General features: G+C 45.9%; 2 protein-coding genes across 4 annotated transcripts; one reads left to right on the top strand and one right to left on the bottom strand.

Moving 5' to 3' along the window:
* Positions 1 to 30,415: 30,415 nt before the first annotated feature.
* SF3B2 (splicing factor 3b subunit 2) lies at positions 30,416 to 44,292 on the bottom strand. 3 transcript variants are annotated; one of them, XM_008709030.2, is made up of 22 exons: positions 44,115 to 44,292; positions 43,890 to 43,939; positions 43,509 to 43,586; positions 42,510 to 42,758; positions 42,239 to 42,289; positions 41,169 to 41,286; positions 40,776 to 40,876; positions 40,340 to 40,436; positions 40,061 to 40,152; positions 39,460 to 39,675; positions 39,159 to 39,296; positions 38,906 to 38,986; positions 38,465 to 38,692; positions 37,283 to 37,432; positions 36,537 to 36,626; positions 36,317 to 36,424; positions 35,399 to 35,506; positions 34,978 to 35,120; positions 34,793 to 34,894; positions 31,255 to 31,354; positions 30,979 to 31,164; positions 30,416 to 30,647 (listed from the first exon to the last, which is right to left on the bottom strand). In XM_008709030.2, exons 1-22 carry the CDS (start codon positions 44,245 to 44,247, stop codon positions 30,576 to 30,578), a joined length of 2,691 nt encoding a protein of 896 aa, XP_008707252.1. In that variant the 5' UTR covers positions 44,248 to 44,292; the 3' UTR covers positions 30,416 to 30,575. The 3 variants fall into 3 exon arrangements, with proteins under 3 accessions (XP_008707252.1, XP_040495382.1, XP_008707253.1); XM_040639448.1 differs by having other exon boundaries at positions 42,239 to 42,286; XM_008709031.2 differs by having other exon boundaries at positions 43,890 to 43,936.
* Positions 44,293 to 50,865: 6,573 nt separating this feature from the next.
* On the top strand, positions 50,866 to 54,604 carry GAL3ST3 (galactose-3-O-sulfotransferase 3). Its single transcript, XM_040638780.1, has 3 exons — positions 50,866 to 50,990; positions 52,429 to 52,492; positions 52,753 to 54,604. The coding sequence occupies exons 1-3, from the start codon at positions 50,866 to 50,868 to the stop codon at positions 54,055 to 54,057; spliced, it is 1,494 nt and encodes a 497-aa protein (XP_040494714.1). The 3' UTR covers positions 54,058 to 54,604.
* Positions 54,605 to 71,465: the final 16,861 nt, after the last annotated feature.

Below are 71,465 nucleotides of genomic sequence, written 5' to 3'. Positions count from 1 at the left end.
TACGGCAGCCCAGGCTGACTAATACAAAACTCAAACTAGAACATGGGTGTTCTCTTGGTCTCCTTGACAGCTGTCAAGAGGTACAGAGGCAGCTCCTTAGGAGGAGACTATGAGGATGTGTCACGTGTAGGACATTAAGGCAAGGTCAATACTTGTCCTTCAAAGCCAGAATTAGATTCCTTATAAGTGAGTAGAATAGGATAGGTCCCACAAGATAAAGAGCAAGCTAGTTACGCAGATTCAAGAGCCATTCATCATAAGGCAGATTGTTGTACTTCTGACATTTTCTGTACTGATTTCCCTACTGGTCTTGGTACTAAAACATCTTCTGGAGCTCTCTAGCTGACTTCAGTTATGCCAAAGCAGAACCAAGAGAAGATGTTTTCCTTTTTCCTTATTAAAGGGGAAAACAGTATCATTGGGGTCAGGGTGGTATGATGGTAACAGTCATGTAAGTAAGAAAATAACAAGTTGAAGGTGAAACACAGTATCCTAGCCACTTCATTCTTTCAACAAATATTTACCAAGTACTTACTATACAACTGACCCATGTCTAACCACTAGGGATGCAACAGTAAAACTCCTTGCCCTCACAGAGGAGCTTCCATTCTAGTTGGGAGAGGGGAGGAGACAGTAAACTATAAGCATAATATATAAGAAAATGATATAGTGTTTTATATCAACTATATATAATATGTTTTATATCAACTATATATATATAGTTGACATATAGTTGACAATATATGTTTTATGTCATATATATATATATATATATATAGTTGACAAGTGCTGGGGCGCCGGGGTGGCTCAGTCAGTTAAGTGTCTGCCTTCGGCTCAGGTCATGATCTCAGGGTCCTGGAATGGAGCCTGGCACCGGGCTCACTGCTCAGCAGGGAGCCCACTTCTCCCTCTCCCTCTGCTCCTACCCCCCTGCTTGTGCTCTCTCTCACTCTCGCTCTCTCTCAAATAAACAAATAAAATCTAAAAAAAAAAAAGAAGAAGAAGTTGACAAGTGCTATGGACAAAAAGAGGCAGGAATGATATGGGGGGAGGGAGCTCAGGGCAAATGTCACTGAGAAGTGACTCTTAGGCAAACACTTTAGAGGAAGAGCAAGAATGAACTGTGCATCTACCCATAGAGGCAGGACAAAAAAGCAGGTCATGTCTGACATTTTCCAGGAAGGGCAAGACTTCCGTATGACAGAATGGAACGACCTACAAGGAAACAGTAGGTGGTCAAATTATAAGAGGGGCAGGGAATCCTACCACATAGGCTCTTGTACACCACTTAGAAGGACTCGAGTTTTACTTTGAATTAAAAGAGAGAAAGTACTTCGATATTTTCCCATCAGTGAAATTTGGGAGGTAAGATTGTGGAATCTTTCTGCATTTTGTTTTGTACTACAGAATTCCAGCCCGTGACAAGATACTCGGATGAAGCCTCAAGGCAATGGCTAGAACACTATATATAATCTAGAAATGTAGTTTGGTAGAACAAACACAAACACTATTTAAATAAAAAGACTGCAAACTCACCACATTCTTGGGAAATGCAGAGAGAACAACAATTTTGCGCATGGAAAAACTGATATACAAAGAAAAGACTTATCCATGTTTTCAAAGGTAGTCTGAAAATGAAATGGGAAGAAAACGAAATGAATTCCATATGACTGCAGAAGAAAATACTGCCTTTCTATGGCACTGAGGAAAAGCTAGCCAGAACATGCATCTCAGACCAAGAGGAAAAAAGGGACATGCTCTCAGAAACACACATGTAAGACTATTCTCACTGAGACTATTCCTTTCCACCATGTCTGTTCTTGTTCCATTTTAAATAAAAAGGCTTTTGTCTAAATGTAAGCTTACAACCCAAATCAGGCTCTTACCAAGGATGCTTACAGGCACACTTCCTATTGGGAAGAATACTGTAGCAGTTTATGATGGGATAAAATGAAACATCTATCATAATGCCCATCCACCTTTCCAGTGTTGAGATAAACGCCTATTTCTGATTATTGCATTATTTGTGATCCACACTAATGGTTATATATCTGGAGATGGCACAGAGGTTGGGACAGGCAGAGAAACATGGAAAAATTATTTATTTTAAAATCATTACTGAAAATATAAGGTAACAATTGTATTAAAGCAAATTTTGGAGAGAAAAAAACACCCCAAAATCCGCTATCTTAAAACAATGATTTCGTGTTTGCACTATCTTGCAGTCTTTGTCTATATTCACATGTATTATAGAGAGGCAGTGTCCATCGCATCAATGAAGTAATTTTCTAAACTTTGCTGGGGAAAAATTATAACACATTTACGTAATAGGACTGCTGCTATCTACAATTAATCATTCTTATTCCCCCAAGAGGCTCCAAATGTGTCTAATGCAGAAGAGAAGGAAAAGACTAAGGCAATAATTATTTATCCAACAATTATTTACTGAATGCCTACTAAGTGTCCAGGCCCTGGGAATAGGGTAGTGAACAACAGATCCGGTATCTTCAACTTCATAGAGTTAAAGTTCTAGTTGGGGGAAGAAAGACAATAAATAAGTTAACAATCAAACAGAAAAAGAAATTCTTAGAGAAACTTACTTTCTTAAGCTATGGAGTAAATGATAAAGACAGAGCAAAACAAATTCCAAAGCTTCTGATTCACAACAATGGGTGTTACTAATCAATACATTGAATAGTTTTCTGACAGTACTAAGCCCAGAAACCAGATTCTTCTAGATCAGGGGTGAGCAAACTTTTCCTATAAAAGCCAGACAGCAAATATTTTTGGGCTTTGCAGGCCATAGGGTCTCTGTTGCAACTACCCAATTGTGTCATTATAGGGTGAAAACAGCCACAGACAATGTGAAAACGAATGGATGTAGCTGTATTGCCAATAAAACTTAACTTACAAACACTAGCTGAGAGTAAGACTTGGCCTGCAAGTTCTATATGGCTCAAAAGGACCACCCAAACACTGTTAACGAGAAATAGAGGGAAGATACACATGGAATTCTCAGCTGGAAAATTCCACTGAGCTTTCCTCTGCAATGACTCATTTTGTCATTTCCTTTGCACTTCCATGGCCACATCCCCAGATCAGATTTTTATTACCTTTCACTTACACACATTCCCCTGCTTTTGCATATGCTGTTCCTTTAATCTTCATTCCCTTCCTCCCATTTACCACCTATTTAAATCTTCTCTCTGTAAAGTCCAGCTCAACTGACTGTAAATTAGATAATATTAAGGACTTACTGTTAATTATTTTAGGAAGGGTAACAGCATTGAGGTTGTGTATTTTTTAAGTGTCCCTATCTTTTAGAGAGACATACTGAAATTGTTGTAGAAGAGATCTGTGATGTCTGAGATTTGCTTCAAAATAATCTGGGGGTGAAAGTGGGGGAAGGGGGAGACACAGTTGAGACAATCTTGAGCTGATAATGAAGCTGAGTGATGAGCTCACAGGGATTCATTATACATCTTCTCTATTGTTGTATATTTTTGAAATTTTCCATGATAAAAAGCTGAAAAAATCCCAGTTCAAATGTCCGATTCTACAGAGGAATTAATGTATTTTTCTCCTGTACTACATCGGCGTGTACCTCTATTTATTACTTATTTCAATCTGCTTTGTACTGGTATTGGCGATTTACATCAAGACAGTGAGCTCTTTAAGGACAGGCTCATATCATATTCATCTTTGTAGCTTTCCCAGCATGCTTTACATATAATTGACATCTCATACTGTTTGCTGAAGTTATCTGAAAAAAGGCTAAAACCAAAGAGACTAGAAAGAAAAACAGTAACAGGAGCATGTTTCACTCCTGATCAAAATTAAATCTGAAAGACTTTTATCATATCAACTGCACCATTTACATAGAGCTCTTGGGCTATTTCTAGCTTTGAACTGCAGTAATCCAAACTAAAAGTAGAAAATAGCAACCATTCCCTTCAACATTCCTGGAGCCAGTGGAGAGGGCAGGGAGGACAAGATGTTTGTTCCTAAAAAGAAGGTGGCATTATTATTCTCCACTACTGACTTCAAGGCCACTGATATTTTCAATCATCATCATCATCATCATCATCATCATCATCACCGTGGTCCCAACGGAATCAGAGAGGGTATCAGCTCAAGAGTTTCAGTAGAATCAGGTGTCTGTCCTATTCATTATGCATCCATCACTTAGCTATGCTACAAATCCTCTCTCTAACATAAAATACAAAAAAAAAAAAACCTTCCTTCAGCCATTCAATGATACTAATTATCACATATAACCTAGGTTGATTTGATTTGAGAGAGATTAAGTAAGTTTCAATCAGGTGGCTCTGGCTTCAGATTTTAAATGTCTTAAATGCCTCCAAAAGACTAGCAAAGTCACACTCTTATATAAAAAGTTTCTCTCAACCCATGTTATATAAAATGAAAATAAAAACTCCGCTTCTGGGGGCGCCTGGGTGGCACAGCGGTTAAGCGTCTGCCTTCGGCTCAGGGCGTGATCCCGGCGTTATGGGATCGAGCCCCACATCAGGCTCCTCCGCTATGAGCCTGCTTCTTCCTCTCCCACTCGCCCTGCTTGTGTTCCCTCTCTCGCTGGCTGTCTCTATCTCTGTCAAATAAATAAATAAAATCTTTAAAAAATAATAAAATAACATTAAAAAAAAACAATATCCCCAATCCATGGTATGTATGTGTATACATATTTTTATATTATACAAGAATAAAAAAAATATAGAAGGATAAAGATATGTTACATGGTAGGGAGTGATTCACAATGAGAAAATAAAGAGAAGGGGGAAATGAGGCAAGCAAAAGAGAAAACAACAGACTTCAGTAAATAATACATATATATGATATGCTCCCTTTTACGTATCTGTGCAAAAGTATATATAAAATATTTTTTTAAAGTTCTAAACAAAATGGGGGTGCCTGGGTGGCTCAGTCAGTTAAGCGTCTGTCTTCAGCTCAGGTCATGATCCAGAGGTCCTGGGATCGATCCCCGCATCAGGCTCCCTCCTCAGTGGGGAGCCCGCTTCTCCCTCTCCCCACCTCCCCCACCCCCTGCTCCTGCTCTCTCTCGCTTGCTCTCTAAAAAATAAAATCTTTAAAAAGTTTTAAACAAAATGAATGAAAAGCCCTAAACAAATTCAATTGTACAAATGAAAGGACTTTCTATTCATTCAGGAAAATATTTTTAAATACCATGCTGGTTTTAAAACATGTCTACAGGGCACCTGGCTGGCTCAGTCAGCAGAGCATGCAACTCTTGATCTTGGGGTTGTGAGTTCAAGCCCTATGTTGGGTGTAAAGTTAAAAATGAAAAAATTCTTTAAAAACATGTCTACAAATTCTTTGACAGTCCTTTCATGAAAAGGTAGAAACGAATTCCCCTCCCCTTAAATATGGGCTGGGCTTAGGGACTCACTTCTAATGAACAGAATGCACTGGAAATGATACCGTGTGACTACATAGGCTAAGTAAGAAAAGGCAACATGGCTTCCATCTGGCTTTCTCTCTTGTAATGCTTGCCCTTAGACCCCAGCCTGTATGATGTGAAGAAGACAAGAGCCACATGAAAGGCTGCCTATAGGTGTTCTAGCCACAGCCCCGGCTGAGGTCCCAGTCAACAAGCTAGCATCAGCCACCAGACGTGGCAGTATAAAGGCCTACATATGATTCCAGCCGCCCCACTTTGAACCATTCCGTTCCTTGAGTGGAGCAGAGAATTCTGGCCAAGCTCTGCCTAAATTGCAGATTTGTGTGCAAAATAATATTGCTCATATTGAAAGTGACTAAGTTTTGGAGTGGCTTTTTTACACAACAGTAGATAACTGGAACAAATACCATTTAAGATTTTACAGAGTAAATTGTGCCACTTCTCACTTTCTGCCTCTTTGTCTTAGGAGTCATGCTAAGATAAGTTTACCACTTGTCTACCTGCTTTCCTGCTTCTACCTGCTAGTGCTCAAGGGCACACGGTGCTCAAGTGGGATGCAAATGTGGCAAATGGAGAAGGCTGGGCAGTTGGGAGGTCAGTTACAATGAGTGAATAAGTTAATTAATTAAACAAGTAAATATTCTGAGAATAATGAAAGCAAGCTTTCTCATTCTTGAAAAAGGTATTTACAAACATAAAAAGGGGTAAGGCTGGAGAGAAACCCAAGGTATTATACTGGAATAAAAGATATTAGTTTGAACTCATGGTTTTTAAAGATATACACAGAAACAGATATAGAAAAAATGAGAGAGACAAAGAGTGCTGTATATGCATACTTATATTTCTTGGCTCTGTCTGCTAAGAGCACCTAGAAGTAATGATATCCTTAAGCAGTGAGCATAACAAACTCCCAAATCTTGGTTTCTAAATACCATCCCCCATGAAAAGAACCAGGACTCTTTAGAGAAATGGCTGACTCCAGGGCTAAGGCAGGGAAAATACAAGATGACCCTGGAACATCTCATTCTAGAAAATCAGGAAGTGTTCAAAGAACGATAAGGACATATAAAAGGGAAATAGCTTGAAAGGGCTCCCACTGACCACAACTGGAGTAATCTGAGCATCAAAATAAATAATATTACTAACAAATTACAACCCAATGAGTAAATCACAAATCTATGAGCCCATACTGAAAGAAAGGGAGGGAGGGGATGAGAAAGCTCATCCTTACAATAGAAGGCCAATTTATAAACGCAGAAGGAATAATGGAAACAAACAAGAATCATCATTTGGCAAACATAGTGTGGTTATTGATGTAGACAGGACACTAATGCTGGTAGCTTGAAGTCTGATGAGGAATAAAATATTGACATAACCTCACATTGTCTCCACACAAAATACTTGTCAGTTACGAAAAGAAAAGCAACGACTTTACGGTGAAGAGAAGTAGAGATACCCGGCAGCCACCATCATGACCAGATAATCAAGGTTAACATCACTGGTAATGGGATTGCTTAATATCATGTGTGCCTTGATGTGAAGTACTGAGAATATTACAGCATCATTTCTGTGATACCGTTGCCAAGAAATCACGACCTGAGTCTGGCCATGAGGAAATATTAACGGATTCAGCTTGCAGATCATCCTCCTGAATATAGGGCTGTTGAGGACATAAACGACAGTCAAAGACTAAGGGGTTATTGGAGGACAAGAAAAGACATGACAATGAAGTCCACTGCATGTTCCAAACTGGGATGCTGGGCCAAATGGAAAAGGAAACATTGTTGGGGCGACTGGCAAAATGTGAACGGGGCCTATGGATTGGGGAACGGGGCCTATGGAAAGTGGAAGCTCCTCCCAATCACAGACTGGGAGAAAAGAGTACAAGTATACCTCATTTTACTACACTTCACAGATAAAACATTTTCTACAAATGTAAGGTTTGTGGCAACCCCACATCAAACAAGTCTGTTGGTGCCATTTTCCAAAAGCATTTGCTCACTCTGTGTCTCTGTGTCACATTTTGGTAATTCTCTCAATATTTCAAACTCTTTCCTTATTATTATATTTGTTATGGTGATCTGTGATCAGTGATTATGACTTTGTTAAAAGCTCAGATGATGCGGCGCCTCGGTGGTTCGGTCGGTTAAGCATCTGCCTTCAGCTCAGGCCATGACTCCAGGGTCCTGGGATCCAGTCCTGCATCTGCATCGGGCTCCCTGCTCCACGGGGAGTTTGCTTCGCCCTCTGCCCCTCTCCCGCACTTATGCTGGTGCTCACACTCTCTCTCTTTCCCTCTCTTGCACGCGCGCGCATGTGTGCACACACAAAAATAAACAAATAAAAAAATTTTTATAAAGCTCAGATGATGATTAGCATTTTTTAGCAATAAAGTATTTTTAAATTAAGGTACGTACACTGTTTTTTTAGACATAATGCTATTGCACACTTAATAGCCTATAAACACAACTTTTACATGCACTGGGAAACCCAAAAACTCACTTGACTCACTTTATTGCACTATTTGTTTTAGAAGGGTGGTCTGGAACTAAATCCACATTATCTCTGAGATATGCCTACATATATCAGATACACACACATGCACACACACACACACTCACACTCACATATACACACACATATGTATCTGAGAGGACCTAATCTGTAATACATAAATAACTGCTATGAATAAATTAAGAGACAAACATATCAATTTATAAAATAGGCAAGATTTAAACAGATTCTTCACAAAAGAAGATATCCAAATGGCCAATCAGCAGGTATTCAATGTCACTAGTCATTAAAGAAACGCAAAATTAAACCAGAGGGAGTTACCATTTCACACTCATGAACCTGGCTAAAAGTTTTTTAAAAACTAACAAAACTGGGGCGCCTGGGTGGCACAGCGGTTAAGCGTCTGCCTTCGGCTCAGGGCATGATCCGGCATTATGGGATCGAGCCCCACATCAGGCTCTTCTGCTATGGGCCTGCTTCTTCCTCTCTCACTCCCCCTGCTTGTGTTTCCTCTCTCGCTGGCTGTCTCTATCTCTGTCAAATAAATAAATAAATAAAATCTTAAAAAAAAAAAAAAAACTAACAAAACTAAATGCCGGTGGAGATGTGGAGCAATGGGAACTCTTGGATATTGCTAGTCTTAGTTATCTACTGCTGTGTAACAATAGTGTCACAAACTTAGCAGCTTAAAACAACAGATGTTTATTATCTCACAGTTTCAGTGGGTTAGAAGCCTAGGCACAGCTTAACTGGGTCCTCAACAAGATATCAATCAAGGTGTCAGCTAAGGCTGTGGTCTCCTGACAGGCTGAGGTTCCAAGTTCACATGGTTACTGGCAGCATTCAGTTCCTTGCAGGCTACTGGACTGAGGACAATGTTTCTTGCTGACTGTGAACTTGAAGCTGCCCTCAGATCCCTGCCACACAGCCCTCTCCATAGGCAGCTTACAACATGGCAACTTGCTTCTCCAAAGCCAGCAAAGAGAGAGTATCCTCACACAAGATGGTCATTACGATCTGATGTAACATAACCACATACACATAATCATGTATCTCCTGTCACTGTTGTCTCAGTCTATTAGGAAGAAGCAAGTCCTACCCATACTCAAGGGGAGGGAATTTCACAGGGCATAAATACCAGGAGACAGTGGCATGGGGGCCACCTTAGAATCTGTCTGCCATAGTAAGTAGGAATGTAAACTAATACAACCACTTTTGGTAAAATGGCAGTCTCTTATGAACTTAAACATATAGGTACTCTAAGACGTACCATTCTACTTCTACATATTTACCTCCAAAGAAATGAAAATGTTCATATGAAGACTTGTACAAGAAAGTTCATAGCAGCTTTATTTATAAAAGGCAAACACTATAAATAACCTATGTGTCCATCAACAGGAGAACAGATAAACAAATTGTAGTCTCTTTTTCTTTTTACAATTTGTTTTTAAGTAGGCTCCATGCTCAACGTGGGGCTAAAACTCACAACCCCAAAAGCAGAGTCACATGATCCACTGACTGAGCCAGCTAGGTGCCCCTATAGTCTCTTTTTCAATGAAATACTACTTAGCAATGAAAAAGAATGAACTACTAACATACACAACATGGATGAATCTGACAAAAGAAGGTCAACATAAGAATACATACTACCGTATATGATTCCATTTATGTGAGGTTCAAGGACAGACAAACTAATCCTGGTGATATAAACCAGAACAGTTACTGCCTATGACAGGTGGGAACTGATTGGACATGATAAATATGTTCTATATCTTAATTCAGGTGTTGGTTACATGAATGTATATATTTGTCAAAACTCACCAAACTATAAACCCAAGATCTGTGCATTTCACTGCATTTAAATTTTACTTCAATAAAAAAAACATTTAAGTACACATTAATAAAAAATGAAGAGAGTTTAGCACGGTAGTTAAAAGAATAGATTCTGAGGCCCCCCTGCCAGGGTTTGAACTTTAGATATGCTACTTTTTTGGGCAAGGTACCCAACCTCTCTACCCATCTGATAATTAAATGAATTAACACATGGACAGCAATTAGGACAGCACCTAATATATATCAGGCACTCAATGTTCACTATTATTAAACAAAACTAAAAAGACAATTATTAATAAAGTTGGCCAGGAAAGGAAAATCACAGTTTACTACATGATTGAGCAGTGACTTGCCTTTCTATGATCATAATAATAAAAACCGAAATTCAATTTTATTGGGAGAATGTGGTGATGGTAGCCAATTTTCCACATATGGAATTCACCAGATAACCGTCCAAAGACTGTTTCGGAAACAAGCCTTGTAGAACTACTTGACTCTCCAAAATATATGTATAATATTGATTAAAAATAAATACAACAACAAGAAAAAAAAACTATTTGGGAGAAGTGAACTATTAAAAAATAAAACCACAGGGAGGAAAATAATTAAGTGCTGAAGCTCGAATGAAACCAAAATGCAGCTAAAAGGAGCATCGGTCTGTATAAGAAGCTGCAGTCTAGAGAGAACACTAACCAGAGGGGAAGCACACTGAAATTCAGTATCATTTGAGTATTAAGTATGTTCCATTTAAAATTGCAGAGATACTATCCTTTCTCTCTCACAATTACATTCCAAGGTCTTGTCGCCCTTTTATTTGGTAGGAGGTCAGGCATTTCTCAATCCATTGGCTAGAAGGCCATATAATGAATTAATATCAATGTGAATTTAATTATAATAATGTATCACCTATATTCACATGGACACTTTCACTGAGGAACATAAAACTTGCTTAGATTTTACCATAATCTTCAAAGCATTTCTAAGCAGTAAGATAATGAAGGAAATGGAAAGTGAGTGGTTTGCCTACTTTCATTTTGAAAACCAGAATTAAGATATAGGAATCCCAACAGAGTAGTGCTCTTATTACACTCCCATAAACACACAAGCTTTTAGAAAATAGACACCACTTTCCATCAACAAGCTATTGCTATAGTGGCCATGCTAGAAGAACCCCAATGGGGCACATTCCGACTATTTAGGAGGCTTCATCTTTGTGACTATGCTTATTGTCCCTGCAAACTCACAAACTGACATCGATGGCATTTTGTTAGCATTTTGTTAGCACTTTAAGACAAAGAATCTATAAATTGTTTCATCTGTTCTTCTCAAAAACCTTGAGGAGTCAGCTGGGTAGTTATTTTTATTTCTTTCCATTCTGATGAAAAGACTGAAGCTTAAAAGGTAACTAACCCCAATTCACAGAGTTTTTATTGAAGGAAGATTTAATTCTTCTGGCTCCAAATCCAGTGTTCAATCCACTCTGCCAGTGTATTTGTGTCAACAGAAGTTTGTGAAAATGAATCATTTGCTAATTTTTAAAGTCTAGATTACAGATGGCAACATTTGAAACTGTTAGCTTACCTTAGGTCTCTTCCTAAAGCAAACAAAAAGTCAAACACATTTGAGAACATTCAAGCACACTTGCATTTATGGACTATGATAACTGTAATAAAGGCAAAATGTTTTTAATAAGTGAGTCTTAATACGGTAATGATGGTACTATGCCTCTAAGGTGCTTTCTGGATTGTCACAATGGCTGGGGACTTTACTGACATTCAGTGGTGGATAAACCAAGAATGCGAGACATCCTAAAACCCACAATTACTCTGAGTCCTGCAAAATTAAGAAATGACTAGCTTCCTACATGTTTCCCACATTCATGTAAGTGAAAGCATTCCCCCCAAGGGCAGAACCAGGTTTTGTAGGGCCTAAAGCTTATTCTAGTTGAAGGGCCCTGTATAAGAAAAAGCATACAAATTCACAATTACAAAACTAGGTCTAGGATCTTAAAATATCAAATACGTAGGAATACATCTAAAGAAAGATGTACAATATTTCTACACTAATAAGTGCAAAATCAATTAAAGAAGATCTAAGTAAATGGAGGGACATACCACATTCATTAACTGAAAGATTCAATATTTTAAGGATTTCAACTCTCTCCAAAGTAATCTACAGATTCAACACAATCCTAATACAATTCTCAAAAAAATGTAAAGGAAATTGAAAAGCTGGTTCTAAAATTTCTAAGGAAATGCAAAGAGCAAAGGCTAGTCAAGGCAACCAAGAACAAACACACAGCTGGAAGACATAATACCACCAGGTAATAGGCCTATTATAAAGATACAGTAATAGGGGCACCTGGAAGGCTCAGTCGGTGAAGTGTCTGCCTTTAGCTCAGGTCATGATCCCGGGGTCCTGGGACTGGGCTCCCCACTCAGTGGGGAGTCTGCTTCTCCCTCCCCTTTCTGACACCCCCCCTTGCTATTGCAGATACTCTCTCTCTCTAATGAAAAAATAAAAAATATTTTTAAAAAATAAAGATACAGTAATAGAGACAGGGGACATATGTACAACCATGGACAAACTCACCAATGTACAAAACAGAAAGTCTAAAATAGACCCACACGTAAAATGTTACGTGATTTACGATCAAGGTCACAATGCAAAGTAGTGGAAAAAAGATCTTTTTAAATAAAGGGTGCAGGGTTAATTGAATATCCATATGGAGGAAAATACATTTTAACCCCTCACACCACACACAAATATCAATTCCAGATGGACTGTAGATCTAAATGTGAAAAATAAAACAATACATTTTAAAAGAAAATATTAATGAACACCTTCATGATATTGAAGTAGGCTAAGATTTCTTAAAGAGGATATAAAAGGCACTAAACATAAAGGGGAAAATTGAGAAACTGGACTAAATTAAGATTAAGAATTTCTGGGGCGCCTGGGTGGCACAGCGGTTAAGCGTCTGCCTTCGGCTCAGGGCGTGATCCCAGCGTTATGGGATCGAGCCCCACATCAGGCTCCTCTGCTATGAGCCTGCTTCTTCCTCTCCCACTCCCCCTGCTTGTGTTCCCTCTCTCGCTGGCTGTCTCTGTCTCTGTCGAATAAATAAATAAAATCTTAAAAAAAAAAAAAAAAGAATTTCTGTTCATCAGGGACTCCTGGGTGGCTCAGCTGGTTAAGCGTCTGCCTTCAGCTCAGGTCACAATCCCAGGGTCCTAGGATCAAGCCCCGCACTGGGCTCCCTGCTCAGTGAGGAGTCTGCTTCTCCCTCTGCCTCCTGCTCCCCTCTGCTTGTGCTCTCTCTCTCTGACAAATAAATAGAATCTTAAAAAAAAAAAAAAAAAGAATTTCTGTTCATCAAAAGACACCATTAAAAGAGTAAAAAGGCAAAATAAATAAATAAGTTAAAAGACAAGCCATGGGGTATAAGAAGATGGTTTTGTTTTGTTTTTAAGATTTTATTTATTTGACAGAGATAGAGACAGCCAGCGAGAGAGGGAACACAAGCAAGGGGAGTGGGAGAGGAAGAAGCAGGCTCATAGCGGAGGAGGCTGATGTGGGGCTTGATCCCATAACGCCGGGATCACGCCCTGAGCCGAAGGCAGATGCTTAACCGCTGTGCCACCCAGGCGCCCCAAGAAGATGTTTGTAAGAAAAAGAACTCCTACAAGTCAATAAATAGACAACCCAACAGAAAAATGGGCAAACGACCTGAACAGACAATTCATAAAAGAGAATATCAAATACTAATAAGCTTATGAAAAGGTACTCAACATCATGAGGGAAATGCAAATTAAAACTACTGGAGAAACCATTTTACCTCCAACCAGAAGGACTAAAACAAAAAAGACAAAGAATACCACCTGTTGGTGGAGATGTGGTACAACTGGAACTTTCATGTTGCTAAGCTAAGCATATACATACCCCATGATCTGGCAATTCCATTCCNNGCTTATACACTCAAAAGAAAGGAAAGGAAATATATCAGAGTGCTTACATCCACCAACAGACATGTACAAGCTTGTTCATAGCAGCACTGTCCATAATCACCCCAAACTGGAAATCTCCCACGCCCATCACCACGGAACAGTTAAATAAAGTGTGATGTATTCACACATGGTACACTATACAAGAATATATGAACTGCAACTACATGCAACAGTGTGGATGAATCACACAAACATCCTGTTGAGCAAAGTCAGATATAAGAGTGTGCACATATGAAGTACAAAGGCAGGCAAAACTTGACTTACACTGCCATTAAGTTAGGATACTTTCGTTTTTGGCTGGGGGGAGAGGTAGTGATTAGAAGGGGCAAGGCAATGTTTTGGGTTGTTGGTAATGTTCTGTTTCCTGATGTGTGTGCTAGTTATGTGGGTATGTCCAGCTTGTAAAAATTCATCAACTGTACTTGTTATGTGTACTTTTCTAAGTATATATTATACTCCAACAAAAAGTTGTTTGTTTTTTTTAATTAGGTATAGGGCCATGAGGAAGCCTGTACACGTGAAGGGCCTTAAGCCTAAGCTTCATTAACTTCATAATTAATTTGCCTTTGATCTCACCAGACATATATGTAAGTAAATAAAAAGCAGTTTATAATTATCTAAGCCTACATCTAAATAGATTTCACACAGAAATTTAAGTACTTTTTTCACCATTTAATGTATTTGGAATTTTCCAGAATGTAAGTACTATGTAAATAGAGGAAGGACCGTACTTGGTTTTGTACAGAACTTCATGAAGACTTATTCAGAATTCCAGAAAATCATATCACCAATGGCATTGCCACATATCATCTGACTCACCCACACAATACACCGCTATCAGTCTCTATTTATAAGTGTCATATTCACAGAGGAAAAACTACATGTACCTACAAGTACCCGACAGCTACAGTTTCTGATGTGCCATGCCATTTACAAATGTCTTCTGAGAATTCACATACAGAAATACATATTATATTACAAATAGCCTTCCTTTAGTTTTTCCTTCATATTGCAGTTAAGATATTGTAGATCTGCTGGTAAAGTTTTATTATCTGGGAATTTCACTTCAGGATAGAAAAAGGGCCATAAATTCTAATTCCTGAATTTAATAACTGTTCTTTTATGCAACTCACATTATCCAAATCACAAGTTAAGTAATATACTTACCTAAAATGTAAAAACATAATGAAAAATAAAAAGAAAAACCCAGGTGCCATTCCAAGGGCAGTTACCTAAATATATCACAAACTTGATCTAGACATGGTGAACAGAACAAGAGGGTAATAAGAGTCCAAACTACAAAATCTAACTAAGCCCTTTTCCTTTTAAATCAGTAAGATCCAGTTTGGCATTCACAAGCAAAGGGCTCCATTATTTTCCTGCTCTCTTTCAAAAATAGCTCCACCTTCAAGATTATACAAATTAGATCATTCTGCAGCAGGATTCCTCCTTACAGAGCAGCTCCTAGGAAGCACAGGCAGGCTGTCTGCTGTAGCAAACTATTCATTTAAAAAAAAACATGTTTTTGACTTTTCAGTTTTACTGGGTGACAAAGAATATGTGCTATAGATACTAATGGCTTCTGCAACGGATTTCCCTTATTAAAACACATCACATAAACAGGGATCACAGAGGATATACCAGACGAAGCAAATATGAGAGCAGAATAATCAGGGATGTTGAGACTCAGCTGCTCCAATAGCTTCACCATGGCCTACAGCACAAATTAATCTAGATTATTAACACAATCAGTTGCCAACCTGTAGATTATTCCATCACCCAGTAAATTCCCAAGAAAATTTATTCCCAATTAAATACAAATGGCAAAAGTGTAAACAAACTTCGTCAAGAACCCTGACATGTTCTGTTATACAGATCTCATTCTTACGTAATGTCACTGAAGATAAAGTAATGACAATAACAATACATTTTTTTTGGTAAAAACCAGAAAACCAACACAAGGAAGTTAAATGAAATTTTCAAGTCATCTTTGAATCCTTTTTGCTCTGTCATACCCCAAATCCAACCCACAAGCAAATCCTTTAGGCTTGAAAATATACCTAGAATCTGATTAATTCTCTTCTCTTCCACCTCTACCACCCTATTCCAAGCCAATATTAGCTCCCACGACATCATCACAGCACTCCTACCTGGACTCCCTGCTTCCACCCTACCCTTCTTTACAGGCTATTCTATACAGTGGTCAGTGGGTATTTTAATATGAAAGTCATTATCATGCCTCTTCTCTGGCTCAAAACCCTCAATGGCTTCCCGTCTCACTTAGTGTCAAAGCTAAGTCTTACAATGGCCTACGAGATCTGGGTGCCCTTGGCTTCTGTGACTTTCTCTCCCATTACTCACTCCTCATTCATTTGGCTCCAGCCTACTGGCCTCCTGGATGTTCCTGGAACCTACCAGTACTTGCTGTTCCCTCTACTGGCTTGGCTAAATGTGTGCTCCACAAGGACTGCTCCCCTTCTCTGACGTCTTGTCGACCACCTTATTTAAAACTGTAACTCTCTCTGCTCCACTTATCCCCCTTCCTACTTTATTTTCCCCTATCTGACATACTCTATCATTTGCTCATTCATTTGCTTATGGTCTGCTCTCCACCTGCCCTAGAATGTAGCCTCCACAAGAGCTGGGATTTTGTCTCTTTTATTGACTGTTCTCTCCTCAGTGTCTAAAATGGTGACCAGCTTATGATGTACATTCAACAGTTACTTGCTGATTAAATGACTACTAGGTAAAGGAAGAGTTAAAGAGACTTAGCCAAATCCACATGATGAAGTAAAGCCAAATAAGAAACCAAATTCTAAAGTCAAAACATTTTTGGCATATGGTTTTAAAGAGATTATAGCAATTTGCTGACTTTTTTCCTGCAGATATATTATAAGAATAGGAGGAAATACCTGAATGAGCATCAAACAAAACAAAGCGAAACAAAACAAAACCCAAACAGAGCCATCATTCCAAAGAGTCATTTTTCTAAAAATATTCTCTTAAATGGACTCAAATAAGATGAAGCCTCACCAACTGAGACATGGCATTCATTCATCAGTAAGGCTGCCTGAGAACCAGGCCCTTCCCAGACATAAGTAAAACCTATCCCTTGGCCTAAGTCCGAAGCATGCCAAACTAATTTTATGCCATATCTTGGTTGAAGAAATCATATCCCATTTCTAGCCCAAATTTGTTTCCCCAATGAAAGAATACTTTCTTTTTCACCATGGAGAGAAAAGTTGACTGAAAAGATTAAGGAGTAATGTTTAATAATATTATAGGTATCATTTTTTATGTTTTTTTTAAAGGAAAGATAGAGGGGATTATCTACAAGTAATAAAAACAAAGTGATAATGATATTACATACAGTTAATGAACAATTCTCCCCATTAAAGGCAAGGGCATAAACAATTTATTGCACATTTTGGTGGCAGAGAGGAAATACAATTAAATCCATTAATAGCTACAAGAGTTTTTATGCTCCCAGAGGACCTTGGTTTCCAGAGTTGCTTATTCATTTTCACCCACAGCAAAAACGGTGCATGGCAGGGATGACAAATGCTGTAGACTACTTTCCATGTATTTTAGTTTTGTGGAGACAATTCTATTAAACAATAGACTTAAGATAGATTACACTGCCACATTCCATTGCATATGAGCTAAAAGTGCCAAACAAAAACCTACTTGTGAAGACAATGTAAATGATGACTAACGTAAATCAGGTCTCTCACAGGTCAACAAATATTATACCATCAAATTCACAGCTTCACTGACATTACCCGAAGACGTTATAGTAATGATTTCTATGAATATAGATGCTCAGACATTTTACAAACATTTTGTTTCTCTTCATAACAAATCAGCAAGGCAAAAAAAAAAGGTGCACTCACTTTTTAAAAACAGGGAAAAAAGCGACTTGCCTAGAGGTAATCAAAACAAATTTAACCAAGCAATAAATATAGGGCTTTATTTACTAATCCGTAATTCTCCAAACCAAATGCAAAATTACTTGTATCTCTAACTGCATCTTCAATAGGGTTTTTGACTCGCTAAGACTTTAGAAGATTAACCCCTACCCAAACTCACCAGCAATCCCATCCTTGGAGTATAACCCAGACCAAGGAGTACGTAAAATGTTTCTTCCTTGTCCCAGAACACGGCAGCTGTGAATCTCCTGTATTCAGATGATGCTATCCTTATTCTTAGCCTTCATTTCCAGAGCCCATTCATTCTCAACATATTTGATTACCTGGTTTTTTAGCCCATGGTCTATTTAAAGCAATGAAGCAGAAAGAAAGCATATTGATAGCAATAGGGAGAAATAAAGACCAAAAAAGCAAACACATGAGTTTAAAAATATGTAACACATACCAGTCTGCACTCTTCATCTGAAGCCCTGATGTTCACCATGAAGGTACCATTCATCATGATAATCCACACTTGAGGAGAAGTTAATCTGTGTTTTACATATTTTTAAGAAAGAACCAGAAACATGTAAATGTATTTGTAGATTTCCAACTAAAATGGAACAGGGGCGCCTGGGTGGCTCAGTCAGTTAAGAGTCTAACTCTTGATTTCGGCTCACGTCATGATCTCAGGGTTGTGAGGTTGAGCCCCACGAAGAGCTCCGTGCTCAGCTAAGAGTCTGCTTGAGACTCTCTCTCTCCCTCTCCCTCTGTCCCTACCTGACCCCTTTCTCTTCCTCTCTAAAAATAATAGTAATAAAATAAAATGGGACAGTGAAGTCTTGGTGTTTATTAAAGAAGAACATTGGGGCACCTGGGTGGCACAGCGGTTAAGCGTCTGCCTTCGGCTCAGGGTGTGATCCCGGCATTATGGGATCGAGCCCCACATCAGGCTCCTCCGCTAGGAGCCTGCTTCTTCCTCTCCCACTCCCCCTGCTTGTGTTCCCTCTCTCGCTGGCTGTCTCTATCTCTGGCACATAAATAAATAAAATCTTTAAAAAAATAAAATAAAATAAAAATTTCTAAAGAAGAACATTAACATATATATACAAAGATCCAAATATTTCCTGATAGGCCTTAAATGTATTATCAGGTTTCTCCTATAAAAATAAAATAGAATTTTTCTATAGTTTGAGACATAAAAAGGAAAGCTTAAGGAGATAAGAGAAACATATCAATTCCATTTAAACCCTCATTTTCTTAGGAGTCACTTAGCTTTTATAAGTAATAAATGGCTAGCTGTAAACCGGTTTAGTTGCTCTTCTGGCTGCCAAACCAGAGCTAAAGAAGTCAGCAGGTAGAATAGGGAAGCTGTCAAGTCAAATTGGCTCAAAACAAAGTTGTGGTTTGCAGGCGGGGCCTGCACCATCTCTTCCGTTCGTATAAGCTGGCAGGATGTAGAAACAGGATCCCCCGATCCAGCTACTGCTTCAGAAAACCAAAATATTTTATTTTGACTTTAAGCTTGGGATTTGGCAGGATCTGTGCCTAATGTGAACCCAAGACCTTATAATGGTCCCACTGAGGAAAACATAATATCAACCAAGTTGCCCTGTCTCCAGAAAGAAAGCGGTTTTTGGAGGGGTATCAGGGAGAGACAGAGAAGCTGGATTGGCAATAAAGATAGCAATAGTAATAGTAGTAACAGCTATTATTTTTAAGTTTTATATGTGCCACATTAGCATTTACTTGTATTAATCTCATTTAATCCTCATAATTAATGAGGGGTAGGGACAATTATTAGGCCCATTTTGCAGATGAGAAAATTAAAGCATTAGAGAGGTTAAATAATTTGCCCAAATCACTAAGTGGTAAACGACCGAATCGGGATTAAATATTTTTTATTTATTTATTTGACAGAGATAGACAGCCAGCAAGAGAGGGAACACAAGCAGGGGAAGTGGGAGAGGAAGAAGCAGGCTCATAGCAGAGGAGCCTGATGTGGGGCTCGATCCCATATCGCTGGGATCACGCCCTGAGCCAAAGGCAGACGCTTAACCGCTGTGCCACCCAGGCGCCCCCCGAATCGGGATTAAAATCCTGGCTAACTGGCTCCAGAACTGGTACTTACAGCCATTCTGCTGTTAAGTTTCTTGCTTTCTATAATTTGGTAATAGAGCAGCATTCTGTAATTCCAACATGACAAAGTATAAACATTAAATACTATTTGTCAACAATGAGAACCAGCAGGGCTTGAGGAACACCAAGTTTAAACAGAGAAACCATTCTGGTGTCAGATAATCATGAGTCATGAGACAAATCCCAGCTCCACCTACCTCTAAACAGTGTAGCCTTAAAAAATGCCTTCATCTCACTGGGCCTTGATTTCCCTTTCTGGGAAAGGGATCTCAGTACTTGCCTCTAATGGTGATTGTGACACACAGTAAATGCTCGATTAGTCTGGTTCACTTCATTCAGGCATCAGCTCAAATGTCACTTCACCAGAGACCTTCTTTGACCACCCTATCCAAAAGAACCCTTCCTCCAACATTCTCAATTCGCTCACTGTGCTTTATTTTTCATCATGGCATTCACTCATTACCTATTTATTATAAATATAACTATTTGTTTATTATCTTTCTCCCTCCACCTAAATGTATACTCTAGGAGAGAACGAATTTTGTCAACTTGTTTGCCGCCGTTTCCTCAGCACCTACAGCACTGCTTGCACAGAGAACGATTCAAAAAGTATTTGTTGAACGAAAGAATTGTGTATAACAAATATTCACTCAATAAACATTATAAAAAGTCACCGTTCATTTGATAAATGTATTCATTGGTATTCATAAGGTAACTAATAAATGAATAGGATTATTTCAGATGATAGTAACTAACTGTGAAGATTTATAAACTTCCAGAATGTAACAGGCAGGTAAGGGTAGCTTTCCAAGGTGGTAGATTAACTGAGACCTGAATGATACTCACAAGTGTGGGGACAAAGCATCCCAGGTGCAAGTGCAAAAGCCCAAAGGCAGAGGTGACCACGTCTAGGCCCAGCTTGCCCTGAGCCAAGTGAGCACAGTGGAGAATGACAGAAGATAAGGTCAAAGACACAGAAAGGGGTCACATCTTAAAGTCTTTTCTAAGGCATGAAGAGCGGTTTTATTGTAAGTATGATGAAAAGTTATTTGATAGTGTCACTTACCTCTTCACCCACTAGAATGTATACTTATGAGATCAAGGAGACCAGCTGGTCTATAAACATTTGCTAAATGAATGAACTGGGAAGATTATGAAGAAGGGAGTGACATAATCTGATTTTCTTTTGAAACATCACCCTGAACTGCTACTAGTGGTTACACTCTGGGAGGAAACTAGGGTGACAAAAGATGGGTAGAATTACAAACAGTAGAATGCAATGTGGTTTGAGAGGTACTGTAATACAGAGAAACGGAAGGATAAAGCTGCTCTATAAACCTTGAAGCCGTTTGGCGTTTTTAAACAGGAGACAGGAAAAGGTCAGTGAGGAAGAACAAATAAATGACAACTGATGTCCTAAGCCTTTTGTGTTTTCCATACTATTAAAAAACAAACCAAAAAAAACCTGCTACAAAGAATCTCTAGCTCACCTATGAAAAGAGGAACAAAAGGAAAACTCAAGATAGACACACACACACACACACACACACACACACACAATGTTTTGGAGAACAACGGTAAAGAAAAAGAACCTTTTTATGTCTAAGCACAATAATCAATCTAAATTTCCTCAGGGACAATTCATAAGCCAATTACATCCACAATGCGACCTGGTGGAAATCTTGCTCACGGTAAGGTTTTGAGAGGCAAGCTGTCATTTGGAAGAGTTACACAGTCCACAAACAGAGGAACAGGTATTCCTCTAGTAGGAATCAAGTTTTAAAACATCATTCCCTTCATATCTACCTTTATCTGTATTGAGCCACTAAAAAACACATAAATTACAGTGTAATTTCTAAATACACATCACAGTTCTAAAATTTTTTTGCCAAAATACTCTATGGATATTACCTAGTGTCATGTTCACAGAACTAGAAGTACTGTGAATGCTGAAAGGGTTTATCTGGGAGTTGGCAAGGACCATTGCTCCCAAAGAGAAAAAAGGAAGGACCGTATTCAGGGTGAGAAAAATGTGTGAAGCTACAACTAAACTCAGAGATTCTCACCTTAAAACACTTAATTACCTATAAGAATCTACGTAAAGGGGCGCCTGGGTAGCGCAGTCGTTAAGCGTCTGCCTTCGGCTCAGGGCGTGATCCCGGCGTTCCAGGATCGAGTCCCACATCGGGCTACTCGGCTGGGAGCCTGCTTCTTCCTCTCCCACTCCCCCTGCTGTGTTCCCTCTCTCGCTGGCTGTCTCTCTGTCACATAAATAAATAAAATCTTAAAAAAAAAAAAAGAATCTACGTAAATATTAAATAAACAAACAAATAAATAATTGTGCCATTTTCAATACTACTTTGTCAACCACCCACCACAGGGGAAACAGCATCTAGAACATTCCCCATTCACCACATTTACTATCAATAAAAACGAATAATCGATTCTAGATGCAAGAAAGGAAGGTAATGAGTGGAGTAAAACTTTAGTCCCCCATGTCTTCATCCATTCGATATGTACTTTTTTTTATAGCCTTATTCCAATATAAAATTTATGAAGTTCACTTCTTTAAAGTATACAAAGAAAGTTGATATGTATTTTTAAATATATATTTTTAAAACAACAGTCACTGGTCTGTTTTGTAATACCTGTATAATCATATAAGGTTTAGAGATCACCACAAAAAATAAGGACAAAAATTAATATCACACCTAATCAACCATCTAAAAAGCCACTTTTTTTTTTAAAGAATTTTAGTTATTTATGCGAGAGCAAGAGAGGAAGAGAGAACAAGTCAGGGGGAGGGATAAAAGGAGAGAAAGAAGCAGACTCACCACTGAGCAGGAAGCCCAATATGGGGCTCAATCCCAGGACCCCAGGATCATGACCTGAGCCGAAGGCAGACACTTAACCGACTAAGCCACCCAGGTGCCCCTAAAAGCCATTTTAGAATGTCTCCAGACAGTTTTCTCAATAGGTACTGCGTAAGACCTGAAACTGTGGGAAACAAATGGCAGACAGGCAACAGGAAGCAAATTCCCTACAAAGAAGTGAGCAGATTAAAACGTAAAAACATTTAAAAAGGAACAACTAACAGAGGAAAACTAACAGGTCCTAGAAATAATGAAGAAAAGGGACATTTTAAAATAATCTGGACGAGGGCAAACATATTCAGCGTAATTAAATAAATAAGGAGAAACCACAGATATTAATACTAGAAATATCATGGTTAAGCAATCTTCTCTTTAAAATAGTGTTATCTAGGGACACCTGGGTGTCTCAGTCGGTTAAGCGTCTGCCTTTGGCTCAGGTCATGATCCCAGGGTCCCGGAATGGAGACCCACATTAGACTCCCCGCTCAGCAGGGAGCCTGCTTCTCTCTGCCTGCCATTCTCCCTGCTTGTGCGCGCACTCTCTCTCTCTCTGACAAATAAATAAATAAAATATTTTTTAAAAAATAGTGTTATCTAATAGAACTTTCTGTGGTCCTGAAAATGTTCTAGATCTGCCTTGTCTAATACGGAAGCCACTAACCACATGTCACTAGTGTGACACGAAATGCAGCTAATACAACTAAGCAAGATAATTTTAAATTTTATTCAATTTTAATTAATCTTAACTTAAATAGCAACTAGTGGTTACTGTATTGGACAACACAGCTTTAAAGATAAAACAGCTTATGATGTTAAGATTTAATTGGATGTCAAATGGAATGCTTTCACAAACTGTTTTCTGGAAGATACATAAGCTAAGTAACAATTTATCATCATTTACTGGCCTTCTCTACTGCTCTTCTACTCTACTTCTCTACCCAAGGTAGAGGCCAGGTATAGGTCTGTTTAAGCAGCTCCCTGAGCTGTGACTGCAGCTCTTCTCTGGTTTGTAATAAGGTAAAAGGGATGCAGGTCCAGCAGGCTTTCTAACCAGACAACTGCCTTGTGAATGGCAGGAAGAAGAAAATACTCTAGATCTTGATTCTTGATTCTCTAAAACCATCAGAAGCTATGCTGGTTATTCTTCCAACTAGGCCTAGAGAAGGGAGGATTCTGTCCATGCTTGCCAATCTAAAACCAAACCACCTCACTCAATCCAGCCCAAGGGGCCTCTGAAAGACATTCTAAGACCAACTTCAAACTATCTTTTCTCAAGAGCCCTAATACTACTCTGAACCCACACTGGAAAAAGACCAACTCTTATGAGCATTCCCACAGCTACCCTAGATGCCTAAAGTACTCCCAGAATGTGATGCTGCAGATGGAAGCCAAGCCAACTCCAAATTTCGGAGAACACACTAAACCTTCAAGTCCAGGCTAAAACAGGACAAGCTTCCTGAGCTGAGGCAGTGAAAAGACCCACCCCATATTCTTACTTGTACCTCCCTCATGCACGCTAAGGCAAACACACACAGTAACAGTAGCAGCTTATTGGCTCAGCTAAGAAACTGGAAAACTAGTTTAAAAAGAAATCACATAACCACTAAGGTGCCCAAAAGATCTGTAAATCGATACATGTAAAACGGACTCTGTGAAAGTCATTCTCTTTCTGACTTAAGGAATCTGAGCTTCCACAGGGACAATGGATAATATTACCCTGATAGACAGGATATTCTATTACAACACTCACAATGTAAAACTCAAATCTTCTAAGATACGAATATGCTTTTAAGACTTTTAATGCTAGGGAAATAATAGAAATTTCACCAGGTCTCTCTTATTTGATCAATTTCATTATCTATCATTTAAGAAGTACTTTCTCTTATAGACCTATAGATCCTATTTTGTCTTTATTTCACTCACATTTTAGAATGAATGGCAAGCAAAAGTATTCCCAATCAATGGATAAAAAAACTAGAGGTGTGGAAGAGTTTGCTCTGGCACACAATAAGAATATAAGAATAATATATCCTGGCTTGCCTAGTGCTTTCGTGGTTAGAAGGGCAACTGTCCCTAAGTGTCTTGATGGAAGTAACACTTCTACTGCAGACTAGTCATACCAACTTAGCCATGGCCACCTCCTTTGGTTCTAACAGCTTTATTCAATAAGGCTTAACTTGGGTACCCAATCAAAAAAAATATGTGGTCTAAGGAGAAATGTGACTGATAACTCCTGAACTCTTTCCCTAAGAGCACATACAGATAAGGATATGCAGATGTGCTCTGTACTCAAAGACAAATGTGATACAGTTTGTAAGTGATATAGGAGAACACATTTTATCTCCCAATAATTGGTTTTATGCCACTGAGAAAATTTTGTACACCTGTGAAATTCAATAATTTTTCTGCCTCCCCTACTGAAGTAACTCAAAAAGAGAAAAGAACATCAGGGAAAACTTCACCATACAAGGACCAAAGAGAAGGGATCAACGATGAACTCTTCCCTTAACATCACGCAACATGTCACCTGCCTCTAATGTTGCCACACCACTAGCCAGTACATGGGCCATAGCAGAGGAAGCACTACTTAGTATGGAGAGAAAACAATGTCAACTTCTAAAGCTGTGAATTTCATGAACTATAAGAGACCCACCTGCTTACAACAGAATCTTAAAAGCCAACTGTATTTCCCAGTGATTACCTCCGGAGAGTGAAAACAGAGGCAAGACTGGGGGCTTTTTCCTTTAAAATTTCCATCTTTCTGTACTGCTTGAATTTCTAATCACGGACATTTATTAATCTTTTAATTTTAAAAAATGCTGGTAAAAATGTCAATGAATAAAACAATTTAGTTATTTTAAAGCCAACCATAGGTATTCTCTTCAACCATTAAAAAGTTAAAATATATATAAAGCCTTAAATCCACAATCGTGTTTACATTTCTTAAGTGCATTTATATTACATGCTTGTGTCTCATTTAAGTTACATGAGGCAAGAATGTTAATCCTAGGCTATAGAGAGAGTGCTACACACAGGGTGCACATTGCCAATATATTCTAAACATGAACAAGTAAACAAGGAGACCTCAAATTAACCAGATGACTCTAGTAATTGGAAGGGCCAATAGCAGGACATTTTCTCCCCACAGGGTGTTATTTTCCATCCTGCAGATAAAACAGCATGCTCCAAAGAGCACAAGTGTTCCACAAGGAGCTGGGAGGCACAGGGGTGATAGCTGAAAAACAAAGTCAGAGCAGGACAGCTGACAATCTCAAGGACTGGTTGGTAGACATGACATAACTGCATGCTCCCAGCAGGTGAAAACAACAAGCCAACCTAAGCCTCTCACACCAAGTCAGCATAATAATTGCCCAATTACTCAGGATGGAAGGCTGTTTCTTGGGCTAATAATTTATTACATGGACTTTTAAGTGACCAATAAGCACAGACCCCCAAAAAAAAAAAAAAATCAACAGCAATCAGTGATTTTATTTATCTCCTTCTGTTGCACAGCAGCTTCTTCCCAGTTGGCTCAATGCTTTTTTAATCTAACAAGCTAGAAAAAGCAGTTGTCCAAATGTCACCAATCAAACATAGCGATAGATGTGAAGGAAGAATGGGCAAGCATGTATTACTAACACTGGACCAAGGCAGGTAAGGGTACAGTGCTTTTATGTTTGAAAGAGGAAGATTAAAATACTTCGACTATAGATGGACCTACCTAGAAAGAGAGAAGCCTGCTAAGGACCATTACACACTAAACTCCCACTTGAGTTTGGTGTTGTGCTAGGGCACTGGCCAAAGCAAACTAAACTATCGTGGCTTCTGATTACCCTGAAGGAAAGACAAAGAAAAAAGAAAGTGTAAGTCAGTGAAGTGAATGCTGAAACACAAAGGACACGAAGAGTAAGGGGAGGGGAGAGTGGGGCATGAATGGAAGACAATTTAGCATTATCTAAAAAAAGTTTCAGATGTATACTCCACAAACAGCAATTCTACCCCTAAATATAAAGCCAACCAAAAGAAACTTTTGCAAGGAACACCAGGAGTCCAAAAATATTTAAAGCATTACCGCTCCTGTTAACAAACAAGAAACAACCCAAATGTTCACCAAAATGAGAATTATGATATATTCATACAATGAAATTCTATCCGTTAGTGAAAATATTTAAACTAGAGTCGCTATACCCCACTAACAAGTCTCACAAGCTTAATGCTCAGTTAAAACCCACTAACACAACTGAATTAATTCACAGAACACATACAGTATGATGGCACTTAATATAAATATCAAAAACACTCAAAACTAAAAAATATTGTTTAGAGACGCACGCATGCAATAAAACTATTTTTAAAAGACAAGGGAAATAATAAACACACAATTCAGTATAGTGTTTACCTTTGTGGGGGGAAGTAGAGGATATGGTCAGGAAGGGGCATCCTGAGGGCTTCGACATAATTTATAATGCTCTATTTCTTAAGCTGAGTCAAGTATAGAAATGTACTTTTCATCATTTTGTAAAATATCCTATCTAGGAGGTATCTCTGTGTGCATGCGTGCGTGTGTGTGTGTAATTTTGTTTGCAAGAAATGATGCAAAATAAAGGGAGGGGGAGATAAATAGAGTTGAGACTGGAACCTGACAATACTTCCTAACCCCCACTTACACATCCATCTACCCAAGGCTGCTAACAGAATAAGGAGCGAGTTCAAAACTCCAAGGCAACAGAATCGGCTCAGTTTAGAGGTGACAAAAAGATCACCTCTAGGCACTTATCTGGGCTTACTAGGTGAAACCAGCTCCACAGTGTCTGTTCCCAGGGTAAACTGTAAGACACTGCACACTGTCCCCGAAGAGTTGGAGAAAGAAAGACTGCTTTGCCAATACAGAAACAGAAAACATCACAAACTCAGGCATATTTTACCAATGAAAGGAAAGTCCCCAGATGGTTCCAACAGACACAGGAATGGATTGAATTTAAGGAACCAGGCAGTAATTTTATGTAGCCCTCCAGGGCTAGGAGAATTTGTGACTAGCTACTAGCTACTGTATATGAAAAATACACTTAAAGACACACTAAATAGGACTTACAAGAGCACAGAGGCCAGGACCGACTGTGTGTAACCTGAAGCACAAATGAACGTGCGCGTATTGAAAACTAGAAACCTCGAGGATTACTTTCTGGGCTTTACCTGGCAGAAGGTGACAACGGAGTTTGGCACACGCTGAGTATATTGGGAAATAACAATATCAAAAGACATCTATACCACATCTATGTAACATATGTACAGCCCACGGGCGCCAACGAGGCAGGGAAAAGAGCCTGTGACATTCGCAGGGAAACTGACCGTCAGGAAGGCCGGATTCGGTCAGATCGTCGAGAGAGAAGGCCCCGGGCTGAGAGTCCAGAAGGCCCCAATCGGGGAGGGGAAAAGGGTGGTCCCGGGCCGAGGCAGAAGGTGGGGCTGCCAGGAGAGGGCGGGGTCCCCGCAGGAGGAGTCCCGGGAGGCCAGGCAGGAGCCAGGCCGGGCAGCCAGGGGGAATCCAGGGAGGGGGCGCTCCCTTGGGTTCTGGGACGGGGAGGAATGAGAAGGCGGGGGCCTGTCACAGACCCGGCCCTGCGGCCCCGAGGGCCCGGTCACCCCGCCCGCCGCTCACCTGGGCACGCAGCTGGACGAGCTCCGGTCCACCTCCCAGGTGGCGTACAGGTTCATCTGCACCGGGGCGGGGGTGCGGCCTGGCCCCGGGCCGCCGGGAGGCGCGGAGCCGGAGGCCACCGCGACGGCCATGGAGGTGGAGGTGGACGAGGACGAGGAGGAGGCTGCCGCCGCCGAGGTGGACGAGGACGACGAGGTGGCCTGGGCCAGCTTGGGGGGCGTCGGCTGCTGAGGCGTCGGCTGCTGCGGCGGCTGCTGCTGTTGCGGGGACTGGGCGACCCCAGAGCCCCTCTGGCCGCTGCCGCCCCCGGCGCCTCCAGGACCACCGCCCGCCCCTCCGCGTTCAGCCATGGCCCGGCCGGGGGTAGGGGGCGCGGGGGTTACGGGGATCCGGGCGACGCCGAGAGGACGCCCAGGCTTCTCCCACGGCGGCGGCGAGGGATCGGCTCGTCTCCTCAGCCCGCCCGCCCGAGCGCGCGAGCGCGCGAGCGAGCGAGAGGCTGCACGCACGCGCGGGGCCTCTCGGCGCGCGGTCCTCGCGCTCGCCCGCCGCTGCCTGTTGCGGCTCGCGCCGCCGAGACACTGGGTGGGCGTGCCCGGGGGGGCGGGGAGCTCTGGCTGGCGCCGGCCCCACCCAGCGCCGATGGGCGGGGCCCGAGCTCGCGCTCGCGCCCCTGGCGAGCCTGTGGGCGCGCTCCCCTCGCTCCCTAGCTGCCCGCGCTCCCCTCGCTCACGAACCCGGCCGGACCCTGCCCTCAAATCCACGGCGCGGGCAGCAGCCAGCGGGCCCGGTCCTCCCCTCCCCCGTCGTCCTCTCCGCAGCAACAGCCAGGCCAGCGGAAACTCCGCTTTTCCGGGGCGCGGCCCCGGCCAGGAGGAGGGCTGCCGCGGGAGCGCGCCTCGGGCCCCTCGGATCCCTAGAGCCGAGGTAGAAGCGGCCGCCGGCCGAAGCCCGCGTCGCACCAGCCTAGCTGGCCCCCGGCTTTGCCGCCCCGGGGTTTCTTCACGATCTACAAAGGGAGCCATGGCTACCCAGTGGTCGGCCCACGCTCCTGTGGGCCGTGAAGTTTCCATTCCTTCTTCTCTCCACCATAGGCGCATCGGCTCAGGGACATGGAGTCCAAAAGGCCCTTGCAGGGGTGAAATATAAAGCTGAGCCCTGGCCCATCTGGATCCACCCCTCCTCCAAATTAGCATTATATAGTTCCAGGGCCCCCCATCCCTGCCCTCAGTTTCTTCCACCTGTAATGTTTTCTCTGCTTCACCATTTTATCTCTTAACATCCTACTCCTCCCAAAACCTAGCTCAATCAACTGCCACGTCCAACATGGGATCTCCCACACTACCCCTCACCTCCCCCATCCGTCACCTCCAAAAACCATCTTGAAGCCTCCTGACATGGGTACCTTGGTTGGTGCACTTAGGGCAAAGCAACACCAGTAGTACAACAGCGTATGACTTCTCTCCTCAGCACCCAGCAAATGCCTGTTGGGCCCCTGAAGTCCAACCTTGCCTGGCCTGTTGGGAAGACTTCTTGGGACCAGAGGACTAGAACCTGGAGAAAGCAAGCCCCCCACCCACCACCCCACACCGAGAGACTGGATGACTGAAACCACTCAGGAGTTCACATGGACTCAGGACAATCTAGATTTTGAGCTGTGTTCTCTCCCAGGTATGGACTTGGGACTCTCTGGGCCACAGGTCTATTAGGAAGGCCTGACCTGGCCTACTTCCCAAGCCCACTGCACTTCCTCAGCCCAGCCAGGGTGCTAAGCTGGCTATTTTTAGTCCCCAAGGACAAAGTGGTAAGGTCGAACCAGACCTAGAGGTACTTCCTGGAGAGCCCTCTCACAAAAGCAGGCAGTGGTAAGACACAATTTTGGCCTGGCTTTGAATTTATCACTAGTCTCAACTGCAACATGTGATCCAGGAGCGTGCCTCTGGTCACTGGGGCAGCCCTGAAGTTGCAGAAAAAGCCTGTTTTGGTCCTTTTACATGAGAGGATTAAGAGACGAAGGAGGATCAGAAGTGTTACATATGCATCTCTTTCCTTGGGAAACAGCTTTATTTACAAAACAGGTCTAAAATAAGAACATGAAATGACAAGTCCTTGGGAATTGTGGGAGAGCTGGCTCTTGGGGACCATGTGTAAAGCCCAAGCATCCAGACAAAGGGCCTAAAGGAGAGCCAGGTGTGTGAGGGGGACCTAAAATTTGAACTCCTTGTATTTCTTGCTGCCCCCGCGGCTGTCCTGGGGCTGAGCTTTCCGTTTCTTTTGCTAGAGGAGAGAAAGAGAAACAGGTTACAACAGGTGAAACAACCCACTGGCCCCCAAGACAAGAGTGGGCAGCCTGACAGCCACATAGGTCTGTGGAAAAAGTGCTAAAACTGGATTCTCAGGCTTGCATGAGTTCTCCCTGTGCCTTAGTTTCATCATCTTTAAAGAGGGCAGCCCACCAGAGGATTTCTAAGGTTTCCAGCACCAGGGAAGCTCAGGGCAGCAGACACGGAGTACACCCTAATTCCCAGAGGACACGCCACTGAAAAAGGGAGTCCCTGGTACCTAGTCCCTGGCTCACACCCAGCTGGGCTCCCCGGTGACCTCCTACCTTTTGTTTGGCAGCATGCTCGGCCACCATGTCACTAAAGTCTTCCTTCTCCACCTGTGCCTGCTGCTCCCGCACATGCTCCTCATACTTCTGGGTCATGGCCATGGGATCCAGCTCCAACTCTTCAGGTGCCAGGGCCACTTCCACACCTTGTAGCTCAGGAGCCGGGCCCTTCCGGCTCATCACCTAGAAAAGGGATCAGAGTCTTGTCATCTACAGAGAGGCTTAGAAGACTTCGTTTCTGCCCCCTTTCCCAGCCCCCAAAAGAGTGCTCACTGTGGACATGTCATAGATGTGGGTTGATCCCATCATGGCTCCCCCAACGGTGGCTGTTCTCTTCTCTGGTAACACAGTGAACAGCTGAGGTGTCTCGCTTCTGCAAAGGACAATGGAGTCAGGCCCAAAACGGAAGGTACGTAAGGGTCTCCAGAAGGGGAAGCAAAGAGAACTCAAGCAGCACCTCCACCCAGCTCCCAGAGAGATACCAAGACACCCAGAGGAAAAATGATGCCTAGGCTGCCTCTGCAGGTCGTAGAGACTCATAAGAGGAAAGGACTGGGTCAGTGGGGAAGGGGATGGAGCAGTGCTGATTCCAGGAAATACAGCCTGGAAGGAATACAGGGACTGAGTTAAAGGATCCTCTGAACCAAGTTTAGAGGATCAGAGACCAATATTCCCACATGTGAAGAAGGGTTAAGAGTCAGACTGAATGTTTCCAGAAGAACTCTTGTACAGAGAAGATGGCAGGAGAAAAAGAGACAACAGCTCCTGCCCAAAGTTGTACCTGGAGTTCTAACATAGAGAACTCAAACTTCCAGTACCTCCTATGGTGCAAGAACCACCTGAGCCAGTCTTGCCACGTATTTCAATCATTCCACTCAAAACACAAGAGCAAATCTACCAATATCAACCCAGACCTCTCCCTACCTCTCCCCCTGGAAGGGGTAACAATCTATTCTCACATAGCAGCCAGAGTTAACACCTTAAAACAGCTCAGATTTTGTCATTCCTTTGCTCAAAATCCTCTGAGGCTTCTGATTATTTAAATAAACCCAACTTCCCTACGTGATCTAAAGGTTCATAATCCAGGGGCGCCTGGGTGGCACAGCGGTTAACCGTCTGCCTTTGGCTCAGGGCGTGATCCCAGCATTGTGGGATCGAGCCCCACGTCAGGCTCCTCTGCTATGAGCCTGCTTCTTCCTCTCCCACTCCCCCTGCTTGTGTTCCCTCTCTCGCTGGCTGTCTCTATCTCTGTCGAATAAATAAATAAATAAAATCTTTAAAAAAAAATAAAGGTTCATAATCTGGTCCCTTACTTAATCCCTTTTCACTATACTCCAACCACAGGACCCTTCTTTTCTTCCTTGAATATGCAAAGCTTGAGACTTCTTCAGAAAGAGTAACAGGGACCAGATCTACCCTCCCATCTGAAACAACCAAAAAAAACAAAAAAACAAAGGGCAAAACACATGAAACGAAGATCTCCAAGTAACTGGACAGAGGGTAGCAAAGGAGAGTAACTCGTGAGACAGGAAACAAATAAGGTGTGTCCTTCAGTTGCTCTGCCTACTGCATTGAGAGAGTCTGCAGGCCATAGAACAAGGAGGGGGAGCCCATGTAGGGCCCAGAGGACTCGCGCAGACTGAGTTGAAGGGATGAAGCTGAACTCCAGAGAGACCAAGGCAGCTAGAGATCACAGGGCAGAGTCCTAGAGAAGAGACAGCAGCACAGAGACTTGAGAACTCGAGAGACCGATAGAGGGTCCTCCTCAGTACTCAGGTGAGTAAAGTACCAGAGCTGGGGAAAGAACCACCCAGAAGGGCTATGGCAACAGTGCCTGCTGCCCACATGGGACTGGGAACAGTGCCTAACTCACTAGCCTGATTAAAAATCCTCCTGATTAACAGGGCATTGGGTAGAGTATACAGAATGTCCTGTGCCTTGTAGTGGAGAGGATTGCACACTGCTTCAGTCCTGCTTCAGGAACCTGAAAAGCAAGACCTGAGAGAATCAAACTGTTTCCAAGTACCTTAACTGTGAGCCTAAACAAACCTGAACAAGCGTTATAAGAATGTAAAAGATCCCTGCACCCCAATAAAGTGAATTTTACAAAGTCTGGCTTTCAATCAAAAATTAACAAGCATGTGGGGCAGCTGGGTGGCACAGTCAGTTAAGTGTCCAACTCTTGGTTTTGGCTCAGGTCGTGATCTCAGGGTTATGAGATCAAGCCCCGCATTAAGATCTGTGCTCAGCGTGGAGTCTGCTTGGGATTCTCTCTCTCTCTCTCTCTCTCCCTCTACCCCTCCCGCTCATACTCTTTCTTTCTCTCTCAAATAAATGAATCTTTAAAAAAAAAAAAAAAGGAAATACAAAGAAAAAAGATATTTTCAAAATGAACAGAGGATAAGTGAGCCGGAAGGCAGCTTCAAGAGACCTAACACATATATGACTGGAGTTGCCAAAGGAGAAGAGAAAGCAAAGGGAACAGAAAATATATTTGGAAAGGGCACCAGGGTGGCTCAGTCGGTTCAGTGTCTGACTCTTGACTTCAGCTCAAGTCATGATCTCAGGGTTGTGAGATCAAGCCCCATGGAGCCCCCTTGGGATTCTCTCTCTCCCTCTCTCTCTGCCCTACCCCCACCCCAAAATAAGGTACTAATGGTAGAAAATTACTGTCAACCTAGAAGCATATTCCTGACCAAAATAAAAAATCTTTCAAAAGGACATTTAAATAAAACCAAAAAAAATTTTAAATAAATCTTTCAAAAGGACAAACGAAGAAGTTTTTAGACTGCCGACACTGAAAGAATTCATGACTGGCAGACCCACAACAAGAAATGCTGAAGGATGCCTTTCAGGTGGAAGGAAAATGCTACCAGACGGAAACCTGGACGTACACAAAGAAATGAAAGAACACGGAGAATGATAATTACATGAGTTAACGTAGGACTAATTATTCAAATCTCTCTAAAAGGTAACTTTCAAAAAAAAAAAAAAAAAGACAACTGACCATTTAAACAAAAATATCCACATAGTGTAAGATTTATAACACGTCAAAGTAAAAAACCATGACAACAGTGCAAAGGTTGGGAAGAGAGAAATGGAAGTATGCTGCTGTTAGATGTTCACTACTCCCCAGAAGTGGTAATATCACTTGAAGGTAGACTGTGATAAAGATGGATACTATAAACCCTACAGCAACCACTAAAGATAATAAAACAGAGCTTTACACTTAATAAGTCAATAAAGGAGATAAAATGGAGTCATCAAAAAAATGTTCAATTAATTTAAAACGTAAGCAAATGGGAAAATGGAACAAAAAAATGGAATGGGCAAAGAGCAGATCACCTCAGGAAAAAGGGATCAATTCATCAAGAAGACTTAATCCCACACATTTACATACCTAGTAAGAGAGTTTCCATTGCAAGACTATGAGAAACCCATGCCTGTCTTAGGTACTCACGGTTCCTTCTGCCCCAGATCATCCTGTGCTTAGATCTTTCCTCACATTGAGCTCTCGGCTCAAATACCTCAGTGAGACCTTCCCAAAGATCCTCCCACCACCCAAATCCCTCCACATCCCATTACCTAGTTGACTTTGCTTCACCATCCTATCCCTACCTGAAATCACCTTGTTCTCTGATGAACTGCTCGCCTTGTGTTTTTTACTGCCTAGAGCAGTGCCGGGCACAGAGCTGGGTGTTCCATAATTGGTTCATAAGGTGGGGACAGGGGGGTGACAAGTCAGCTGCCCAACCCAGAGGCCGAAGGGAAGAGGAAGACCTTCCCGCTCAGCCCTGCCTGTTTCTCTCACCCGTCCATCGCTTCTTCAATCTTCTTCTTCCTCAGCTCAATGAGTTCAGGGGTCTCCATTCCAGCTGGCACTGACGAGAACCCTCCAGGAGTGATGAGGCCACTTCGAAGAGAGAAACAAGCTCTGGAGTAAAGAGAAGGCCCCCAATGACAGACCACTTTAGAGACAGACTCTGCTCTCCCCACCTGTCTGCAGGGGTAATAAAGCCTGTCTCATCTGGTTTATCCTCATCACTTTCCTCCTCTTCCTCTTCTTCTGAAGACTCTTCATCAGATGGCTCCAGCTCCCCCCAAGGGGTCCTATCAATCTCTTCTTCCTCAGTCTTGGTCTGAAACAGATCATTCAGTCATTCAGCAAACATTTACTATGTACCTATAGCACATATCAAGTTGTTGCAAACTGAAGGGATATAAAAGTAAACAGACAATAATCTCTGCCTACAGAGAGTTCATATTCTAGCGCAGAACTTAAGTGAGTCACATCTTAGGAAAGCTCATGCCCTTTTCCAGATTCTGAACTTCCGAACACCCAGCTCCCTAATAATTAATCTATAAACCAACCACCTCTACACTTCATGACCTGAAGTAAGACAACCATGGCCTATACCTGAAATTCAGCAGCATTGGTTCCAAACACGTCCCCGTAGAGTGGTTTCCCAGTCTCATCAACTGGGGGTTTGCCCCAGCCACCAGCATGGTACCCGAAGGAACAGCTCTGCAAGAGACCAACTTCAAGTCAGTTCCACTACTAAGCTCCAGAGCAAAGACTGAAACCCTGGAGAAAAGTCACACCACAAAGCACAAAACTAGTGCTTGGCAACTCTGGAAATTATGATTTCAGAGAAGGATTAAATGTTACAAAGCATTACAAAGCAAAAGCAGTAAGCAACAAAAATCCAGAGATGATAGGATGGGGAGATGGGAGGCAGAGAGCCGACATAAACCTCAGCCTTCACGGCAGAGTCCATGCTGTCTGAAAGTAAATCACATACTTTAAAAAACAGGACTCTTAACTTCTTACTGTTTTTTTCCCAACTTTGGGAAGCTTTTAAAATCTATGTCTTTAAAGGGACAGAAATTTTTACCTAAAGTTTAACAATTACGTCTTTTTCACTTTAATGACTTTGCTATCTATTAAAATTTCTTTAAATCAATGCTTCATATTTAAAAATAAAAGTGTAATGCCCTTCTTGAGATAAAATTATTTCCATCTGTCCAGCCATGTATATATCAAAGAGGTATCTGAAAACACATTCACCAAATTTTAAATCTGGTTATTTCTGAATGGTGAATTATAGGTGATTTGTTCTCATCTTTGGACTTGTCAATTCTCATTGACTGTTTTATGGTGAGCATGTCAGGTTTTTTAACAACAAAAACTACTACTCTTTTCTTGGGGGAAAAAAAGAGAGAGAGACAGAGCGACATGGTGGGGTGGGATGAGAGAAGGACCTCCCCCCCCCCAAAAAAAATCATCTTCCAGTTAAAAAGCAGAGGCAGCTAAGAATGAAAGACCAGTGCTCACCTCGGGGATGGGCGAGTTCAGCCCAGGAATTTTCAGGTTGGGGTACGATGGGGGTGGTCCATATCGCTGCATGGCAATCAGCCACGGGGGAGGGACCTTGTGAGCATTCTGCAGGAAAAAGAGAACAGGATACCATCTGCCCAACCCTGTCCTTTGTCTCCCTTCTGCCCCCAATTCCCACCCTCTTCTTGGCTTCCCCAGTCAGGTAACTGGCACTCACTGGTCCTACTGGCATCCCCAAGGAAATCCTTAGCTCATCAGACAGATCTCCTGGCTTCTTCTCCTTCAGTCGTGTCTCAAACTCCTTCCCCTGAGAAAAAAGCAGAGCACATTGCACTATGAATGCCAGACACACACTGGGAATTCAACAGCAAGAGGATAGGGGAACAAAGATGAGAAGTCCCAATCCACATCAGATACAAAATCCCACTGAGAGCTGCCCTAGTGCCTGCTGCTTCCATCACTCTTTTCCCTGGCTAGAGNGAATAAAGGCCAGGAAGGAGGGGAGAAGCAAGACTCCCAGTGCCGACATTAACCCACTAAAACATGGCCAGATTTAGGACCTGCTTTCTCATCTGCAAAATGAGGGCACTCGACAGGATGATCTCCAAGATCCTTCCACCTCAAAAACTCCCTAATATTGTGGTGACTGCTATTTCAAGGATCAGGAAAAAAAATAAAAACTTTTCTCCCATCCTCAATACTGTTTTCCTAAAAGCATCTACAACTTGGCGCCTCTGCCCCTTATCCAGTCATCACTTTAAAGACATAGACTGAACCTCTCCTCCCAAAAAAAACCTACCTCATTTTAAGATTTCAAATCCCACTCCATCCAAGGGGAGTTAAGAAACAATTCTAAGGCTGAGGAGAGGAGCCACTGTACCAACGTGAAAAGCCTTTCCAACCAAGAGTTACACAGCCGTGACCAAAGGCCCAGTCTTTTCTCCCAAGCCCCTGCACCCGAACCTCATAGTACAGGTCCCCATGGATGGTCAGCTTTGGCTTGGTCTGCCACTTGAAGAAAGCATCATGCAGTTTCTGGTAGTCAATGTCAATCTTCCCCATCTTGGGCCGAACCTTCTCTCGCATTTTGGACTTCATGGTCTTCTGTTCTTCCTGTGGAGAATGCCAGAAAACAGGTCATAAAGGATATTCACCAAGTTCGGCTCTTTATAGATTTGGCTCCCTGCTCCCAAAGAAATAAAGGGAGGGACACCTGGGTGGCTCAGTCAGTTAAGCACCTGCCTTCAGCTCAGGTCATGATTCCCATGCTCTGGGATTGAGTCCCACATCAGGCTCCCTGCTCAGCAGGGAGTCTGCTTCCTCTTCTTCTGCCCGTGCCCCTCCACCTGTGCTCTCTCGCTTTCTCTCTCTCAAATAAATAAAATCTTTAAAAAAGAAAGTAAAGGGAAACCTCATGTATCTCATTCCAGAAGTCACCAAAATCCTTCCAGCTCGAACACCTCAAAATTACATAATCCATGTTGAACAAAATGGATGTATCATATAAAATTATCTTCTGCTGTGTACATTGACAAATATCTTCTCAAGCCCTCTGATCAACAGACTGACCTCATTAGCTGCCTCTGGACAGAACCGGGTGACTAGAGTCTGAGAGGCAGCTTTCATCATGTACTTTTGTACCTCCTGAATTTTTTTGCAGTACACACAAGTATTACCTACTCAAAGTATTTAACTTAACAATTTAAATCTAAGAAGTTATATAACCACCATGAATCTCTAGCCACAAAGTGCATCAAGCTCACACTGGGACAGGGAACTGCAGACACAGCCAAAAGCCACCTGCAGGAAAAGCAGTCGCCGTGTGCAGGTCAAAGAGCTGGCTAAAGTGCACGCAGAGGAGGAATGAGGAGACAAGGGGGGAAACGGAACCGCGTGGAATCAGAAATCTCAGCATGGCGCAGGAGAGCTAACTCTAACATTGAGGCCAGGTCTGCCTTTCACGAGCTGATGTCTTTTCCTTGCACCCTTCCCGCCCTGTCACACGCAGTGCTGACTTCTGAAGAACGGATCATTAGACAATTAACAAGAAGGCTGACTTCGGGAACCACATTTCCAATTTTGAAATAAGCTGCCATTAAAGGACGTCGATCTCCAGGGCAGATCTGAGCTCTGGCCATCCCTTACCTTCTCCTGCAGGGCCTCCCGCATCTCCTGGATGCCTGTGCGTTTGATGAAGTCCGGCAGCTCAAACGGGGGCTTCTCAATGCCTCGTTTGCCCTGCAGGTACTTGCGCTTAAAACACCAGTGGCGTGGTACAGGCACAGAATTTCGAGTGGCCTTGAGGTGAACCAAGAGCTTGGGGTCTTGTGCTGTAACATCGTGCATCTCCACGACGTCAGGCCGAGCCACGAGCTGGAAAACACAGGAACATGCCACTAGAAAGCCCTAATTCTCAGATCTAAAACTTTCTCTTTCCGTTCCTCAGAGGACACGTGCCTAAGTCACCCAGGCCTCCTTCAAAGCCCCCCTCCCGACCTCCAAAACAAAACCTCGTGCATTTTCAGGAGCTTCTCATGTGGTCTCCCAGCCACGCTCTAGGATGTGCTACATCAGCTCGGGTCTCACCTGCTTGAGTTCAGCCACAGTGAAGCGATTCATTCGGCGCAACTTTTTCTTGGACAACTTGGGGGCTTCTGGCTTCTTTTCCTACAACAAAAAGATCGTTTCTTTTGAACAGGACTAGTAGGTGTGAATCGCACTGCCCGGCTCATCCCAAAGGGTTTCTCCTTTGCAGAGGTTCACCATGGTCCCTCACTGCATGCATCTCAGCCACCCGTCCCGAGGCCCTACCTCCCCACCAGGCGCATGAGGGCCTCACCTGTTCATCATCACTGCTATCGTCATCGCTGTCCTTGTGCTCCTCCTCAAAGCCCTTCTTCTTGGGGGCCGCAGAGTTCTCCAGTTTGTCAAGTTTCTCTGGCTCCTTCTCCTTCTCCTTCTTCACGTCATCGGTGAGCTGAGGAGGCAGACAATATGGAAATCCCAGCCCTTTGCTCCCCCTCTCCCCCCCCCAGTTCCTGAACCTAGCACTGAAAAGATGCCCTCCTTACCCTGTCTTTCCCCATCCCCGCCCATTCCCTGCTCAGCCCTGCCCCTTCCCACTGAGGGGCTCCTTGTACCTTGAAAGCCTCAAAAATCCTCTTGAAGAAGATGAAGTTGGGCTCATAAATTTCAGGCTCTTCAGTCACATACTCAATTTCAACGTCAGCTGCCGGGGAGTCAGAGCCACGGGACCGGGTAGACTCTTTCTCTCGGTCCCCAGAGCTCTCAGATGACGCCCCACGAACCCGCTGGGGCTTTTTCTTCTTCTTTCGGTTCCGCCGCTTCCGATTTTTCTTGCAAAAGACGGAAAACCAACTGGGTCAGAAAATCCAAGCACCTTGCCTGCCCCCTAATCTCCTCATCCGATTTCCCCAAGTGACAGAGGAAAGAAGCCTTGAAGTCTGACTCCAAAGTTCTGCTCTTCACAATCTGTGTGCCTCTCGGCAAATTCCTGCACCTCTCAGAACCTAAATGTTTGCAGCTCTAAGACGCAGGCACACATAATGCTCTGAACTCCAAGGATTTATGACAATTAAATGCAAAATATCTGTAAGATGCTTAGGACAGGAACTGACACAAAACAACAGCTACTATTTATTGAACACCTCGAACTGGTGTTACTTTAGTGCCCAAATACCATCTCCTGACACTCCTTCCAGACTTGGCTCCATCCCATACCTCTTTTTTGGATACAGACACGGTGTCCTCCTCAGTCTCTGACGCTGACTGGCCCAGGGACGAGCGAGTATCTGTTTCCATTTCCTCTTCCTCTGTAAGGGAGAAAGGCGGGCATCAGTCTCCTTGCACTGGTACCCTGCCACTCGCCCACAGTAACTCCTCTTTACCAAGGGCCCGTTTCTCTCTCAAAGCCTCCTCAGGAAAGGGATGGAAGAATGCAGACTCAGCCTCGGCCTCTCCAGGTTCTGCCCTGCAGCCCTTGGGACACAATGGACTCACCCTGTTGAGAATTCATCTCTTCCTGGCGGCTCTCCTTCAGCTGCAGGATCTTTTCCAAAGCCTGGGGGATCTTGGGTCCCACAGAAGGGTCATCCATCTGAAAGAGACAACCCAGACAGAGGAGATGATCTCAGGATTTCTACCTCTTGTACTAGAAAGGCTGCCAGCCGGGTGATGTAAACAGCAGGTAGCAACAATATTAACTGGACCCAATCATCCCTCAGCATCCATCAGGGTGAACCTCAGAACCCTGCCCCAGAAATGTCTCCCAAACCCTACTTCCTGCCCTACCTATATACACTTTAACTAAATACCCGCCACCCCCCCACCCCTGGAAGTCCTCCTATCTTCTCTCAGAATCCTTCTCTAAAAATTCAGAAACAGTCCCCTCCTAAACCACACTCTCCTGTACCTAGAAAGAAATCACCAATCTCACCTCTCTATTCTCATCTCCAGGGGGTGGCGGGGGACCACGAGGCCGGGGAACCGGGGCCCCCATGGGCAAAACAGTGGGAGTGGGCCCCACTGGAGCAGCAACTGTGAGAAGAAAGAAATCCAATGTCAGAAGAGACAAAACCCACATTTTAAAAATTACCTTCCTTGTTAAAGGTCAGTGTGATGGTCACCCTTAGGGAGAGGGGTGGCTAGAAGAGAGCCGGGGAGAGCTTTTGAGGTATTAGTATTTTGGTTCTTGGTCCCGGTGCTGGTTGCAGAAGTTGTTCAGTTTGTGACAATTCACTGAACTGTATGCACTTTATAGGATATGTTCTTATGTTTAGAATTTTTCAAACACATTCCTTTCCCTTCCGTTCCATTTCCAGGGTCTTACCTCGAGGACCCAGAGGAGTGCGAACACCAATCTGGCCCATGTCTTGTGGGGGCCGAGGGACTGGGGTGCCCATCTTGGCAATCTCCTGCTGCCGTTCCTGCTCTAGGAGCACAGCTGCCTATAAGAGAGACGTGGGAGTGAAGATAGCTTAGAAATCCATTGGGCAGACAGCCTCTGGCAAATGCAGGCTTTTAGCCAATAGGCCCAAGGAGAACAATCAGGTTCCACTTGAGTTTGGATATCCTCACCACCCCCACCCTTCCAGGCTACTGATCCAAAGGGAGGAGGCTTCTCATCATAAAAGAAAACCCCTGGAAATAACACCAAAAAACCCCAGGAAACTCCTGATTTCTAACAGAGAATTTAACATTTAGCTACACACAGCCCTCTATTTTTTAACAAGAGTTTTCTTCCCCCAAGAGTTTAAGTTATTTCTAAGGAACACGATTTCTTTTCTTACACCTGCTCCTCAAGATCTAGCACAATCTAGGCAAAAACAGCCCTTCATAAATAATTTCATATCTATTCCTGTTAACGCTTATTTCCTAACACTCCCAGGAACGCACTGTGGAACAACTGATAGGACGCCCCTCTGAGAGTGAATGTCTTCTGTATCATTCTCTAACTACACCTACCACGTTTAGTATAAATCCAATACAACCGACTAAATAAATCCAGGATCCACTCGTAGGTACCTAAAACGATATCACGTAAGACTAACAGGAATCACCAACCTTTTTCTGTAATGGGCTAAATGATAACTATCTTCCACTTTATGGGCCGTTGCAAGGGCTGTAGTATGTTCTTGGTTTGCTAATTTTTTTTTCTTAACAGTCCCCTAAAGGTACAAAAACCATTCTTAACTTGCAGGCCATACAAAATCAGGTCACAGTCTGTAGTTTACCAATCCCTGGGCTCCAGAAAAGATGGGATTATTTAGAAGATACTGGAACTTAAGGATAAGGTAACCCCCATGGAAAACTTGCATGGTGCATCTCATTTGGGACACTAAGCACTAGAAGTGACAGCCAATGGACTGGACCATCAAGCCAAAGGCTGGGAGGCATTACCCGCTTCTGCTGCTCCAAGAGCTCATGTTCCTTCAGTGAATGATCTCCCTGCTTAAAAAAGAAAACAAGCTCACATCAGCACATCACTATCCCTCAGGCCAGGCTGCCACAACTCTGCTTCCTGGGGTCCTCTTCCAGCCGAGGGCCCATGTTCCAGTCTTGGGTCCAGACCTTCCCAGAAGGATCAGCCCCAGGATCTAGCTTTCTCGGAGGCTCCACTTCCCCCTTAGGACCCTGATGAGACCCACACGGAAGCTGCCACCTGCCCTACCTGCTTGGCACGCTCCTCTTGCTGCATCAGCAATGCTGCCTGCTGCTGCGCCAGCTTCAGCCGCTCCTCCTCTGACAGAGCCACAGGCTCACCCACCCGGAGAGGAGGTGGTGGCCCTAAGTTTGGTGGGCGGGGTCCAACTGCCATAGGAAAGCCAAGGCCAAGGCCTGGTGGAGGTGGTGGGGGTGGTGGAGGAGGTTGCAGAGGGGGGAGTCCCATGGGTGGTGGTGGCATGGGAATCCCAGAAAGCTGTGGAAAAAAATGTGAACATAACTAGGAAATGTTTACCTACTGCAAACGTTTGCTAGGGATCAACTATGAGCCAGGTGCTAGGATTCAAAGTCAAATGACAAATAATTCCTGCATACAAGAAAAGAATACTCGGTAGCAATACCGATAGAACAGAATGCTAACTTTGGGACACCAATCAAGGAAAGCTATCGATTCTCTCCCCAGAAAAACATGAGCACAGATTTTGCATACAATTTCAGGAAATTTGAGGACACCTCTAAAGGCCACCTCGGAACTCTTCATCCCACACAGAAAAGTCAATAGTTCCCAGGCCAGAGCCATTGTCCTAGAGAAAAATTCAAATCCTGGCTCTGAAAGGACATGGAAGTTGAGAAGACTTAAATAAACTGGAGCCAGTATGTCCCAAAAATGATTCACTAAATCTAAAAGCTATGAAATCAAATCAGGGAATGAGCCTTAATGTCACTGAACAAAATCGGAACTGTGCCCTGGGAAGGCAAAAAAAGAGTTCTTTCCAGCTGAAAGAGAATCAAATCAGGTTCCAGATCATTTAAGCTGAACCTTAAATGACAGGTAGAATTTGGAGAAGCAGACACTGGGTAAGGAGATAAGGATCAGGACCAAGGGAGAACTGAAGAGCTCCCATTTCTCCCTGCCCAATCTGTTAAGTTGCATCCTCAATACACTGTATGTGAGAGAGGCTACCCTGAAGAGAAGTCATCTTACAAAGTGGAACAACCTCCTTACCTGTGCCGACATGGGAGGGGGGGCAGCTTTGTCCCCATCCTCACCTCTCAGAACTGGCCGATTCAGAACGATGCCAGTCTGCAAAAGAGAAAGGACCCCACATCAGTCTAAGAGGAGCTGTTCCACAAAACGACATTCCCTCCCATTCATTCAACAAAATGTACCCAGGGCCTGTCTGCCAAAGCTTGAGGTAGGCACTGGAGAGGACCGACATATATAGAAACAATTACAACTGGTCAGGTAATGGCAAGAACAAGCAGAAAGAGCAAACCCCTGCTTGCTCTGCAGAGCTACGTAAAGAGCTAAAACCAAGTGGCGAGGGATCATGAAGGCCTTCTCCCGAAACTCGGCCTACCCTGACGTCCCGCCACCAGCACTTACCTGGCGGGTGTAGGTCTGCAGCCGTTCCACCAGCTCCTCGCGACTCCCTGCTGGGCAAAGCACAGGATCAATAGGGTAGGTCAGGGCGAGCAGGCCAGAGGGACCAAGTCAAGCCCCAGCGGTCCGCCTCCGCCCCTCCCCCTGCCCCGGGGTCTCCGGGGTAACCAGGCTCCGCTTCTCCCTAGGCCTACGCTGCCCCGGCTCTTGACCTCCCGAGTTCCTCACCCTGGATCGGAGCTCCGATCTCTGCCAATTTGGCCTGAAGCTCCTGGGCAGCCCAAGCGCCATAGTGCCCAGGAGGTGGCGGCGGCGGCAGCTGCAACTCTCCTTTGGGAGGCTCGGGATGCTCGGCCGCCATCTTATCCGCAAGAAGGCGCGCGACCAACCCGGAAGTTCGAGGCAGACCTGAGGCCCACTTCCCGGAACTTCCGGCAGCGCCATACGCCACGTCCGCTGGAGGATTGGCAGGCCTTTCGCCTTGAGGCCCAGCCCCTACGGTTCTCCAAGGGTCCTCGGGAGACCTGGCCGCAAAGCCTTCTGGGAGTTGTAGTACGCGGGTCCTGTTCTCTGCGGGTCTTACTGCGGGAGGACAGTGCCCGGCTGAAGCACCGGGAACCCGGGGGACTGGAGCGGGGGTGGGGTTGCAGGGAAAGATGGTCCCGCCCAAAAGGCGTGCTATCTGCTTGTGACCCGCCGGAGCGCAGATCTCCGGCCTTGCGACCCGACTTCCAGTTCAGGATTGAGAGGCCCGGACCAAGCGGGAGGTTGCCGCCGATGCCTGTGATAAAACAGTATCTGATTGTCTGCCCGCCCACCCCCGGCCCACGCATGGATGAATGGGCTGAAAGAGGATCGGAGCCGGAGAGGAGCGGGCTGAGCTCCAGCTGCCGACCTGGGGGAAGGGCCACACTAAAGCCCCTTTTTCCACCTATCAGGCCGGATCAAATGTCTCCGCTAGGCTTTCTCCCGCTTTCCTTTCCTTCCTTGAAGCTCTCATAACACGTACAAACACCTACCATTTGTTTTAAAGTCTTTTTTGCTCCTTCGCCCCACCTCCTCCCCAAGAACGTGAGCAGGGACCTGGTCTTTTTATTATCTGATAGCACCTGGCCTTCAAGAGGCGCTCAGTAATGATTAATGGAGAACAAACAAACAAACGACGCGGTCTTTCGGGCGACAGGGCGACAGGATTTGCGTCTTTTTTAGTCCGGAAAATGAGTTCAGAACTTTTTCTCCCCTGGTCCCCACCAGCCTACGGCGGAGTCGACGCTGCCTCCCTTGGCCTCCTCCCCAGGACCACCATCAGCAGCCGCCTGTGCGCCTGAGGGAAGGATGAGCAGATGCCCCCTGCTTGTCCAGCTTCCACCTCTCCCAATCCTGACCTGGCAATTCCGTTTCTCTCCCCACTTCCGCTAGCTCTGAGATCTCCTTCCCATTCTAGCCTGCCCTCTCACTGACAGGCTTACTGCCTGTGTCAGTGTGTGTGTGTGTGTGTGTGTGTGTGTGTGTGTGTGTGTTGGGTGAGAGAGCTGGGAAACTCAAGTCTCATTTTCCCCACACACCCACACCCTTCCTATCTTCTTTCCAGCATGCTCCATTTCACTGACTGCCCCCCAAAGAGAAGTAGCTGAGAGCAGGGAAAAGATAATGGGGTCAGGTCCAGGATATGTGGGTTTAGGAGAAACAGAAAAGGACTGTTCCAGGGAAGTTGCTCACATCCTAGTCCTAGCTAGGAAATTCTCTTTCCTCCTGCCCAAGCCTTGGTCCTTCCTCTTTCCATCACCACCACCATCCCAGTCTCTGGACACTCCCAAAGGAGAAGCCAAACCCAGAAAGGACAGAAGAAATAACAGTGGCGCCCTCCCCTCCAGCTTGTCAGCACACTCAGGAAGAACCATTCCTGACCCAAAGGAAGCATCTTTCTGCTCCCTGTAACTGGAGAACTGCTGGCAGGTTATTTGAGGCTGGAGGGCCCTAGACTTGTGTATGTGCTGGGGAAGGTGATAGGGGTCACTGAGGCAAGGTAAACTAAAGTCTGATGGGTGAGGAGGTAATGTAGCTAGAGCCAGAAAGGGACAAGTAGGGCCTCATCACAACAGCCCTGGGACCCAGGCAGGGCAGGACCTCCCTTTGTGCAAAGGGGAAACAGGGGCAGAGAGAAGTTGACATTACCAAGAGGCCAAACTGGGACCGCAAGCAGTTCTGACTCCAAGAGTCCCCATTCCCTTCTACCTCTTAACAAGGACCTTCGCACAAAAGCTACCTGTGTGGGGCTAGAATGGAATCCAATCCCTTCTAGTCCCAGTTTGGGCGGCTGTCCCAGCTCCAGGATCCTTGCCATACTAGGCTAAGAGGGGAGGAGAAAGCAGGGGTCCGTGAGAACCAATGAACTACATGTGGGACTGTTGGTGTCTGGCATGATTTTGGGAGGTGCTGCTATCCAGCTCCCAGGGCTACGGTAGGAGCTAAGGCCTAAGAAGGCAGAAAATTCAGGATAACGCCCCCCCCCCCACACACACCCATTAGAGTTTACACAGAGCCCTCACATGTATCACCTTTGCAGTCTCAAGCAGCTCCAAGAACAGCTCTTTATTGGAGAGCTGAAAGTATCCAGGCCCAGGGACTTGGGTCTTGACTCTGGGACTTAAGTCCAACAAGGGTCGAACCTGGGTTATCTGATTCCCAATACAAAGTGCTAAAGCTCTGGTCAGGAGTGAGTGGGTCTGGAGACCTGCTGGAGAGTAGGAGTGGGTCAGCAGCAGGGGACTGCCTCAGGGGCTGGAAGGAAAGGGTCCTCAGGAGTGCGAGGGTGGATGGGACCAGACCCCAGGCTGGAGCCGTGCTGCTCTGCAGGAGCTGGACAGAGGAGAAGGAGAGGAGGGAGGGAGCATGTGGGTGCTTGTAGAGGTACCTGTGTTTCTAACTCCCCCGGGACCCACCAGCCCAAGGTCAGCCTGTGGAGCTCAGAATGCTTAGCAATGCCAGAGTACCCAGATACTTTCTGGGCCTCAGTTTCCCCTACTGTAGAGTGAGGGCAAGGAGCTGACCACATTGGTCTCCAGTCTCTGCAAGGTTGCCAGGCGATGCCCGCATCCGAAGACCGCTCCTGGGCAGCCGGCGAGTCAGAGCTGCCCCCTCCCCTTCCCGCTCCCCTTCCCCTCCCCCTCCCCGGCTCGGCTGCCGGGCCCCCGCCCCGGCCCCGCCTCTGGTGTGCGATGGGGGGCGGGCGGCAGGCAGAGCGGAGAGGAGCGGAGCCGCCACCTGATCCCATCCAGGCGCTGAGAGGCGAGTGAACCGGCGCTCGGCGCTCAGGGCCCCCGGCGCCCTCCGATCCGCATTGGATTTCGGGACAAGGGTTGGGAGATAGCGGCGACCACCCCCCACCCGGGTCTGAGGCAGAGCCCACGGCGTGAGTACTGCAGTGGCCGGCCTGAGGCTGGGGGACGGAGGTGGACCAAACCCGGACAGAGATCGGAGATCGAGGGTGGGCGGGAGAGTGTCGTGGGGGCCTAGTGCCTGGAGAGCATGGGGAGTGGGGAGGCGCTCTGCCCCCTGGAGAGCGAGGGAGGCCCGGGGTGAGAGGGGGAATCTGGCCTATCCCCTATGGTGACCAGATTCTGGTGTCGGGATCTCTGGGGTAGGTGGGGATGAAATTGAGGGAATGGGGGCTGGAGGGGCGGTAGTGATGGGGGGAGGAGAATGAAGGGAATTTGGAGACAGGGATGACGTGGGGGTGGATGGCAGGGAGAGGGGGCTGGGGGAACCTGGCAGCAGGCTGGGAGGAAAAAGGAAGGAAAAGAGGGAGGTGGAAAGATAGATGATCTCCTGGGCCACTTATTTGCAACCCCCTGAACCCTTGGCCCCTTCCTCTCTAGTGCCCTGAGCAGTTTCCCTCCCTGGTCACTGGGCTGGGCCATCCTCAAGTAATGATGGAGTCTCCAGGTCATCCAATGGTCAGGTCTGGTGGTCCAGGCCAGGACACCCTCCTCCTCTGAAATCACCCATATTGGCCCTCGGGCTGGGATGGAGAGAAAAAGGGCTCATTTGGGAGTGGGTGGGTGTCCAGGCCAGTTTTCAAAGCTCTGGCTAGCTAGACCATTTTTTTCCTTTGGTTCCCCTGAGAAAGGAAAGCAATTTGCAAAACCAGGCAGCAGCCTGAGGTAAATTGTTCTGACTAAAATTAGCACTGATATTCTGATGAGGCTGGGCATCCTGACCTGTCTGGGACGGCTGAGGGAAACTCTCTCCATAGAGAAGACACAGGGGAAGCAGGGGAGTAGTTTGAAGGAGGCGATGGGCTAGAGCCGGGGCCCCAGGACACCACCACCCACCCCATGGCTGCCTAGAGATTACAGAGGTTAAGTCCAGCCCCAGCCCCCTTCCCCAGATGCCAGTGCTCTGACTCCAGCTCCAGAGGAGGCCTCACGGAGAGAACCTGCCAAGGGAAGGGAGGCCTCCTCCAGTGTCAAGCAGCACCCTCTGTCAGGACCTGGAATGTTTAGCCTGGCCGAGTGCCCACCCAGAGGGGACAAGGTTACTGCTTTCAAATACCTGAAGGTCTGTCATGGAGAAAAATGACCCGTGTGGTCTAGGAGGGCAGCACTAGCAATCGTGTGGAGTGGAAGGGGCCAAGCGGAGGAGGGCACTAATGGCAATAGGCTCATCCTAGCTGTCCCAGAAACAACTTTGGAACAGCTGAGGCTGCTCAGAAATGGACCAGGCTGTATCTGAAGGTGGTGAGCATCCCATCACTGATGGTGGCCAAGCCGAAACTGGTGCCCACCTTGGAGGGCTGGTGTCCAAGGAGTTCTTGTGTTCCAAGGGGACCTCAGACTGGAGTCTGGCTGGCTGGGTCCCCAGCGCTGAGCCATGGATGGGAGTGGGATGGAGAGGACCACCAAGCACTCTGTCGTCCTTTTCTGTGTGGCCTGGTTGAAGCATTCCCCAGGGAAAGTCCCAGTGTAGTTCCCTCCAGGCTTGACCTCCTTGGGTGACCCAGAGTCCACTAAAAATAGGGTAGTTTTAGCGAGGTTAGCACAGATGAGAATAGGTTGAACCCCCCACTCTGCCCCCTTGAGAAATTCCCGTCTTGTCACCAAACCCACAAGGCAGGATGAGTGGCTGAGGCTCTGACTTCCTCTCGTAGGCTTCCTCGCTCAGGCAAAGCCAGCCCTTCTCTGCCCCTAGCAATCACTGAAAACACAGCAGGGCCATAGGCTTTCTCTGCTTTGCCCTTGGTTGGCCTTCTGTGGCTAGACCCTTCATCTCCCTCGGCTCCAGGAAGATTAAGTCTGTCTGCAGGCTGGTGGAGGAAACCAGGTGATGGGGCCTGGAGAGAAAGGAAAGGCATAACCAGGACATCTTTCTACCCAAACAGGTTTAAATGTAATCCAGGATTAATGAGGGGCCAGGAGGTAGTGGTAAAGAAGAGGGACTGGAAACCAAGCTCCAAGCCCCAGGGGAAAGTGATGGTCAGAAGTTTTTACATTACCTCATCCCTCCTGGGACCCAGGTGTCCTAGTTCCATATACGTACAAATGCCCATAGGGCTCCAGGCTCCCTCTCCCCTTTCAAGAGGGGTGTACGTGAAGCTGAAGCTGAAGCTGAACCCAGACCTGGAGACCAAGGCCCCTGAGACAGAGACCCTACCCTAGTGGGGAGACAGCACTGCTGCGGAGGCTGACTTTCCGTTAGCACTGCCGAAGGCCAGGCTGCCCTTGAGCCAAGGCATTCGTGTGGGGACAGGGGACTGGCTGGAAACCAGGCCCTTCTTCTGCCTCTCACTCCTGCCCCTCACCTGGGATAGAGGCCTACCTTCTCCTGGAGAATCTCCGTAGGACAACAAGCAGGAGCACCTCTGTATTCCTCACACCCCCACCCCTCTCCCAGGCTGCCATGTCACGGCCTTGGCCAGGCACCTCTCACTGCAGAGTCAGCGGATGGGGCGGCCAGGGTTTCAGGTGTCTGGGGATGAAATCCAGATAGGGTTCTGGGATTTCAAGTCCTTCCTTTCTTTCCCTCATGGATTTATTGGTCTTGGGCCCTCAGGGCAGGTGCCCAGCTAGGAAGGCTCAGGGCACAGAAGCATGCAGAACTACCAGAATCCAGAGCAGGGATGGGGAAATCAGTTTTCTGTGGAAGCAGCACACATAACATCTAGGGGGACAGGCTTTGAAACCAGAAAGAGCAGGTCTGAATCCTGATTCTGCCAACAGCTGTGTGACCACGAGACAAGTAGCACCATTACTTAGAGCCTCAGTTTCCTTGTCTGCAAAATGGGGAAGAATACCTATATTAGGGTGTTGTGGGGATTAAACGGAAGTAAGTATGTAATAGTACAGTAAACCTTGTAAGCCTGCAGTATTGATCCCTTGCCCATGTCAAGAGACTCGAGAAGCTATAGGTCTGGTCAGTGCTTCTGAGGAGCTTGACTCTGGGGAGTCAAGACCAACTCTTGGCTGAAGCAGTCAGGCAAGGTGTCCTGGAGGAGGGAAACCCTGAATTGAGATTTCTGTGCTTTAGGCCAAGCCCTGTGCTAAGGTAAGTCTACTAGGGAGACAGATACAAATGACCACAAGACAAAGACAAATTAGGGCCAGGCAGAGAAGCCAAGACAGGGCTCAAGGGAGGAGTGGCTACAGCTTGAAGGGCTGGCCACACCCCAGAGCCTGTAATTCCACCCAAGACTAAGTTATCTGGAGCAGCGTGGAGATAGGGTCTTGGTAATGGGAGGTAGGAATCCGATCTTCTCTGGCTTCTCTTCTCACCCCACCCTTTGGAGCTCTCCTTTGCAGCAGTCCTGCTGGGGCCCACAGCCCATCTCCTCTGGCTGCTGCAAACCTGTTTGCCTTCTTCTTCTGCCAGGCCTCTCAGGAATACTGGCCCTGCTACCAGAGCCCCAGGAGCCCCCATGAGTGCCGGCGAAGGGAGTCCTGGATAGCGAGGCCCTGGCTGGTTCAGGGGTGGGTACCCCATCATGCCACCCATCCTCCAGCACGTGCAGCAGGCCACCAAGATGATGAGCCGAAGGAAAATCCTGCTGCTGGTGCTAGGGTGCAGCACCGTAAGCCTCCTCATCCACCAGGGAGCACAGCTCAGCTGGTAAGGGGGCAAGGCCTCGGTGTGGGGGCGGGACGCAGGCGAGTTGCATTCTTGCCCGGTTGGCAACAGAACTGGGAGTTCTCCTTCCCATTCCTTCTATCTGCCAGAAAATTCCGTCTTCCGCTGGGGTTTGCTCCTTCCCTCTATTCTAAGAGCGCTTTCTATACATTTTCTTTAGATCCGCACAACCTCCCTGGGCAGGGACCGGTCTTCATTGAAAGGTTGCTTGAAGGCATAGAGTTAGTCAGTGACTAAACTGGGATTCTAATCCATTCCAAGTCCTTCCCACGGCATCACATTCTGAGTGCCTCCCCCAAAGGACTGCAAACAACTTCTCATTGTTTCTGCTGTGCTGGGCAAATCCCCTAACTTCTCTGAGCCTGTTTCCTCATTATAGAATGGGACTGATGGTATGTGTGACCCAGTCAATCATCCTGGTAAGGATACCATGCGACAACTAATGGAAGCCCTTGCCCTACTCCTGGCTATTGAACCCAACAAATCCCTGCACCCCTCAGGGCCTCAACTTTCCCATTTCCTACATAGTCTGCCCACGAGAATGGTGTGAATGGGCTCAGTTCTCCTTGTTGGAGGATTTGCTGGTCTCCCCCCCCCCCAGACTTGGCAGGTACCCCAAGCTGTTACCTACCCAGGGGCATCTGGGTAGATATTACCCTGAGCCCAAACCAGCCACAGATAGGAAATCTCAGTGGTATTCTCAAAGGTGCTTAGAATAGTTCTTATTACATGAGCTTAGCGTAGAAAAGAAATGAGAATAACTCAAAGTCTGAAGGGAACTTATAGGTCATCTGTAACCCCCAAAGCCTTTGTTTTAGGAACAAGGAAACAGAAATGAAAGCTTCATGAAAGCTATGAGTATTCTCTGTTTTTAATACTAGCAAAATTCTTGAGCCTAGAACAATGCTTAGCCCATAGTAGATGCTCAAAAAAATTCCTTGACGGGATGAACGAGACTCCAGGGAACTTAACAGAATCGTATAACAAATAGATTGCCTCAAAGCCCATGCCACTCGTCCACAAGACAAGGAGCCAGAGAAAGAGTAAAAATGAGAAAGAAGACAGAGAACAAGAAATATGATGACTTTATCTGAATTGCCAGAAAACATAAATGATTCTTCTTTTGGTCCTGTTTCTACATGTGTAGAGTAGACTTTCTCAAGGATCTCCAAGGGCCTCTGTCCTTATATTAGTTACCTATTTCTGTGTGGTCAAATTACCTCAAAGCTTAGCACATGAACACATCAAACATTTATTATCTTGCTTCTGTGGGTCAGGCATCCATGTGTGGCTTAGCTGGGTACCTCTGGCTCAAGATCACACGGAGTTGCAATCAGGACGGCTGCTGAGGATGCAGTCTCATCTGAAGGTCTGACTGGAAGTGCTCCTCTTCCAAGCTCCCTCGTGTGGTTGTTGGCAGCATTCAGTTCTTCAAGCAGGCTGACAGACTGAGGGCCCAGTACCTCGTGGACTGTTGCCACCTGGTACCTCCCCATAGGGCTGCTCACAGTATGACAGCTTGCTTTTCCCTGCCTGAGTTATCCTACAGAGAGAAAGAGGGAGAAACACCAAGACAGAAGTCATAGTCTTTTTATAATGTAATCTCAAGAGGGACATCCCATCGTTTCTCCCTATTCTATTCCCTAGCGGCATCAGTAAGTCCTGCTCATACTCATGGGGAGGGAAATACACAAGAGAGTGGATACCCAGAGGCCAGCAGGGATCACTGGGGGTCATCTTATAGGCTGCCTGCCATACCCCTCTACTGGTCCATGGGTGTGGCCCATCTTACCGTCCTTGGGGAGGGGCAGGGGTCGAGTTGCACTCCTCTCACACTTCCTTCCCCCTGCGCACTACCCCCCACCCCGGACTTGGCAGGTACCCCAAGCTGTTTCCTCTGAGCTGCCCGCCTCTGCGGGACTCACCGCCCCGCCCCAAGCACATGACTGTGGCCTTCCTGAAGACGCACAAGACTGCAGGCACCACCGTCCAGAACATCCTGTTCCGCTTCGCTGAGCGCCACAACCTGACGGTGGCCCTGCCGCACCCGAGCTGCGAGCACCAGTTCTGCTACCCACGCAACTTCTCGGCACACTTCGTGCACCCAGCCACGCGGCCACCGCACGTGCTAGCCAGCCACCTGCGCTTCGACCGAGCGGAGCTCGAGCGCCTCATGCCACCTGGCACCGTCTATGTCACCATTCTGCGCGAGCCGGCCTCCATGTTCGAGTCGCTCTTCAGCTACTACAACCAGTACTGCCCGGCCTTCCGGCGCGTGCCCAACGCGTCGCTCGAGGCCTTCCTGCGCGCGCCCGAGGCCTACTACCGCGCGGGGGAGCACTTCGCCATGTTCGCGCACAACACGCTGGCCTACGACCTGGGAGGCGACAACGAGCGCAGCCCGCGCGACGACGCCGCCTACCTGGCGGGCCTCATCCGCCAGGTGGAGGAGGTCTTCTCGCTCGTCATGATCGCCGAGTACTTCGACGAGTCGCTGGTGCTGCTGCGGCGCCTGCTGGCCTGGGACCTGGACGACGTGCTCTACGCCAAGCTCAACGCGCGCGCCGCCAGCTCGCGCCTCGCCGCCATCCCCGCGGCGCTCGCGCGGGCTGCGCGCGCCTGGAACGCGCTCGACGCGGGCCTCTACGACCACTTCAACGCCACGTTCTGGCGCCGCGTGGCGAGCGCCGGCCGTGCCTGCGTGGAGCGCGAGGCGCGTGAGCTGCGCGAAGCGCGGGAGCGCCTGCTGCGGCGCTGCTTCGGCGAGGAGCCGGTGCTGCGGCCGGCTGCGCAGATCCGCACCAAGCAGCTGCAGCCGTGGCAGCCCAGCCGCAAGGTGGACATCATGGGCTACGACCTGCCCAGCGGCGGCGCCGGTCCAGCCACCGAGGCCTGCCTCAAGCTGGCCATGCCCGAGGTGCAGTACTCCAGCTATCTGCTGCGCAAGCAAAAGCGCCGGGGCGGCGTGCGGGCCCGGCCCGAACCGGTCCTGGACAATCCTCCGCCCCGGCCCATCCGGGCGCTGCCCCGCGGCCCCCAGGGCCACTGAGCTCTGAAGTGTCAGGGTCCTACCCTGCCCACCGGGAGTCTTGCCTGGGACTGCCGCCAGCTCCTGCCTCGTCAGGGCCCCTTCTGCTCAGTACCTGGGGCCGCACCTCCCAATCTGAGCCTGCCTCCCTAGGGTGAGTTGAACCCCGCCTTCGTGGAGGGTGCTGATAGGCCCGATCGAGCCCCGGGCCACCCTTTTCTCCTTCCTGACTGGTCGGTGACTTTAACCAGAGGTCTGCGGCCTGTCCGGAACGCCCACCCTGCCTTTTTCTGTGGGTTGAGCCCCCCACCTGTCTTTTCCAAGTGGGTGAGCCCAGGCCTCACGCAGAGGAAGGCTGAGCCCTGGGAAAGGCTGCTTTGCCTGCCAGCTTCCCCGGGCTCTTGCTCTTCCTCCCAGGGGTCAGAGACCCCCACACCATCTGTCTTCCAGGTTCCACCCTCCCCACAGATCTAAGCTGCTCCCAGACTCCCAGAACCAAGAGTTCTTGGGTTGGGCTTTTTGTTTGGTTGGTTTTTCTTTTTTTTTAATAAAATATCTTTAAAAGGCACAGCTTGTATGTCAGTCACTGAAAGCCAGATTTCCCATGTTTGCGGATGAGGCGGACGCCAAGGAATAGCACCTGTGACTATCACGGTGAGGAAGGGGGCCCAGGCTCAATTAAGCTCCTCCCCTACCCTTCCCGGAGGCTCACAACCCTCACCAACCTCCTCCTTGACTGACTGGGCTCACATGGCAGACTGACCGACCACCTCAGCTCCACTATTTTCCTTGGAGAAAATCTAAATCATTCCTTTTCGTTCAATTCAGCCCCACTTACTGAGTATCATCTCTAACTTGGGGACATAGGTGAGCAAGGCAGATAAGGCTCATGGGGCTCGTGGGGAGCACAGGGAGACATTGGAACTGGAGCAGAACCTTTAAACTGAAGGAAGGACCAGAGCTGGGTAGAGGGAAACAACCAACTCAGACTGAGCAGAGGCTGGATGGGGGATCATGTTGGGTAAGGAGGTGCTCAATTCCCCCTCCCCCTTCTGAGTCACCAACTTCACCACTGGCCCTCCCCACAAGGGAAGACACCCCGACTCAGATGAGGACCATCCCCTGACCCCAGCGCTCTTGAGCACAGCAGGACATCCAGCACTTGCAAATGAAACTCCCTTAAGACTAGCAGAGAATCAGGACTGTTTCTGTCACTTTCTTCAGAGCTATGTTGACGTATCTGGACAAGTAATAAAAATAATAGTTAACATGATCTGCTGTGTGCCAACCACTGTTTAAGGGCTTTACATACATTAACTTACGAGCTGGGCACCATCTAGGGGTGATGGAACTGAAACTTGGAGAGATTAAGTGACACTCAGGGTCACACAGCTAGGACTTGAATCCAGACTGTGTAACTTCAGAGTCTGTGCTCCCTAAGTGCTATCACACCACCATTTGAATAAAGAAGTTCCCGTGCCCTGGGCTAGGCTGACTCCCAGGACCTTCCCCCAAAAGAATGTAAAGAAACCAAGACATTGCTATCAGCTCCTCTTTATTTTATTTTTCACGGAGACAATCATTGACCTGTTTGGATGATGGAGATTGCAATGGTTAGTTGACAGTTTGGATGACAGTCTCAGGGCTTGAAAAGAGGCTATTTTTATAGCACCCACTTTCTACCAGTAGAACTCTGGAAAAGGCAAAAGTCAGTAATTAGAGACGTGCAAAGTCTCTAATTAGGTTTCTGGTGTTAAGCAGCAGTAAAGAATTGTACTAGACTCAAAGTCGTCTATCCAAAGAAAAGCATGCTCTGGCCCCGTGGCTAAGAAGTTGTCTGTCTGACACCGCCCTCCTTCAGCCCTAGCTTCTGGTCATACCTTTGCCAAGACTATCCTTCACCTTGTCCTGGGTCCTCCCGGAAAACTCAGACTTTTGTTTAAGATCTGCCTTGATAGTCCTCTCTGCCTTCCCAGCCCCTCAGGCTGGTGGGCCTTCTTTTATAAACTTTGCCCCATTTCAGCAGAGAGCATAATTCTGGATTCAGAAAAAGCTGGATTCAAGAATTAACTGGAATCATCTGGAATCATCAGGCCCCAGGAGAGGATTTCTCTGAGAAGCGAAGGCAGACCCTAAGTAGGCACCAAATAAAATATTAGCCTTCAGTGACTGAGCAAGGGGAGGGGGAGGGCTCTGGGACTCCTTGGTCCAAACACCTCCATCTTCAGCTACAGGGAACCAGACTCCAGCTTCTGGGTCCCCAATGCCTTGTAAAGAGGCTTCTTCCATCACGCATGTGGTGCTGTCCACTCGGTGCCCACTGTACACCTTTCCAGAGCCAGGCAGGGGGTGGAATGTGGCCGCTGTCTCGAGTTCACAATAAGGTCTGGGACAGATGTGGAAGCAGTTACCTGGGTGACCATGACTTAATGGAGGCAATTCCTTGCTTCGGAGCTTCAGAGTTCATATCATGACTCTGCCGCCTACTGGTTACATAACCTTGGTCTTAGCCTTTGAGCCTCTCTTTCCTCACCTCTGAAAATGAACCGTTACTAAAACAAAACAAAAAAAGGAAGCGAACCATTTCTGTCCTGGGCTTTGTGAACAGTATTTGAGAGAAAGCACTTGGCACAGTGCTGGGCACACGGAACTGTCCCCGGAGTAACAGGTCTGGTGTCATCAGGGCCCCTCCAGGACAGACATCCTTCATGTTGTAGGTGTTACAGGTGGGCACATCTATTCCGTGGGTTTACCAGCAGATAGAAGGAAGCATTTTGAGGTAAGGGTGTTTTTTCTACCTCGCGCAAAGGCATTGTATGGGCAAGCAGCAGCCTTGATGGTTATGATTACAGAAAGATGGGCAAAGTGGCTCCTGGGCCATGTGGAGGGGCTCCCTGCGGAAGGGATGTCCCAGATGAGAACAGGGACAGGGGAGAGTGCTCCAGAAGGAGAGAACCACACATGCACCCGTGTGAGAAGGCCGGGGCCTCTGAGAGCCAGGGAGTGCCGGGCTACCCCATGGGAAAAGCATATTACGCATCGGTGGCGCCAGCCAAGGAAGGCCTTGAATGTCCCACTTGGAAGTTCAGCTCATCTTGTGTGGGACGCTAGAGTGGACGGAATGGCTGTGATGACCATCAGGGGAGGCCGGGCTGTCCCCAAGGCAGAGGGGTCCTGATCTCTCGCCATCAGCAGCCCCTTCCTGGCTGGCGCAGCAGCACAGCAGGGGGGACCTCTGTTGTAGTTGAAGAGGAGTCGCTGAAGCAGGCAGGGGAAGGGTCTTCAGTTGCAAATGCTACTGAGAGAAGGCACAAAGATAAGAACAGTGACACCAGCTAATGTTTCCTGAGCACTTACAATGGGCTGGGTGCCTTTCCCTGTGCCTGTGGATTCTTCCACCAGCCCTGTGAAGGAGGTGTTATTCTTTATCCCCCTTTCACAGAAGCGGAAACTGAGGTATGAAAAGGTGTGGTGCCCAGGCTCACCGGGCCGGGAGAGGCTGAGCCAGGACAGAGCCCAGAGCGCTTGGACTCCCAAGCCCCCAGTCCCTGTCCTTGGAATCCATTGTCCCACCCCATCCAACTCAGGAGTCCGAGTAGGCTCTGTTCAAGAGCCTCCTTAGAGAAGCCTCCAGAGAGAAGGCTTGAGTGGGACAGAGGGTAGAGACCCTAAGCAATTTGGGTGCCCGAGGTGAAGCTGACCATCTGCCAATGTGATTGGGCAGCTTCTCAGGCTGTGCCAGAGGAGCAGAGAGAGACTGCAGGGCAAGAGCATCTGAGGAGCGGGGCAGCGCCTGGGGGCATCCAGCTGAGGGAAGTGAGGGAGAAGGGAGGCAATGAGGGGATGTGAGAGTGGCAGCCCCTTTCTCAATCTCAGAGAGCTGAGATTGGCTCCTCTGACCCAGACGGGCTGCAGGAATCTCAGGGCCCCAGCTGGCCATGCCCTCTCCTCTCCAAAAGTTCCCCCTGCACCTTCCAGTGGGCAAAGGACAGGACAGGACCAGCCTCCTCATCCCCACTCTCCACTCCCATACAAATCTCATCGGGTTTTCACAACACTCAGGCGACAGGGGAGCAGGACTCAGAGCCTAACACCCCATTACAGATGGGAAGACTGAGTGGCTTGCAGCATGGTCTAGAGCCAGGGCAGAGATAGGAGTGGGGACCCTCGCATGAGCTGCAGCCACAAGAGGCAGGATCCTAGGTCCTCTATCCCAACTTTGTTTCCAGCCTAGAGCTCCCCTCCTGGGTGTTCCCCAGACTCATCAAACCCCTTATGTTCAAAACCAGACATTCCACCTTTTGCTCAAACCAGCTTCTTCAGTACTCTCAGTTTTGGGGACCAGCAGCCCATTCAAGCAGATACTCAAGCCCCAAACCTTCGTGTCTCCTTAACCTCCCTTACCCTTTCCCCAGCACCACCTGTCACCATATCCTATAGATTCTGACTCCTGGATAGCTGACATCTACCCACATCTCCTTCCCTACAACACCTGCATTGGTCCAAGCCATCCGTTTCTCTATGGTTCTTTCGATGACCGAATGTAACTGACTTGCCTCGGACTCCCCATGGCAAACACAGTCTCCTCTCTGTATCCAGAGTGATCCTTCTTAAAGCAGCCTGATCTTATAATTCCTTTGTTTGAAACTTTGCCCCCCCCACCAGCCCACAAGGCCCAGCCTAGTCTGATACCCGCCCCCCAAAACAACTTTTCAGCTACATCTCCCATTGCTTTTCTATTCCCATCATGTTCTAGCCACACTAGATTTTATACACCATTCCCTGAATGCAACGGTATGCCAAGTCTCGCTTTTACTGGCTCTTGAACGCTGAATTTCCCAGCCAGTTGTTGAACACAATACAATTATATTAAAAATTAAAATTAAATTATTAAAATCTGTAGACTTATCAAATAAATTGTAATAAGAGCAAAGTTAGTAAATACTGAATAAATAAATACTGGCATTTAACTTACCAGCACACACTGCGTAAAGCTGCTGAGTCCATTCATACTTCCATTCTTTGCACATGACCTTCCTTTTGCCCACAATGCCTTTTCTCTTCTGATCCACCTGGAGAGTTCCCACCCATTCTTTAACGTGTCCCTTTTCCATGCTCCTGTATCAGTTAGCAATGTGCTGTGTAACAAACCACCCCAAAACATAAAGGCTTTAAAAGACTTATTCTCATCAGATTATTGGTCATCTGGGTGGTTCTGCTGATCTGGACGGGGATTGATTGATCTCAGCTGTGTTCAGTCACAGTCCATGGTCAGCTGGCATGGTGGCTGGGATCTGGCTAGTCTAGGATGCCCTGAACCAAGATGATTCAGCTGTGTTCTATATGGTGTCTCTTTTCTTTAGCAGATGAGCCTGGGCTTGTTCTCATTGTGGGTTCAAGAGTGCAAGGGAAAGCAGGCAAACTCTCTAGAGGCTTTCAAGAGATGCTCTATCGCTTCTGCCACATTTTATTGGCCTAAGTAAGTCACAGGACCAGTCCAGATTCAAGGGACAGGGAAATACATGCTTCAGAGTCCCATTTCAAGGGGCATTATGGATAGAAGGAGGGGGCTATTTTTGCATTCAATCTATCACACTACCTTCCCCTCTTTCCTTAAGCAAAGGAGCTGCTCTTGATTCTGTGTTCATACAGCAGTGCTAAGAAGCAAAACAAAATAAAACCTGTCATAAGCACTTTGTGAAGATAAGGCATCTACAGAGACATTGATTTATTTACCTTTGGTCACAAAGGGACAAGACATGGACCGAACTCTAAGTTTCTTCTAACAAAGAAAATGGCAGTTTGTGTATCTTTTGAAGTTACTCTTTAAAAGTTACTTTTAAAAGTGATACTTTTAAAGTATCAGCCAGGATTTGATCAGAGAAACAAAATTACCAGGAGTGGTTATATATGCTAAAGATGTGTTACAGGTGTAAGACCCTACATAATTGTGAGAGCTGATTATGTAAGACTGTTGTCTTTTTCTCCGGTGCCTGAGCCCGCCTGGACAGCGGGCAGGCAGTTGAGATGACTGCAAGGTGGGGAAGTAAGAACGAACTGGCACTTAGGAGGGTGAGCTAGACCTTAACAGGATGGACCAGAACCCACATCGGCCCCCCTCTGCACGTAAGCCTCCAACTTTGATGATGCAGGTGACCTATAGGGGAAGCTGGCACACTGTCAGGAAGGCAAACATGCACCAGAACAGAAGTGACAGACGTTGAAGGAGGATCTGGCATAAGCTGTAGACCCAGCCGCTGCCCCATGCGAACAAGGCGAGTCCCCAGGTGAAGGTCACTGTGAACAAGTTACATGGCAGGTGCTCCCAGACCAAACTTCCTAGTGGAAAAAGGAAGGTTTTTCCACACAGGTTGTATGTTTTCCACACGACTCCTGTTTCACTTCCACACTTTCCAAACCTTGCACAAAAGGTCACTTGTGGCCCACACTAAAGCAGGACTCTGCAGGCAAGAGAAGTCTGAGAAATACAGTTCCAGCTTCACTAAAATGACACTGTCCAAATTCACTGTAGTTTCAGATGCTAATTTGATTATTACCCGTGGAGACCAATTAGCACTGGAGGCCTTTAGAGATTAAAGGCCACATTCCTAAGGCCCTCAGATTTGTGCTGTAGTTATTTCTCCCATTCCAGAATTTACTGTGATATTAACGCTCAGTAGCTGGCAGAATCTCCTGATGGTTTCCTGCTGCTCTTGTGTGGCTATTGTGGGGGGAAAAAAGCGGGGGGGGCGGGGGAATAAACCCCTGGAATTGTCTTCCCACTTATAAGTTATAAACCAAAAATGATACCAAAACTCTGGAGAAAGTACAGAGATTAATGCCACCATTGGGGATTTGAGAGAGTCATACCCTCTTACAACTTACTTGTTTGACAGCAGAAAAGCAACCTTAACGCTGTGGCATTGCCAATCACAGCTCTAATTCTAGATTTGATATCCTTATTGCAGAAAACCAATATAAATGCCAGCAGCTGGGCGAGGGCTGTTGAATTAGTAAATGCTTTCTCTTACATTTCCACGAGTATGGGAAATTACACTGTTTGAGTTTACATAGCAGGCATAACAGTGTCTTGTTGTATCAGTATCTGTTGCAACAGTATCTTATCGTCTTGACCCTGGCTTATGCCATTCTCCTGCAAACCGCAAGGTGCAGAGGGACTTTGACAGTCTTGACAACACAGAGAACACCATGCTGATATGCTCGAGTGATGCCATTATGCTTACGAGGTGCTGTGAGTAGGAAAGAGCAAATACCTTGGTGCCTTAGACAGACGTGTGCCAGAGACGAACCCTGCGGAAGTTCAAGGACCTGACACAATGGGAAAGTCTGTAAGGGTCCAGAGGTCTGGGGAATGTTGGAGATCTCTTCTAAAGTGAGAGACGCATTGCTGTCCCTTACACCATACACCATGAAGTAAGGGGAGCAATGTCAGGTATGTCTTTGGGATTTTGGAGTCCACGTATGTCATATTTGGGCAAGCTGCTTTGACTCAATTACTAGGTAACCTGTACATCTGACAATGTTATGTTTGGCTCTAAAAAAGGCTCTTCAAAAGTCTGGGCTGTGAGGCAAGCTGCCCTACCTTATGGACGTTATGCCTAGTAGATCCAGGTGCCCGAGTTAGGTGTCAGCCAAAGATGCCATGCCGAGCCTCTGGCCAGCCCCAGTAGGAGCATCACAGCTTAGACCCTTGGAATTTGGGCCATGCTATCCTCTGCTAATGACTATTCTACATTCTAAAATCAGCCTCTGGCTTGCTACTGGGACTTTACGAAGATTGAATGCCTGATTTATGGAACACCAAGTGGTTATTGAACCCAAATGTTCCGCACGTGTTATCTGACCCGCAGAATCATGAAACTGGATTTTCACAGTTGCATCCCATTAGAAATTGAAGTGGTATAAGGGGCGCCTGGGGGGCTCAGGCAGTTAAGCGTCCACCTTCAGCTCAGGTCATGATCTCCGGATCCTGGGATGGAGCCCCGCATCAGACTCCCTGCTCAGTGAGGGGAGCCTGCTTCCCCCTCTCCCTCTGCCCCGCCCCCGCTTGTGTGCTCTCTTTCTCTCTCTCAAATAAATAATTTTAAAAATCTTAAAAAAGAAATTGTAGTGGTATATATGATACTGGGCCCCAGCAGATCCAGAAGGCACAAATAAACCGCTTGCAGGTGGTTCAGACTCCCACTTCCTTTCCCTCCGTTTACACTCAGAGGCTTCAAGGGGATAAGGAAAAAGTACAAACCTGCTTTACGGAAGGCTCTGCACAGTAGGCCAGCGACAGCCAGAAGCGGACAGCTGCTGCACGACACCACCATTCACAAGTGGCCCTGAATGACAGTGGTGAAGGAAGATCCTCGCCGTGGGCAGAACGTTGGGCAATGCAGATGGTACCCGCTTTGTGTGAAAGGGAAAAGAGCCTAAGGTGCGGATGTGTGTGAACCCAGGAGCGGTATCTGACGCGCTGGCCACTTGCAGAGACTTGGAAAGAACAGCTGGGAACTTGATCACATGATGGTCTAGGAGACGGGTCTTTGGATGGCTTCTTAAAATGCTCACAGAACGGGAAGATATTTGTGTCCCATGTCAATTCCCATTAGACGGCAATCAGTGGGGGAGTCCTCACCAATTAGATAAGATGACCCATCCTGTCGATGTGCTCAGCATCTTTCCCCAACCAAAGTGATGCTTTCCCAACGGACCATGTGCAGAGTGTGAAGCCACCAGATTTCTATACGTGACAGGAGATTTCTGTGCTCTTTGTCCCGGTTTTTGCAGGTTTTTAAATTACTGTGGTAAAATACACATAACAAAATTTACCATTTAAACCATTTTTAAGTGCACAATTTAGGGGCATCGAGTGCACTCACAATGTTGTGTCACCATCACCACTCTTCACCTGCAGAACTTTTTCATCTTCCTAAACTGAAACTCTCCCCATTTAACAACAACTCCCCATTATCCCTTTCCTGTTGCCCCTGATAACCACTATTCAAACTTCCGTCTCTGGGGGCGCCTGGGTGGCACAGCGGTTAAGCGTCTGCCTTCGGCTCAGGGCGTGATCCCGGCGTTATGGGATCGAGCCCCACATCAGGCTCCTCCGCTATGAGCCTGCTTCTTCCTCTCCCACTCCTCCTGCTTGAGTTCCCTCTCTCGCTGGCTGTCACTATCTCTGTCAAATAAATAAATAAAATCTTAAAAAAAAAAAAAAAACTTCCGTCTCTGAATTTGCCTATTCTGGGTACCTCATTTAAGTGTAAGTGTACAATGGCTTATTTCACTTAGCTCAACGTCTTCTGGGTTCATCCACGTTGCAGCAGGTGTCCACGTTTCCTTCCTCTTTAAGCCTGAGTACCATTCCACTATAGGTACATATCACATTTTGCTTATCTACCCAGCTGTCCGTGCACATTTGTGTTGTTTCCACCTTTGGCTGTTGTGAGTCATGCTGCTGTGACCATGGCTGGACAGCATCTGCTCAAGTCCCTGCTCTCAATTCTTTCGGTACACACACAGAAGTAGAATTCTGGACCGTATTGCACAGTTTTTTAAACACTCTCAAGTAAACCAGTCTTGGTTTAATGAAGTGAACCATTTTGCAGCATCATGATTTCTTCATCTCCAAGAGTTTTTGACACTAGCAGCTCTCTGTGAAGAAAGCAGTGTGTGTGACAACATCAGGTTTTTGCTTGTTGGGTTTTGGTGGTTTTCTGTTCGTTTGTTTTATTTTTTTCTAAGATTTTAATTATTTATTTGTCAGAGAGAGAGAGAGAGCACAGGTAGGGAGAGCAGCAGAGGGAGAGGGAGAAGCAGGCTCCCCGCTGAGCAGAGGGCCTGACTGGGGCTCGATCCCAGGACGTTGGGATCATGACCTGAGCGGAAGGCAGACACTCAACTGCTCAACCGACGAAGCCCCCCAGGTGCCCTGTTTGTTTGCTTTAAACAAACGCAGTGACAAACCCTGTGGAGCAAACTCTTGCTGGGAATACCATCAGTTCAAATGCCAAGCCAGTTCTTCCAAGACAGACTTTTTGAGTGCAGATGTGAAGAAAACGGTAACTACAGCTTGGCTGTGTGTTTCTCTGGGTGTCAAAGCTGTTTGCTGCAGAGAAAAGTTTCTTGCTTATCACCCTCGCTTACAAATCTTCCACATGTTATATAGCATGGTGTTTATAGGTGAAATACATTGACTCATCAGCCTGGACCAAAAATCTGTTGTTTTTAGTCTATTAACAAACAAATAGCTTTTCAGCATCATGTGACGTCATCAATACATCGACTTATTGCTCTGAGAGCAGAATCTCTTCGCTTCTTCATTTGGTATCACGTGCTACCATTTCACTCACTCGAGTTCCACCTGTCAGCATTATTAGGTTCTCTTGCCTAGACAGCGAGTTCTGCTACCAAATAACTTGCTCCGTGAGCCTTTTTACTGAATGTGACCTTAAAATAAAAGCCTTAATCTGTTTGCTCTGAGACACCAATTGATAACAAGGAGCTCATCTACTTGTCAAATGGCTGTAATTTGTAGTTAAGTTCTTTTCAATACTGAAGCCACTGCTGCCTTTGTAAATTGTAATTCTTTACACTAACCCTACCAGATTTGTCCATCGCCCTAAGCTCCCCCTCTTTCATTTCACACCTCATAATGAAAAATCACCACATGGGACCATTAGACACATTTGTAAAACACAAATGCTACTAAGACATACAATGGAAGGGCATAGTAAATAACTAAATGAGAAACTTGCAAACATACGACATCAGGCTAACTCTCGCTTCTAACCGGCATAATTCCGGTCGTACAGTGTGTACGTCAACAGCAAAGCGGCAGGGCCGCAGCTGAGTCACAACGTGCAAAAATTATTTATTTGGAAGGAAAATTTCCTCTGATTTTCCATCACACCAGGAAGTTTGTCTGCTCCCATCAGTCAGTCATCAGTGCATAAGGGGAGTTTGGGGGAGGTCGTTCAGGAGGGTGAGGCCGATGTCATCAGTCTTGACCTCTTCCTGTCCAGGCAACACAATATTCACAAATGATCACCGACTTCCTGAGCTCACCTTGAAAACTGAGGAAAGACTCATGGAGGAACGTAGTTCCCCTGTGCAGTGCCAGACGGGGCTGAACGACCTCTAGTGGTTTCTGAGGCTGCTTGGTTACTGACCATCTCTGAAAGCCTGGCCATCACAGGGCACATGAAGTTTAAAAAATAATGCTTTTTTTTTTTTTTAATCACAACATAGAACCTGTGGCCTGGAAACATCTCGAGGCCAATTCTGTGGTTCTGCAGAACCCTGGTGGAAAACTCTGACCTAGAATATTGAACCTATTTCTTCTTGTATCCATACGCTGTCCCATAGGAAGGGGGGAAATGGAGGTTCACATGCCCAATGCTTTAAATCCGAGACGTAGGAGTTCTCATATCGTCTCTGCTCTCTTTAGCCACACCTAGATGCAAAGTTTACTGGGAAATCTCTAATTGGGAGGCCATGTACCTAGGAAGAAGGGAGAGTGGAGTTGGGATACAGCTAGCAGTCCTTCCACAAACTCTTTCCTTGTCTGCTGCTGGCAACAGACACTGAGCTCATTGAGGTCAGGGGCATGTCTTTCATTCCTGGGAGCCTGGCACCCAATGCCACTATGCACTTGGCTATGTCCAAGCACTCAGCAAGCAGCTGTGGTCAAAGGAGTGACCTGTGAGCTTCCAGAAGAGACCTACACTGGGAAGAATGAATTCCATGCACGGGAACGGTCTTGCAGTGAATTTCAGGAGGAAGACAGGACAGCATGGTGGTTAAGGGGAAAGACTTTGGAGTTAGTACTGACATTAAGCTCTTACTCGTTGGGAACTGGCTTATACTGTCTGAACCATGGCACCTTCCTCTGTAAAATGTAATAATTTCCATCATGTGGAATTATTGTGACGATTAAATGAAAGGTACATAAAGTAGGTCCTCAATAAATAATGTCTGATAGTTTTATGTTAGTAATAATGTTAGGGCTGAGTTAGACCGTTAGGTAGTCAGCACCAGGGTCCCCAACAAGAAAATATGGAGTAGGACAGCTGAAATAAAACAGCACTAACATCCTGTTTTATAGCTTAGACAGGACCACACTAACCCTCTGCTTTGCAGCCTTTGCAGAAATGACTTCTGCAAAACGTCCTAAAATAAGGCAATTAACCACAAAGCATTTGTCAATATCATGGGCAAGGGGCAGTTAAGACATAAGCCCCCAGGGGTAAAAGACCATCACCACAGAGACGTTAACCTAATAGGTAGACAGATATGGGACCAAAGCCCTGATTTGGCACAACTCAGCACACCCGATTGCTTAAGATAGTTTTGGAAAAGAGCTCATAAAAAACCCCTAAACTTAGAAACTCCAGGGGCAACGCTCTCGGGTCCCCTCCCTCTTCAGGAGCTTTATACTATCGCTCAATAAACTTTGCTTTGCTGCCCACCACTCTTTGTCTGATCTACCTCTTCGTTCTTCGAAGCAGCATGACCAAGAACCACGGGCACTAGGGGCGTCTGGGTGGCTCATTTGTTAAGCGTCTGCCTTCGGCTCAGGGCGTGATCCCAGCGTTCTGGGATCGAGTCCCACATCAGGCTCCTCTGCTAGAAGCCTGCTTCTTCCTCTCCCACTCCCTCTGCTTGTGTTCTCTCTCTTGCTGGCTATCTGTCTCTGTCAAATAAATAAATAATATCTTAAAAAAAAAAAAAAGAACCACGGGCACTAAAGGCAGAGCAATCCTGCAAAAATAATCCAAGAGGGAGGTTTCCATCATTGTTAATGAGGAAGAGAGTAAAAATACCAATTAATATTTACTGTGCTTTATATAACTGCACTTTTTTGATCCTATGAGATAGGTATTACTATCTCCATTTTACAGAAGAAACTGAGGCATAGGAATGTTAAGCAGCTAGCCCAAGGTCACATACCAACTTTCGCTGAGCTAGGCAGTTTGAACCCCAGAGCCAACTGGTATCTAGGTAGGACTGTGGACTGGACCACGTGGCCTGTTAAAGTTTCTTTCCACCAAAAGGCTAAAGCAATTGCTGGGGCATAGGGTGTCATTCTGGACTTCTGTGTCCAGCTTTGCCAATCTGGGTCACCTTAGGCCAACCTGTCCCCCCCCACACTTTTTTCTTAATTTAATTTTTTGATCATGATAAATGTACTCTTTAATCCCCGTAACCTATTTCTCCTACCCTTCACGCACCTCCCCTCCAGTAACCACCAGTTTGTTCTCTATAGTTAAGAGGCTGTTTCTTGGTTTGTCTCTCTCTCTTTTTTCCTTTGTGCTTTTGCTTTGTTTTCTTAAATTCCACATATGAGTGAGATCATACGGTAGCTGTCTTTCTCTGACGGACTTATTTCACTTAGCATTATACTCTCTAGCTCTATCCATGTTGTTGCGTATGGCAAAATTTCTTTCTTTTTTATGAATGAATAATATTCTGCTATTATATATACCATATATATGATATATATATATATATATATATATATGTATATATACATATATATATGTAATAGTAGATAGATTGTGATATATATATCACATATTCTTTATCCATTCATCTTTCGATGGACACTTGAGCTGCTTCCATAGTTTAGCTATTGTATTATTTGTAAATAATGCCACAATAAACAATGCAGCATATATCCTTTGAATTTGTGTTGTATTTGGGGGTAAATACCCAGTCATACCATTACTGGGTCTTAAACTAGTTCTATTTTTAATTTCTTGAGGAACCTCCATACTGTTTTCCACAGTGGCTGCACCAGTTTGCATTCCCACCAATAGGGCAAGAGGGTTCTGTTTTCTTCACATCCTCACCAACACCTGTATTTTTTGTTTCTTTTGTTTTAGCCGTTCTGACAGGTGCAAGGTGTTGATCTGTACTTCCCTGATGATGACTGATGTTGAGCATCATTTCCTCTGTCTGTTGGCCACCTGGATGACTTCTTTGGAGAAATGTCTGTGTCTTCTGCCCATTTTTTAATTGGATTATTTGTTTTTTGGGTGCTGAGTTGTAACAGTTCTTTATGTATTTTGGATACTAACCCTTTATCAGATGTAATTTGCAAATATCTTCTCCCCTTCAGTGGATTGCTTTTTAGTTTTGTGTTTGTGTCCTTTGCTATGCAGAAATTTTTTATTCTGATGTAGTCCCAATAGTTTATTTTTACTTTTATTTCCCTTGCCTCAGGAAACATATCAAGAAAAATATTGCTCTGGCTAATGTCAGAGAAATTACTGCCTGCGCTCTCTTCAAGGATTTTATGGTTTCAGGTCTCACATTTAGGTCTTTAATTCATTTTGAGTTTCTTTTTGTGTATGGTGAGAGAAAGTGGTCTAGCTTCATTCTTTTGCATGTTGTCTCCCACTTTCCCCAACACCATTCGTTGAAAAGACTTTTTCCCATTGTATATTCATTCCTGCTTGACCAAAGATTAATTGACCATATAATTGTGGGTTGATTTCTGGGTTTTCTATTCTATTCCATTTATCTATATCCGTTTTTATGCCAGTACCATGATTTTAATAGTTTTAATTACTACTGCTCTGTAGCATAACTTAAAAATGTGGAATGTGATACTTTCAGTTTTGTTTTTCTTCCTCAAGATTGTTTTGGCTATTTGGGGTCTTTTGTGGTTCCATACAAATTTTAGGATCATTTGTTCTAATTCTGTGAAAAATGCTGTTGACATTTTGATAGGGATTGCATTAAATCTGTAGATTGCTGTGAGTAGTATAGACATTTTAACAATATTTGTTCTTCTAATCCAAGAGCATGGAATATCTTTTCATTTCTTTGAATCATCTTGAATTTCTTTCATCAGCACTTCATAGTTTTCAGAGTACAGGTCTTTCACCTTGTTGGTTAAGTTTATGCCTAGATATTTTATTGTTTTCAGTGTGATCGTAAATGGGATTGTTTTCTTGATTTCACTTTCTGGTGCTTCATTATTAGTGTATAGGAGTGCAACCGATTTCTGTACATTGATTTTCTAACCTGTGACTTTACTGAATTCGTTTATCAGTTCTTGTAATTTTTTGGTGGAGTTTTTAGGGTTTTCTATATGCAGTATCATGTCATCTGCAAAAAGTGAGAGTATTACTTCTTCCTTACCAACCTGGATGCCTTTTATTTCTTTTTGTTGTCTGATTGCTGTGGACAGGACTTCCAGTATTATGTTGAATGAAAATGGTGAGAGTGGGCATCCTTGTCTTGTGCCAGACTTTAGAGGAAAAGTCCTGGCTTTAAGTCTGGCTGGTTCTAAGAACTCATGAAATTTGGCTCCTCTTGCTTTCATAGGGAAATGTATGGGGATTCATCCTCCCCATTCATGTGCTCCCTGGTGTGAAAGTTTCGTTTTCACCCTTCTCTACACCACTGGCTCCCTCTCCACTGTGGACAGCTATGGTCTGTTTTGCTCCCAAACCAAGTCTTCATCCTCCCTACCTTCTTTGATGTGGACTCTTCTCTACGTTTAGTTGTGAGTTTGTTTTGCCAGTCTTCATACTGTTTTCTGGGTTATTTACACTGACGTGTTATCTAGTTGTATCTGTGGAATGAAGTGAGCTTAGGGTCCTCCTACTCTGCCAACTTCCCAGCTGACCCTTGGGAAATAAGCCCTTCCCTTTTCTTGACTTCGATTTCCTCATTTTACAATGAAGAGGTTAGACATGATGATCCTTGATCCTGAACTACACCCTAGAAGGAGGCATTTGGGAATTAGACCTGGGGAGGGGCCTCCTGGTGACATCATAAAGGGAGAATTCCGTGAGAGGACTCAGGCTTTCCAAGAAGCACCAGTGCCATAGGTGGGAAGGACAACTCAGGAAGGGGACTGTTGGGCCCACATCTTGAGCTCTCTTCATTCCAGTGTTCCCAGCATAGTTATGGATCAACCCTTGTTGGCTGAAAAGGCTCAAAATGAGGCAGACACCGATGATTTGGATGTGTCATCTCAACCTGGCTCACCAACCCCACATCACAGGCCAGGCCATAGTGGAGTCAACCACCATCATGGGTACCATCACCACGGTGTGTCCCACCACCATGGTGAGTCCCACCATCACGACATATCCCACCATCACAGTGAGTCCCACCAACATGGTGGGTCCCAACACCACAGCATAACCCATCATCATGGTGAGTCCCACCATCATGTTGGGTCCCACCATCATGGCACATCCCATCATCATGGTGAGTCCCACCATCATGGCATATCCCACCATCATGGTGGCTCTCACCATCTTGGTGAATTCCAAGACTTTCATGACGATGCCCCCTCCCACCATTCCCCCCACTTCCACCATTCTCACCACCCCCACCACTCCCACCACCATGATGAGGCCCACCATCATGGTAGAGCCCACAACCTCACAACCCTTGCCCTGACTCCTTCTTATAGCCCTATCCTCTCGCATTCCCTTGGTGAGGGCCCTTTTGATGGTGAGTACCACCATGGTAGCAGAAGACATCATGATAGGCCCCACCACCATGGTGAGCCCTACCACCACGAGGGGCCCCACCACCATGGTGAGCCCTACCACCATGAGGGGCCCCACCACCGTGGTGAGCCCTACCACCATGATGGGTCTCACCACCGTAGGGAACCCCACCACCATGGTGGGTCTCACCACCCTAATGAGGTTTCCCACCATAGTGGGCTCCATCACCAAGGTGAGCCTTCCTACACGTATGGTGGCCCTCACCATCATGGTGAGGCCTATCACCATGGTAGGCACCATCATCATGAAGCCCACCACCATAGAGGGCCCCTTCATCATGGAGAGACCTTTTCCCGCCATTCCTATGTGGACTCCTACCATGATTACATACCTCACTACTATGACGACCACAGCCACCACAGTGAGCACCACCATGGCCACCGCGGTGAACACCACCATGGCCACCATGGCCACCATGGCGAGCACCACCATGGCCACCATGGAGAGCACCGTCACAGGGAGCACCACCATAATGGGCATCATTACGATTATTTCCATGGTGATCATCGCTATGGGGAGTACTATCACGGTAGCTCCCAAGGCTTGGGCCTATACAAGTCTCACAGTGTGGCCAGAGCCTCCCTTGGCTCTTCCCGTTCTCGTTCAGTAGCCCTCCAACCTAGCATGGTACAGGTACAGCACTCAGCCTTTAGCGTGACTCGTACCCGCAGTGCAGTGCACTCACATGCAACCCAGGCGTCCAGCAAAGTCCATCCTCAGCATTCCTCCTCTAAGACTTCCTCAGAAAGCTGGGCAGAAGAAGATGAGCAATTTCAGAAGCGTAAAAGTGAGTCTCTGCTTCCCCCACCCCCAACTCCCACTGCCTGGCCCAGATTCCAGGCCTGACTTGGGCCCTGCACTGACCTTCCTCAGATCGTG

Source organism: Ursus maritimus, unplaced genomic scaffold, assembly GCF_017311325.1.
Source record: "Ursus maritimus isolate PB19 unplaced genomic scaffold, ASM1731132v1 scaffold_23, whole genome shotgun sequence".
Taxonomy (NCBI): domain Eukaryota; kingdom Metazoa; phylum Chordata; class Mammalia; order Carnivora; family Ursidae; genus Ursus; species Ursus maritimus.
The sequence above is the reverse complement of the archived record's forward strand: the minus strand, read 5'-3'. Positions and strand labels throughout refer to the sequence as shown.

Coding starts and splice junctions, on each gene's coding strand:
- SF3B2 (XM_008709030.2), bottom strand. CDS start 44,247: ATGGCGGCCGAGCATCCCGAGCCTCCCAAAGGAGAGTTGCAGCTGCCG. Junction 43,940..44,114: donor GATCGGAGCTCCGATCCAGG/GTGAGGAACTCG, acceptor TGCTTTGCCCAG/CAGGGAGTCGCGAGGAGCTG. Junction 40,153..40,339: donor AGAGATGAATTCTCAACAGG/GTGAGTCCATTG, acceptor TCTCCCTTACAG/AGGAAGAGGAAATGGAAACA.
- GAL3ST3 (XM_040638780.1), top strand. CDS start 50,866: ATGCCACCCATCCTCCAGCACGTGCAGCAGGCCACCAAGATGATGAGC. Junction 50,991..52,428: donor CAGGGAGCACAGCTCAGCTG/GTAAGGGGGCAA, acceptor GGTTGTTGGCAG/CATTCAGTTCTTCAAGCAGG. Junction 52,493..52,752: donor TCGTGGACTGTTGCCACCTG/GTACCTCCCCAT, acceptor GTCATCTTATAG/GCTGCCTGCCATACCCCTCT.